The following is a 72089-nucleotide window of genomic DNA, read 5'->3' as shown; positions in this document are numbered from 1 at the left end:
CTCTTGTAAGCATCACAGAAGATGGCAAATCCTTTGGTCCTAGTTAGTGGTACCAATTCAGAAACTTATTGCACCACAAGGGTAAAAACCCATCAAGACCAAATTGATCAGGACCACATCACACTAGAGGAAAGAAAAAAGGAAGAGCATTTCTGGATCATAGCTTGAGCTCAAGGTCCACATCTTGTGGATCATCCGAGTTCATAATTGTTGAATCCGCCGACCGGCTTCTATCATGGTGTCCCTTCAAGCGAGCGGATTCCTACCAAAATGTTAAAAGCACACATGTTAATCAGTAAACTGCAGAGATCCTAAAGGTAGCATAACATACATCTAGGTGATAATGATTTGTGCTTTCTGATCATAACTAGCTAGTGTATATGCAGTCGCTTCAGGAAGCCATTATTGAACTCTACATCACTCTTAAGGTTTACGTACCTCTGGTGCAAAGAGCGGCAATGTGACGCTAGGATGCGCATAATGTGGGGTGCCATAGATAGCACTGCTGCTCGGTGATCTGTGGTTGGCACGTAAATACAAATGTTGCAATGTTAGTTGGAGTTTGATGACTTGATCACAAGTGACTGAATTTTGTATATTGCTGAAATTCAGCATATATACGTGCAATACCTAATAATGGGTGTTTGGAAGTCACTGTATCGTGCGTCTCCTCTCTCTCCATATGTCATCTACATGATAAAGTCGGAAATACAACATAAGAAAGATGTCTTGGTGTGCACAATAATTCGTATGCTATCTACGGTCTGATACTGCAGCAAGCTCACAAGAAGATATAGCACATACGAATTTTGATCGGGTACATATCTTTTATAATCAAATAGTATTTGGTGAAGAATTATGAGAGAGAGAGAACACAGGCAAAAGAGACACATGATGATCCAAGATGTCAGAGATGAACAAGAAAGAAGTACAAAGAAATAACAATCAAGAAGAAAGAAAACATTTAGAGACAGCTAGCTAACTAGAAACATATCATGCAAGTCACGGGAAAGACAACTCCACAAGAGGATACAAAGTTATCTCGTCTATCCATTCTTTCCGTCTGATATCTATCCACCCATTAATTCTCTTACATATTCTATGATTTTTTTCACCTATCTCAACATAAATGAACAGTCATAATAAAATATGCGTCTGTATACCCTAGTGAAAATTTCTCTTCCTGCAAGTCAGCTCATGCTCATAGAAGATCAATGACTACAGATCAACAAATGAAAGACTTATCTGTTCACTGCTGGTCACAGATAATTAGGCTTTAAATCCCTTCTTTTGTGTCCAAAAAAGGGCTAATTGCTACTGTCTTCACAGCATATGCATGTGTCACCAAATTAATAAGTATATATACACGCACACAGCCATCCAATCATCCAAAGAAATTTTCATTGCGATTTTCTTTCTCGTATCTTAGCTATATCTCAAGTTTTCATAGTTTCTTCCTAAATAAACTTGTAATCGCTCCAGGGGAAAAGAAACTGTCCATGTACCACAAAATTTGGATGGATCGGGAATGGCGATGAGACGGCGGTAGCATGGAGGGAGGACGATGGGGACGACGACAGTGAGGACGTCGGCGCCCGTGCATCCTCCTGCTCAATCGATCCATTCCGAAAGCACAAGAAATTAGGAACGTCTAATCTTTGTATAATGGCATGGAGACTGCACAGAAAGGATGCATATGTATGTGTAGTGTGTAGAGACGCTAGCTTATCACTTACCAAGTTGAGACTGCCCGTTCTTTGGATCAAGATGGGCGGCTGGCCGAGAGGATGGAAGTATTCGGCCATTTCGCTTTGTAACCTAATCTTCTCCAGCTGCGCCACGCCGAGCCCCCGCTGCGGCTGCTTGGGCTTGTCGGCACCGCCGCTGCCGCAGCCTCTTTTGCCCTTTCTGGAGCCAGAGGATCTCCCATTATTGCTCCACCCCATGCTGTATCCAAAGTTGCTCATATCCAAGCGGAAGAACGAAGACCTAGCTAGAAGGAAGACTTGAAACAAAAAGATGAACAAAGCTAGGTGGAGGAGGAGAGGCAGAGAGAGAGTTGATTCGATGATGCACAAAACCCTTTTTAAATGAAAGGGAGAGATCCTCATGCCTCGACTTTTAAGTTGCATCTAGTGGCATGGCCATCTTTAGATTATAGTTAATACCATGTGCCCCAAAACCCTATCGTTTTCCAGAAAAATCTCCTAGGATCATTGCCATCGAAACGCCCCTTGGTTAGTTAGCCTAGGAGTACTAGTTACACTACCAAAAAGGATTTTCACTATCGATTATAAAACCCTATAACTACCAATTTTAAAACCGGTAGTGATCATTTGGCAGTGAAAATCGGCACTATCACTGCTGGATCTAGAACTGACAATGATAGTGTTCTGAGGAACAAAAAAATTAATCAAGCCAGCTCGATGTCGAGTCGGTCAAGCCAGATCCGACGATTGGATCCCGTCGTCGTAGCGTGCGCTCCGCCACCATGCTTGCTTAGCTGCCGCAGCCATGCCCCTTGCCTGGATCCCGCCACCGCTATCGCACGCGCTCTGCCACCACGCCCACTCAGCCACCGTCGACATGCCCCTAGCCTGGATCCACCCGCCACCATGCCCCTCGCCTGGATCCCACCTTACACAAGAAAATGCAGCGGCCCTTGTGCCGCCACCACAACACACACGAGGGTTGACGACAAGCTCTCCGATGCAACAGCAGCACCCTTGGCCCCTCCAGCTCACGCCCTCCGCCTCCTTCTCACGCTCGTCGCCTTAGCGAGATCCATGGCCGGATCCCTACGTGGATCTCGCTGTGGATCTCACAAGGGGAGTTGGCCGGTGGGGAGGGGCGAGGGGAGTTGGCCGATGGTGGGGGTGAGGGAGAAGGGGATGGGCTATGACAGGGGGAGGAGAAGGGCGTGGCAGTGGAGGAGCAGCGCGGTAGAGAGAGAGAGGGGGGTCACGAACTTCGGCGGTAGGGATGGCAGAGAGTGAGAGAGAGCGAGAGAGGGCGGGGGAGGGGGAATGAAGAGAGAGGGAGAGAGCCGGATGCGGATGAACGTGAACCACAACAAGATTCAAGTGGAATTTCGGGTTTGTCTGGTTTTGCTACGAACCAATAATGATACCCTATTATTGTCGGTTTTAGCCGATCTAACATTGATGAGCTGACACGTATGACTAGTTTTGTAATAGTGTTATTTATGTGTAGATACTCTCAATTACTCAGTGGACATTACTAGCATATATATAGAACAAGAAATTTTAAGTAATTAATTAGGTTCTTGATAAGTTTGCTAGCGAACCTCTTATGATCCCGGCTGATTACCAAAAAGACGCGAAAGTCTACGAGGAACTAGACATCATTTTTTCGAAAGAAAAGAAAGGCACCCAAATTCAAGACAGAGAAGACTCGAACTTAGGTCTCGTATCAACTAAGTTTGGCTCAATGTCTTTTATGGCCCCTATTACTTAATCCGGAAGATTTATTGACCAGTAATATGTCAATTTTAAGGTACAACTTAAAAGAAAAATACAGCACCATTTGGGGTCGACGGTTTGAATTATGAGTAAATGACATCATTTTCGTTTAGAGAATTACTTCCCCACTGTGCTTACATTTCAGAGGACAAAAACAAATTAAAGAAAAGGGGGAGAGGTCATGGGGCCTTTTTTGTTCGTGCAGGTGGGGAGCAAACTCTGGTGGGATCTAAGAAATGAAAAGGACGGCTTATGCGAATTTGACAGTGAACCGTGCCTTTGTCACTTAGTGATCAGGTCACTCTGCCCACGTTAGCTCTATTGTCATTAAGCAAATAATATCTTGTTAATAAGGCGTTACAATTAGAATAATCGTTTTACATGTAGTACACCCAGCTAGCTAGAAGCGGTGGACTTGCGCGGGTAAATGCAATCAATGAGGTGGCGGTTGTCACGAAATTATTAAGATCATCTTCAATAGATACTTAAAAATTTATCTCATATAATATTATTACAGCATCTTCTAATACTATTACAGTATTTTTTATTTTTTTATCTCCAACAGTTATCCTATTTTATACCTTCCATTACTCTCCTTCTCCCTTAGGACCCACAGACATACTCAGAGAACAGTGATACGGATCCTCAAAACCTTCGGCAAATTTACCGACCGCTAGCCCCAAAATGCAGATGCCTGCAACAATGTAGGGCTGGATACCGGCTTCGTTGGAGCCTAGGCGATCGGCAAATCCTCAGCATAGTAGCCAGCAACAATGATGTGGATGGAGATGCCGATGCTCTTGGAGATGGCCTAAGAAGACTGATTTTCTTCATCTTCTTTCTCCTCTACTTTATTATCCTCTTCTTCTCCTTCTCTTGCAAAAAATGAAAAGTGCTTCCGGAGCTATATGGGAGTGGCAGTCGGTAGGGAGGCTTGAGCCCCTCCCTTCCAAGATCCACCGTTGGTCGAAGGGCTAGGTAGCTAGGAAGAAGTGGGAGATGTGTGCCACACCATGCATGCTAGCTTTCAAGAGAATCGATTCTACTACACGACCCGCCAAGTGGCTGATCTATATATCATGGGCGTAAGAAGAAAGTGTACTTTTCAATAAATATATGTAGTATTTTCTTTGAAAACTATTTTTTAAATAAACTGTAGAACACAATAGCTTCATTCCCTAGGACTACCATCACATGATCTAACAGATCATAATCTTCGCTGGACAATATGATACTTTGTACCTGAGATTCTTGGCTTGCCATTCTCACACTGACCACGATGATCTTGTGTGCTCTTTGCCTGCAAACGGTGGATCAAAACTTGGAGATCCTATCTGCCGTTCGTGGTGCGGTTCGGGTTGGCCTTCGTGTTGGAGCCTAAAGCTGAACCTCGGGTCCCTGGTGGATTCGCTCGCCAGGGTGCACGGGCTATGTAGCTGGTGGTAGGGTTCCTGCCAGCAAGGCGTGTGCCAACGGCGGCTGGGTGCCTTCTAGACACAATCAGAATTCGTCCTTTCCTGCCCGGCTTGTGCGTGCCGTTGTGGCTACCGGTCCCCTCGCAGAGCGGTCATCACCAGCTGTCTGGCGTGAGGTCTCCTCCCCATGTCAAATCCGTCTATCTCCCTTTAGATCTGGCTTGTGGAGAGACCTTTAGTCCCTGTTGTTGAATTTGTTAGTAAGTTGTTTCATAGGTGATGTATAGAGGAAACATATGTATCAAGATGAATGAGCTTTTAGTGATGCTCATAAGAAAAAAAGAAAAGCTCGTATAAGATTGGCGATAAGCATGAATGCTAAGTTACTTGTGGAGATAGTGTAACTAAAGATATGCCATTGTCAATAGAGTTTTATGAACTAACATGTGTGCTTTATGCTTAAGAGTGAATTGCGGTTAGAATACATAAGAAGGCATACATTGAATTGAAATCCAATATGCCAAGAGTGAATAACAAGATTAGACTCCATATATGATAAAGTGAATTTATTGAAAATATCGGATACAAAATGATTTTCTATGGCAAAATGGTGAAGGGCAAGCAAGACTTGGTTGCGATGGACCATCTGGTGGTGAAGGGCAAGCAAATGACTTGACACTGAAGGACAAAGGCAGTGGTGAAGACGAGTGAAGGGTTTGCACCAGTACCATGAGAGGCCATAGGAAGCAATGGGTGATTCTCATCAATCACATGAAGAATCAATAAGAGATAGAGTGACGATATAGAAGTTGGCAATCCTCAAGGTTTGAAAGAAAGAAGCAGTACTTGAAGGTATTCAAAGGCTCAAATTGGTTCAAACGAGTTTTACTTTTGAATTTGAGTATATGTATGCTGCACTATAAGAGGGATGCAACATGAGCTAATTGTCGTGTCTCAGTGCTCAAGAGTTTCTAATCAACCCAAAGTGAGAGTTCGCTTTAGGAATCCATGTGCGGAAAGTATGGAAGTGTCCAATTGGGTTTTAAAGTGTTACTAGTTTGATCAAATGTGTTTTGGATCATGAATTCAGTCGGGTTGTGTAGCCCTCTGAATAAGCTTTTCGTAGAGTCCAAAATCGTCAAAATCGGACTTTGAGATCAAAAGTTATCGCCGTTTTCAAATGACCAGTTGGCTGAACTCGAATGTTTTGGGCTGACATGGATACTCCAGGTTGGCCAGAGTCTCTAGGTTTAACTCTGAGCCGGATGATCTGTTAGGGCCTAAGTATTTTATCCGGATGCTCTGGGTTGATCTGGATACTCCTGGTTGCTGGAGTCTCCAGACTTTGCTCCGAGCAGCGATGCTTGGTTAAGTTCTAAATATTTGACGAGGGGTTCCGAATTGAACCCGGAGTATCCGGGTTAGACCAGAAAAGCCTGTAATGTCTAGTTTTTGAGGGAATGGTATAAATACCTTCTCACCCCTACCCTTGTTTGTTGTTTCTTGGGTACGAAAAAAAAACATTCTAGAGCAAAAAGAACTTCTCCCCACTCTATTTTAGTGTGACATTTGAGAAGTAAAGTGAGTTGGGTTCGGAGATTAAAAGATTGAGTGCTAGTGAACTAAATCCTATCTTGAACACTCAAGTTTATCGGCAAGAAGTCCGTGAAATATTTGTTACTCTTGGGGATTCAATCCCCTAGGCAGCTAGGCGTCGCCAGCGAGCACCAAGATTGTGGTGTGCTGCGAGAAGTTTGTGAAGGCTTCGATTTTGCTTCTAGGAGGAAAGAAACCAAGAGTAGAAACTCAAGCTCAAGTGTGACCGATCTTAGAGAGGAAAAGGGTTGAGAGATACCCCTCTCAAGTGTGACTGAGCCCCTCAATGGAGACGTATGAACTTCTAGAGGAAGTGTCCGAACTTTAGGAAATAAATCTTGTGTCTCCTCTCTTGTATCCTTGTTCCTGAGTTCTTGCTTGATATTTATGCATATTGCTCGATCTACTTACTCGTGTGAAATTGATTATAGGCTCACCGTGGATCTACTTGGAAGCATCATTTAGAACATACGACTTTATACGGTTTAAGCTAGAACTTCTTAGGTGCCCTTTAATTCCAATTTCGAGTTCATTCTCTGTTGAACCCGGAAGTTCAGGATTTAACCTGAAAGGTCCGGATTCTGTATAATCACATCTGAACCCGGAGGTTCCGCATTCAACTCATAACCTCTGGTGAACAGTGTTTTCAGGATTTTCAACTAGAGTTTTTTACATATGTTTTGCTAGTTTTGAATAATCTTTGTAACCCTAGTATTATAACTTTTACACTTAATTAGTGTAATTATACACTAGTTGAGCCTAGCATATTTAGGATTTTCACTTGTGAAAAATCCATTAGTTTATAGGTTTATAGTTTGCTTCAAGTTTAGACCAACGGTAAAAGAGGATAATTTTTTGTAAAAACACCTATTCACCCCTCCCCCCTCTAGACGACATCATTATCCTTTCATGCGCCCGTGAGGACGATGGTCGTTGCAGAGGCGGAATGGTCAAGGTCAGGTTGCCTTCATAGTAGGTGGATCGGTAGAAGTCGGGTGAAAGCCTTGCCTAGCTTTTGCTGGTGCTGATGACGACGACGCCCTTGGGTGCTATTCCCCTCCATGGAGGCGTTTGTCGAAGTGCCTCCCCTTTCCACCCAGTTGGATTTTCTCGGTGGAAACCCAGTCTGGTTCCTAGACCAGCGATGATGGCGCCATTAGCGTCGTGTCCTTCCTAGAGCCGTCACCGTGAAAATCCTTCATTGTGGTCCAGTAGCTACAAGCTGGGGTGTTGTGTGGTTCCGATCAGCAGCGACCATGTGCACACATGCCGCCAGTCGGGTAGGGGCGTGTTGCGGTGAGGCTTCTACCCCTTTGGAGATGTGCATATTGCTCATGGCAAACAACGGGGATGCGCTTGGTTGAATAGGCTGCAAAGGAGTCAGACACTACGTGAAAAAAAGTTATTACGGGTCATGTACCTGTCACTCTTATCGTGTCACTAATGATAGGTCATTAGTGACAGATGATGACCCATCACTAATGAGGTCACTAGTGACGGATCATAACCATGATCAGTCACTAATGTTCAGTCAAGTGACGGGTCGTAACCACGACCCGTCACTAATGACTAAACATTAGTGACAGGTTGTAATCTTGACCCGTCACTAATGACCGATGAATATTTTTCGTATTTTTTGGACACAAAAAAATCAAAAAAAAATATTTTTCATCCGAGCCATCCCAACGCAGGCTCATCTCATATGTCTCACAAGCCACGCTTTTTTCATATTATTTTCAAGTTTGTATTCCATGGGAATCGAATCCATGACCTCTTACTCGCGCGTGTAGCCACCTTACCACCTCTGCTATCACGTAGTTGTGATAGAAACCGGATATTTTATCCTTTTAACCTTCTTTGCCGAAAGTCATTAGTGACGTGTCATAACCATGATCCATCACTAATGACTAATTTTACCAAATTTCGTCGAGGGTTATAATTTGATAGGTGACCCGGAGTGCATTCGGTAAAACGGGTATAACTTTTGCATACAGACTTCGATTTTGACATTTTTTTGACTCTATGGACATCTAAAAAAAGTTATATCCGTTTCTCTCCGACTTTGTCAGGTTTGGAGAATTTTTCAAGGCCAAAAATGGCTTGAAAGATTGAGTTCTCGCTCCCGAAAGTTTCTATACTATTTTTGGAACGCGCTCTTGTGTCCATAGCCGCCACACCTTATATCAAACTTGAGCAGAAATATACAATGATTACTATTCTAGTTCTGCTAAGGTGAGAAAAAAATAAGAGAAAATTAAAATTAAAATAAAAAATATTTGTGAATACCGTCATTAGTGACTAGAGTTGGTCAATAGTGACGGGTTACAAGTTGACCCGTCACTAATGTCGGGCATAGGACGACCCGTCACTAATGATTGGCCTAGGATGATCCGTCACTGATGATCTTATCATTAGTGATGGGTTACAAATTGAACTATCACTATTGACTGACCTAGGACGACCCATCACTAATGATCTAGTCATCAGTGACAGGTCACAACTTGACCCGTCACTATTACCATCAGTGACAGGTCATATCACAACCTGTCACTAATGACCAATCATTAGGGACGGGTCTATATCTGATCCCGATCAGAAGGGACATTAGTGACGCATCTTTATTGGACCTGTCACTAATAGGATATTAGTGACGCGTGTTGAACAGCCGTCACTAATGTAGTGTCTTCTTTGCTGGTTTCTTACGTAGTGAGAGCTGTTGTGTCGAGTTTCAACAAGCTCGACAAGTATGATAGAAGCTGTGTTTTCTCTCGTATCCCGATGTTGGTCTTGGGTGGAGTTGTACAACATTGAGGTAGAGGTTGACATCTACCGTGAGAAATCGGAGCTGTTACGCTAGTAGTACGGCAAGTTCAGCAACGATGACTCACGTCGGACTCGCGTTAGTTGGTGTTTGCTTATGGTATGTAGTAGCGGGCATTTGTAGTTTTTTCAGTTATCGACATGTTCCCCTAGTTATGGGTTTTTGTTGGTTTCCTACAAATTAATCCATCGTGTTGTATTGTTTTTATCGTGCTGTATGATCTCCTTTATAAATTGAGTCAATTCTCTTTTTCTAATATAAAATCAGCAGTATTTTTGAAAAATAAAACTTACAGTCCTATAGTCCTCGAAGGACGCGTGCCGTTATTGCGGCTCTGTGACTTTCACTGCTAGTACTAGCTAGCTAGCCGCCAGTCGTGTCACGCTCACCAACTCCTTGGGTCTACAGTAAACCAGGACACGACATCGGTTCCCTCCGACACGATAGAGGGGCTATGCATGAGTCGCTCTGACATGACGGGGTAAAGAAACCACGCAACGTGAGCCATAAAGCCGAGCACTTTTATACACTAAATAAAGCGCAAGGAATAGAATAAACTCTAGTCTTATGAGAAGAGGTGAGAACAGGGCTTGAACTCCGGTTGGCCAGCACTTTTATACACTAAAAGCTGTCGGAGTGGATCGGCTTCTGTCGGTGTATCAGGAACCGGGGGTCCCTTAATCCCGAGGCCAGGCCAGCAATCCGCCACATGGCGCCATCCCGCGGAGTCTCTCCCGCAAGGTGAAAAAGATCAAGTCCCGGGAGAGGGCGCTCGGGGCCACAGTCGGTGGCCCCCGAAGTGCCCCAGTTCCCGATGATCCACGAAATCTAAGTACCGGGAAGAAAGTGCTCGGGAAGGTGTATGGTGACCTCCGAGCACCCAAGTCCCCCGACGATCAGGAAAGCTAAGTACCGGGAGAAACGTGCCCGGGGTCGCTAGCGGTGGCCCCCTGGGCATCAAGTATCCCGAGGACCCACAGAAGGAAGTTCCGGGAGAGAGTGCTCGGGGCTGCTTGTAGCAGCCCCCGAGCACTCGGTTCCCCGAGGATCCGTACAAGTGTGCCTGAGAGAGAGTGCTCGGGGAGGTGAACAGTACCCCCGAGCACTCGGTACCCCGACGACAAGAAAGGGCATTCTCGGAAGAGAGTGTTCGGGGAGGTGAACGGCGACCCCCGAGCACTCGGTACCCCGACGACCCAGGGAGCCCCCTAGCAGTGGCCCCCGAGGAGCCCACCGATGAGGTGTCAGCCAGTCAAAGGCCCAAGGCCGCATTTAAAGAGCATGCGTAGCCTGTCACCTCCAATTGCTCCCGCCGCGCTCAGCGTCAGTTCCTGCCACGTTCTGGCAGAGGGGCGTGGGGTTATTAATTGCACGGGTCCCATCCCGTGCCATCCGGCCCGTCTCAGGATAACGTCGTAAGGGCTGAGACGTTCCATCTGCCGCGCTGCTGTGGTAGGGGAACAAGACAGGACAGGCACGCCGGGCCGCTCTGCGGCTGCCCGGTGGGCCCTCTCCACGACACCCGTTGCCAGTGCATTTATGGTGACGGATGATCGGGCGTGCGAAGCATTTTCCGCCCCCGGTCACTTCGTCCAGAGCAAATGATGATGCCCTTTCTATTTATGGTGTCTCGGAACTCGTACTCTCCCTCCCGTTCGGGGCACGCTGCTACCGACGAGTATTTAAAGCAACCGGCGGCACAGATGGAAAGGGGGTCAGAAGAGCTCAGTAGTGTGGGAAAATACAGCACAAGAGAAACAACGGTTGAGAAGTGAACAACACGAGACAGGTCGAAGAACAAAGAGCCCCAGGCTCTAAGATAGACCAACATTCTTGTAACCAGCAACATCCTTGAGGGACTTCCTCAGGGCATTTATAGTATCCATACAGGAGTAGGGTGTTACGCCCCGTGCGGCCCGAACCTGTCTAAACACCAGTGCATTTACTCCTTTCCGTATTAGATCATTCTGCACCGCCGGCCATCGCATTCATACCCATTTATTTCTCAAGCGAACATATTCAGGATCATCCCCCGACCGAATCTCTAAAAAGGGGTTCCCCAGGATCCCTGCGACAAGAGTTCACCCTCCAACAACTTCGGCACGTACAACTCAGAGGCGATCTACCTGGAGATCTGGGCGCGACTTATTAGCCAGCGTCGGAAAGCTAGCGCCGATCCCCCCGCGATTCAGTCCATGATCACAGGCTTCGCTGGTGGTGTGCGCAGTGGGTGGAATTAGGGGTGGAAATGGATGGCTGTGTATCCGAATTATCCGATATCCGTATCCGTTAAAACACGAATATGGATATTCGTATCCGTATTCGTTTCTGAAATGGATACTAAAATGGATACATCCGAATTCGTTTTCGAGATTTAGATTCAAATATGGATATCCGAATTCGAAATATATCCAATTCGTATCCGTATCCGCCAACCAGAGAACCAAATTTTGCTGAAGTTTTAGGAATTTTAGAGGTAAGTAAAATTCCGGCCCAATCAAATTGGAACAAATTTCGGTCATATTTGATCAAATTCCAGTCAAATTTGGCCAAAAGTTTAAATTTTCGACATGAATTCCGAACCAAATTTCTAAAATTCTATCCCAATCAAATTAGAATGAATTTTAGTTAAGTTTTACCAAATTTCATTCAAATTTTATCAAAAATTTAAATTCCAGATATGAATTTTGAAGATTGAGTAGATATCCGAATGCGAATTCAAATTCGGACTATCTATTTTGTATTCGCATCCGAAGTATCCGGATCCATATTCATATTTAGATTAAAATATAATAAATTGTTCTATCCAAATTCAATTATATACGTGTTGGATCTATTTCCACCCCTAGTGGAATGGTCGATCGATCGGGCACTGCGGATGATGCCGATCGAGGACATGCGGCGTGGGCGGAAAGATCGCGCGCAACCGAGCGATCTCGCCTACTCGCTCTGCGATGTCACGGGGATCCAGCTTGGCTGGCTAGCTAGCCGGGGGTTGTCTCGGCTTTTTTGCGGGTATTGGCTTCACGTGCGACCTGGACCACGGCTAGATATGCCAGCACGGGCAGAGCGAGACTTCGGCGGCATGCGATGTGCCGGAGCGTGGTTGGTTTGGTTGGCTCCGTACCTGTGGACTTTCGTGGCCTTGTGGCCTGTGGCTGGCTGCCAGTTGGTGATCATGACACACGTCGCCGATCGAGGACGTGTGTTTCGGCTCTAAGAGCATCCCTATGTTCGATTTTCCACCACATCGGAGCGGCTATAAATTTTAGGTGAATTGACGAGGAGGTGACTGGGCTCAAACCGGGTGACCACGGTGAGAGCAGGTGAGAATATTGCAGTTCAGACAGCTAACTAGCACCTGGGATATGCTGGTACAGTTTACTTGTCACTGTTTTTTTATTGTAGTAATCTGACTATACGTTTTTTAAAATTATAGATATTTAAAACTTTTATATTATTAGGTAAGTAAATGGAAATGGAGAGAGTACCGTAAGTTTGGTTTTCTGTGAAATATGTCTTCTCGTTCCACGATCGTAGGTGATCCATCTTGAACCTTGATTTTCACGAACAAACTAGCCTTTGAAATGGACGACTGACTTTTAATCTTAAGGGATAAGCTCGAAATTTCGAAAAATCTCATTTGGAAAATAGAAATTTAATTAAAAATGATATCCAAACTGAGTGAGGCCTCACAAAGCAGAGCACAGAAAGATTGAATCGGGTTAAACCATTTAGACAATAATGAGAAAACGCATGAGTTAGTGTAGGTTCGTGAGTCAGTCATTGAGACATTTGCTTGGTATATGTCAACTTTGAAATTCTTCTTCGCGTCTAGATATGAGAAAGACGATACTGAAAACTCTTCTATTCAACACAACGATTGCGATGTACACATTGAGTATATATAGCGTTTACACATGAATCGGTCAGCTATCTATCCAACTAACTAGCCTAAGCCTTGCCCAAGCTTGAGGATTAGCCAGGAAACTCGGCGTCAGCACGTGGATCCGACAGAAGCAAAGGGAGGTTGAGCACGTTCTGAGCGATGCATAGACTAGATCGGAGTTCCTGAAATTGATTGGTGTCAAGCCCCTTTGTCATCACGTCGATGAATTGTTGATCAGTGGGCACATGAAGAACACGTACAGTGTCCAGAGCCACCTTCTCTCGAACAAAATGGATGTCAAGTTTGATGGGCTTCATTCGATGATGATGCACAGTGTTGGAAACCATGTAGACTGATGAAATGTTGTTGCAGTACATGATCGCAGCCTTCTCAATTGGATAGTGCAGCTCTTGGAGAAGTTGCCACAGCCAGACGCATTCGGCGATGGTGTTGGCCACGCCGTGATATTCTGCTTCGGCACTTGAACACGACACTGTCGTCTATTGTTTCGATGACCAGGAGATGAGGGAGCTAGCGAGGAAGACATAGTATCCTGACATAGATCGCCTAGTGTCCGAACAGCCTGCCCAATCAGCGTCCGAATAGGTGGTAATGTTGAGCTCCGAGGAGCCGCTGATGTGGATGCTAAGGGAAGTTGTGCCTTTGACGTAGCGCAGAATCCATTTAATGAAGGCCATGTGACAATCCCGTGGCTCGTGCATATGTAGACAAGCTTGTTGCACGGTGTACGTGATGTCCAGACGCGTCATCGTGAGATACTACAATGCACCGGTGAAACTCCTGCAATGCAACGCATCGTGGTAGAGAACACCTTCCTCACTGGAGCTCTTCAATTTGGTGTCGATCGGCGTGGTGATTGGATTCCAGGTTGACATCCCGGTGCATTGCAGCAAATCGTCTGCATATTGTGCCTAAGATAGGAAGAATCCACGACGGGAACGAGTGACCTGGATGCTGAGGAAGAAGTGCATAGGACCCATGTCTTTGATCATGAACGCCTTGCGAAGTTGCTATTAGGATCATGTCATCGATATACAACAAGATGGTGGACCGCGTTGTTGCCACTCCAACGAACAAAAAGCGATGATCGGACCGCGTCAGAGAGAAACTGGTGGTGGCAATGAACTTGACGAAGCGTGTGTATCAGGCACGCGACACTTGATGAAGGCTGTATAGGGATTTGAAGAGGAGGCAGACGTCTTTAGGGCACAAGGGATCAATAAACCCTGTGGGATGTTGACAATAGACACAGTCAAGGAGCGAGCCATGTAGGAACACGTTGGAGATGTTGAGCAGGTTTGCCAACCAGTCACGTGACGCAATGATTGTGAGCATTGTTTGTATGGTCGTTGGCTTGACTATCGGACTAAAGGTGTCCGTGAAATCGATCCTCCATCGTTATGAAAACTCACGAACCACCAATCTAGCTTTGCAATGGTTGAGAATTCCATTGGGTTTCAGTTATGTCGGAAGACCCACTTTCCAAAGATGATATAGGCATTGGGTGTCAAGGAACCAGCTCCCAGGTATTGTTGGATTGCAAAGCATCGTATTCTTGGTGCATAGCATGAAGCCAATTGGGATTGCACAATGCAGACCACACATACTTGGGAATTGGGGATAATGAGGGCACAGTGGACATGGAGCGTGCACATTTGGGATTTGGTTTGATAATGTTGGCTCTTGCATGAGTGATCATAGGGTGGGTAGGGCGCGAGGAGCTATGAAGGTGATTGTCAAAGACGGTATGTGAGCCTAGAGTGGATTGTGGCAGCGAAGGAGTAGCAGAAGGGGATATTGTGTTGTCGGACATGACAAAAGGAGTTTTTGACGGTGGGTGCTATACCTGAACTGACACATGAGAGTGATGGTGCGGCGATGGAGTGTTGGTCCGTGGTGCAAAAACGGGCACAAGACTGACAAGTGGAAGAGAATCAATTGGATCAGGCGCTGCTAGTGGTGAATAAGGTGTGGTATTGGGCGTGGATGGTTGCTGAAACAGGAAGATAGACTCCTCGAAATGTACATGACATGAGACAAGGACACGTTGAGTGGAGAAATCAAAGCAGCGATAGACTCGGTGATCAATAGGGTACCTGAGAAATACACACGGGAGTGTGCCTGGTACTAGCTTGTGATCGGACTATGATGACAGATATGGAAAGCAAAGGTAACCGAAAACCCTCAAGTGATCATACGACAGTTTGGATTCAAGAAGGAGTTCATGAGGTGTGAGTGGTCTTGTGGCAGAACACGGCCTGAGATTCAGAAGGTAGGTGGCGTGCATCAACGCTTCCACCTAGAATGAGAGTGGTATCGACGACTGATATAAGAATGTTCACATGTAGTTGTTTATTGTGCGAATGATGCGCCTGTCTATCCCATTTTTCTTGGAAGTGTAAGGATAGGAGAGCCAAAGAGAAATGCCATGCGTGGAGAAGAATGACCATAGAGCGTTGTTGTCAATTAAATTCATGCCCGTTGTTGGTCTATGGAGCTAGAATAGGCATCGGAAGTTGAGTTCGGATGTGGGCATGAAAATCAAGAAATGTGGGTAGAACTTTAGATTTAAGGCACAATGGAAACATCCAAGTAAAGTGAGAGAATTGTCCAAGATTTCAAGTCATACTGGAAACCACTATTGCTAAGAATCGGTGAAGTCCGTACATCAACATGTAAAAGTTAGAAGGAAAATGACTGACAGTAATAGAAGGACTGAATGGTAGGTTTATTTACTTGCCCAATTGGCAAGCGTGACAAAGATGAGTGCTAGACTTATTACAAGAGAATTCAAAAGATTGCAAAATGGCACTAATAGAAGAGCGGTCAGGATGTCCCAACTGCTGATGCTAAAGATCAGGCAAAGACCAAGCAACGTGCAGACATGATAGCGATGTTGGGCGCACTAGGTAGAGGTCACCAGTGCTGTCATATCAGAGAATCACTGCCCAGATGTGAAGATCCTTGATAGAAAACCAAATTTGTCAAATTCAATAGTAATTGGGTTGTCTCGAGTTAAGGCATGAATAGATAACGGATTCTTGATGAAATATGGGGAATAATGAACATTACGTGGATAGAAGGGAGAAGAGAGAGTGGGACCTCATTTTCTTCTACTTGGAATGCTAGCCGCTAAGAGCATTTGCTGGATCAGCTACAATAGAAATAGATCGACCCGCAAGGAGCGCCTGTTGAGTGATCTGTTCTCCGACTGATTGCTTTAAAGTTTTTCAAGGAGAAGCATGGAGCAAACTGATAGCAAGGAAGGAATGCGATCTTTGCCTGTTATTACCGGGTTGACATGGCAAAATTTTGGATTCATGCCCCGAAGCAGGTTCAGAACCTGATTCTCCTCCCAGACGGGCTGACTGACATTGCGAAGTGCATCCACCAAGGTCTTGATCTTGGAGCAAGGTCTTGGAGCAATATTGCATCACAGATAGATTACCTAGATAAATGCTCTAGAACTCAGCTTCCATGTAGACGACACACGTGAGGCGATTATCATAGAACGGACCATCAATTGTGTGCCATACAACATGAGCTCAGGCGTTTGGCTTCATGACGAGATCCAAGACTTCTTTGGGTACTGTAGTATACATCCAATTAATGATTGTGAAGTCTATAATAAGTCAGTTCGCGTCGTGATGCGCGTTTACCCGATCTTCCAAAAAGTAATATGATAAGTCGATTAGTGGAGTTTCGACATTGATGATCGAAAGGCTTTGAACAGAATAGATCGAGAACCCTCGCAACCATTACACCACTACTCCATGGTTATCAACCGTGCCAAGACGTGGTTGACCTCTCCAAGAAGGTTTTTCCTGCAAGTGAATTGAGAACACAAGCAAGAACACGTAGATGCAATCTGAATATTGCTAATTACCAATAAAGTACTCAAGTTGAGATACTACAAACCGAACAAGCGGCGAAACTGTATAAAACAGAATAATCTAAGCAAAACCCCCAACCTAAACTACGATGGCTAGTGTGTATATATAGGAGGGACGTGAGGAGGTCGACCTAGGGTTATGCAACCGTAGAAAGAGGCGTGCACAACCTGGACTTCGACCCCGACACGATTACAAGACCTAACAAGGTCCAAAACGGTGATGTAGCAGATTATTTAATGACTTTGATTAATCTATAAGGGATCTAAGGGTGAGATCAGATCCATTGAAAATGTCTCATCAATAGCTTTCCAAAGAGTCCAAGAACGCCTCAATTGGACTCCGTATGCAAGAGTTATGTCTGTTTTATTGACGTACTATCCTGAAACTCGACCACGACCACGACCATGACTTCGACCACGACTAGAGCTCAGCCTCGAGTCCGAGTAGACTTGGCCTTCGAGGGGTAACGTCCGGGTAAGATTGTGGTGCTTCTCCCACATTTCTAAGCAATAAAACATCACAAGAATTTAGTAGTAACTCATCTAAGAAAGCATGAACAGTGAGAAACGAGTTCACTTGGTAGTCTCATTGTCGTGCACATGCTCTTGTAATTGGACCTTGTATAATTTGAGGAATATTAGTAGTATTCATCATATCTGAAGGAGCTATGGGCTCATCAGGTCATTAGGAGATTGCTCAAGCGGGGTGTTGATGTGGGCAGCCAGAGAAAATTTGCCAAAAATAGTGTCAAAGAGAAGGCACCATTGATTGTAGTTGGAGTCTACAAGATCAAGAGTGACAAGAATGTGGGACTTGATGTTCACCATCTGGATCGCGGAGGCTTGCGCGAGCAAAGGAGGAAGGGATTGTTGGGCACTCACACTATGGCAGACAAGGGAGGAGGGTGGGGAAGAAGTAGCACTGGAGGAGTTTGATGCTTTGGACATCATGGCAGCGGAAGGTTGTGGAGCAAGCAGGCTATCGATGGCAGACTGAACCCGCTCGCACACCATGAAAACACTTGTATTGAACACAACGATTGTGATGTACATGTTGAGTGTATGTAGCGTTTACACATGAATCGGTCAGCTATCTATCCAATGAACTAGCCTAAGACTAGCCGAAGCTTGAGGATCAGCCAGGAAACTCGGCGTCAGCATATGGATCTGGCAAAAGCGGAGGGAGATTGAGCATGTTCTGGATGAGTGCTGTCGATGATTGATGAGCCGCCGATCTAACAAACTTGTTGAAGAATTAGATGATGCTTTAAATAGACAAATCACAATGGAAGCACACAGTGATTTTTAGATAGGTTCAGACCTCCTTGGGGATAATAACCCTACATCATGTTTGTATTGTATTGATATGAGCTTGTTACAAATAGGGTGTGGCTAGCCTAGGTAAATCTAAACCTAGTTGGTGACTTCCTTCCTGACTTCTGTTGCTTGAGGTGCTCTCTAATGACTTGTTTCGGCTCCCCTCGTAGGACTCCTCAGCTCCATATATATATAGGGGTGTCGTACGTCCTTTGAACTCCTTTTGATTCTTAAAGATATACCTTCCTGGTTACAGAATGCTTGGGTATCTACAGGTGGTTTTCTTTCTTCCGGGTATCTCTTTATTAGAGATAAAGATATGCTCCGAGAATTATGAAAAACCCTAGGGTACCCACATACAGTAACTATCCATTATTCATGGTCAATTGCATAATTGTCACTAACTAATACCTCACCAAAAAGAAAAGGAGGAACTATACAACATGTGACTGAATTTTGACAACAATACAATCGATGACCGGCAGCCCTTGGATGTTCATCCAACCATCCATAGTAGACTTGGCACGGCTCATTTTCTTCTTCAGGTCGCTGCTCGTCACCCAAGCATCCAGCACACCGCGCCTTGCTCTGGCCTCGCTCTCCTCCTCTATCTCCGATGGCTCCCGTCACCGGATCCACGGCTGCCGCTCTTGCCTCGCTAACCCCGCGGTGCCAGGCAGTCCCTTTACCTCCCCAACGCCGACACCATCCACCACTCTCTTGCTGCCGCGACATGTTGTCCCCCCGGCCTCTCTCTAAGCCTAACGGCCTTCAAAACCCCCTCCACTAATCTTGCCAGCATTTTTGACGTTTTCAGTCACCTGAATCTCGTGGGAAACCCAAAAAAGAAAAGTCTAAACATAGAATATAACTGTGAATAGTAGCAGGTTGCTTCAGTCAACAATTGTACGCGACAACCAAATAAATCTACAAATTATCAATCAGAATCCTGAAAGAATAAGAGGGTAAAAATTAGACGATAGGTCAACCCTAAACAAGTGATAACCTCGGTTACTGCTATTTAATCAACATCGAGATATGAGTTTAGTTCAATACTTCGATCACTATGCATGTTTGCCAAATATGCAGAAACTTCGCAAAGTTCTTGGATGTTGGGGCTAATAATTTAGTACAGTCCTGAGTATTATTTCAGGTGTTAATGCAAAATAATCTTCAGCCAGTTTGTACTGAAGAACAACAAAGCATGGATTTTTTGGTAAGTGTAACAGTACTGACAATGCAAGACTTGCATATACTACTAGTGCATAACAGACTGAGCAATATTCCTCCAAATCAGCATGAATAGATTTGATTTGATCATGACTCATGCGATCAAAGGGACGAATAATAAATTAACAAGACAAGAGCGTTGCTTCGACTCCAGCCTGGTCATCCAAGACTTGTCAGGTCAAATCAGGGGCGGATCCATCGCTAGGGCGAGCCCGGGCGGCCGCCCGAGCTCCCCGGCGGCGGATTCCCCCTCCCCCTCATGGATTTTCAGAGGATTTATCGATTTCCGGCGGTGCGACTGCGTGAGGCTATGTCGCTGTGAGGAATCGAGGAAGAAGAAGACCTATTTGGGGCTTTGGGCAGTTGGAGTGTGAGGCCGACACCCGCACCTTTCTATCCGCACGGCCCAGTGACCCAGTTGGATTCCAATCGGCCCAGTTGGATTGCCTCCTCTTCGCCCTTTCCCGTTTCCCCCAAATCAGACTCCTAATCTTCACCACAACTCCAATCAGCCCCTGCCAACCGTAACTCCCAGGCTCCCAGCGGCGGTGGCCTGCGGGCAAGGAGCAAGGAGTCAACTGTCAAGGACACCATCGGCTTCGGCCGGCCCACACAGCCACACAGCGGCACAGCCCCCGGGGAGCTACAAGGAGCCTGGCGTCGAGACGTCGGGTGGATGACTGGATTCCTCCTCGCCATTAGCTTCGTGGGGCTTCTCAACTTGCTCCCGCTCAGAAAGGTGCCTCTTTTGTCTATTTTCACAAATTGTCTCGAATTAATGGAGCATTAGGATAGCATGCAGTATTTTTCCCCGAAACCAACAACATGCAATTTTGAAGTAGTATATTGGCAATCTTTTTCTAGCTAGCTCAACTGCTTAAGCCTTTTGATATCAGTTCTCCAAAACTGCTAAATGGGACACCCTTGCGTGTTTCAGTACCTTTTAAGCTATTACAGGTTTGAAGATATATGCATCAACACCTATTTTCTTTCATTTATATGTCGCACCTGATGATTTACATAACATTTTCAGGCTTTGGTCATAGACTATAAATTGACTTGGATTGTGAAGTGGCACTGCTGCACAGGGCACTCCGCCACTCCGGCACTGGCTGCCGCCGTGAGCCACAAATTCATTCGAGGTAAGGTACTAAACTGGTTAGCTATCAAACTGATTTTGCTTGTTCAGTTGAGTTGTCTGTGTTAGAGTGTGTGTGTGTGTGTGAGAGACTGTGTGAGACAATTATTGATTGATTGATTGATTTAGGACATCAATTGTTGATTGATTCCAATTGTGAGTGTGACTGTGTGAGACATTCAGATTCAGGATTTGAGTACCGGTGATGAGCAATTGAGAACTCTTTGCTTTGTGCAAGTGCAAAATATGCAATTTGCATTGTGCAATGAATGAATCATGAATGAAGAGATTTCTTACCGTGTGTTGTGTGCTTTGTAGGATATCAATTATTAGATCATCAAGATATCAATAATAAAGAGATTTTTCAAACCAACATCTTTGGATACCCGAAGTACGAGGGAGAGTGGAGTTGGTGATAGACGTGATGCAGAAAAAAACAGTAATCCCCACTCGACCACTCCTGCTCCTGCAACTACTCGTATAGAATACAAAGATATTAAGGATTTTGTTAGCTTCGCTTAATTATTGGAGACTTATTCGCTTCGCTTAATTATTGTCTTAATTAAGATATTTTTCTTTAATCTTATTTTAAAGTTCGTCCTAACTGTTTTGCCCGGCTGGATCCGCCACTGGGTCAAATAATGTGCAAACAGACGAACTAAAGAATATATTTCGCAGATGCATTGATGATCTCAGAGAAAAGGTTGTGCTGAGAGATTATGAGCTGATAGATGAACCAGAACTGGAACAACATGGGAGAGGAGTGGAGTGGAGTACACCTTGTCGATCAGAACCAATTGATGGCTGCTACGTAGCTATATAAATTTGGGGCTAAATAAATACGAGAATCTTTGAGCCTCCGTCCCCATCGAACTCCTTAAAGCAGACAACATCTACCCCGCATGGCCCTTTTTATAATCTGAATTAATCAAGAAGGGGTTAGTGAGCAATCAGATTAAAATAATGCATCACGCCTCGCATGTCTCCAGTATTTAATTTTATCCCTGTTTATCTTTTCAAGATCAATTGCGGCTAGCTAGTGGTTTGCATTCCTTAGTCACATTTGTGAACATTATTTAGTGCCACAGATGCCTGGACTTTTCCATGGATTTAGTTAATAGTTTCAGAAAAAAATATTGATCCAATGCTTATTGCTGATTCCACTTAACTTGGAGGCCTGAAAAATGGAACTAAAGAGAGAAATTCAGTATATTTTTCAGTAAAAATAGTGCAACATGGATACATCGAGCCATCCTGCAGCTTGCAACTGCTTAGTGCAGGAAACACTTGCTATCAGTAAGACTGAAAGCCTGAAACCCTGTTCGTTCTTCTTCTTGGCGATATGCATACGCCGCGAGGCGCCAGCACGCACGTGTGTGTGTCGTGTGACACGACAGGAGAGCGTGCACTTGAGCAAAGGAGAGATCAAGTCAGTGAAAAGCAAGGCATCTTCGGAAAAAAAAATCGAGGCAAAATCGGATCTAATCTAGCTGGGAAGGCACCACTCGTGAAACTCGCTAGATTTCAGCGTCACACTAGACACAGCTAGCGTGGCCAGCCAAGCCTAGCCCGTGCGTATAGCAGCTGAAAATTAGTACTGGTGATTATCAGCACGTCAAGATCCAATTCGTACTTGACTAATTTACCAAATTATTGCCTTTTTTTTCCTTTACCTTTGTTCCTGACCAACAACTCCTCCTTTCCCTGTCTTCTTTTCTTTTTTCACCAACCTCCGATATACTTTTTCCTCAAAAGAAACTTCAATCCGCCCTATGGGCAGAAGTATTATAATTCGAAGGGGTCACTGAAGCTCGTGGCCATGGATTAGCCAAGTAGCCTCTACCTGCTCCTTTGCCTCCAGATATCATCACAGCCACTAGTTACTGGCTTCCTGACCGCATGGACACCATACATGTAAAAGCTTTCCAACCTTTCTGCACTAATTATATGTAGTGATGTATCATCTAGAACCACCACGACGTAAGGGGCTCATTCTTTTCTTCTAACTCATTTCTTTCCTTTTTTATCTTTTTCCTCTTCCTTATCTTTTCTTCGTCTTTCTTTGTTATGCTAAAAAATTCTAGGGGAGAGAGGCTGGGGGCTCTTAACTACGTCTGAAGGATTATTCCTCGTGGATCTACCGCTCTGTCACATCACACGACCATTTGGCTACACGCTTGGCATGAGACCGACTTTTCTTTAGAAACGAAATTTGGGGATAAAGAAATGAGGGAACTCGAGAGAAGCCAATTCCCTGAAACAAAAAAGAAATTTGGAGAATAGGAGTCGCGGCCAGAGGGGGTATTTCACAAACACTAAACTTCCATTTCCATGGGTCTACATATAAAAATATTGTATGATTGGATAGAGCCATCTGTTTATGATATGCAGGAAAAAAACAAGCTAACGACACTTTCGTGAATGTTGAAGAACAACCCGGCCGTTTCATCTATCACTACGTGCAATTTCAATCTGTTGGACATCGATCTGTGGGCTTTCGAAGAGCAGAGAACAAATCTTGCGAGAAATTACTGTGGATTCGTACAGTCGCAAACAGAGATGCAGTTTGATATGCACGGCACACGTTTCAACGAATTACGTACGCGGATTAGAAGTTACTGTGATGCGCGGGACACATGGCGAGGGTGAAATTTCCTTAACGCGCATGCATAGAAAACTACTCGAGCTTTCTTTTTCTTTTCTTTCTTTCCTTTCTTTGAAAGGTTCCTTCTTTCAATTTTATTCAACTGTGTTACATTAAATTTTTAAACTTTGCTAAAATCATCCGATCTCATGGGCCTCGAACCTGGAACCAAAAATTAGATGGAACTTGCTGAAACTTGAAAGTTGCTACTCGCTTTTTCTAAAATAGAGGCCCTGGTTTTCTGCATTTGTTCTCCAAGGCCCACACTTGTTTGTCATTGAAACATGTTAAAACGCTGGCCAGAGTCCGTCCGTAGAGTTGAAACAAACCCCCACTCGCCCACCAAGCCCAACTGACCAAGACTGCAAGATAAAAGCCCGTGACCGATGTGGTCTACTCGGCTCGGACCGGGAGGGCCGTATTTTGCTTTGCGCGCGGAGAGCGAAAGGAAGGGGATTCGGGGCACTCCCTTCGAATTACTGCTGAAATCGACCGAGTCCAGGTTTTTGTCTTCTGTTAGCATCAGTAGCAGCCCCGCAGAATAATGGCGCATTGCTTTGTCCAGCAGGGTGAAAAGCAATACGATAACACTCTTGAGAAAATGCCATGGCGAAGCTGACGGTTTGAACTGCGCTTCTGTTTGATGAGAAGCATCAGTTCCAACTTCTTCGTCTGCACTGCACTGACGCCGGCGAGCTACGTTGGAGGCAGCACGTCCTGCACATGTCTGCGTCTACCACGGCATCATCACCTTCTCAGTTAGCGGGACATTCAGAATTCAGCACGCAGCAAGATCGATTTCCTGTGACTGAATAAGCCAATAATTACTACTAACGCTATTCTCGCTTGCTTCTTGCTGTAAGAATCTTGCACCGTCTAGGTACAAATGCGTATAGACTCTCTCTTGCGTCCTGCCATCAGAGCAGAGTACGCGCGTCACAGCGAGAGGGCGGCGAGGATGGCCAGGCGGCACCGCGCGCGCGCCGTCTCCACGCGCTCCTTGACGGTCTCCTCCTTGACGGCGGCCTTGACCATCTCCACGTCCATCTCCACCAGCCGGAGCACGCGGAAGAGCTCTGTGACGACGCGCTCCTCCACGCCGCCCTCGGCCACCAGGACCTCCGCCTCCTCCCGCGCGCGCTCCGTCACCACGCCCGCCACGGTGCCCAGCAGCTAGCTGCCCGGACCCGTACAGCCCGCGCGCCATGAGCTCCTCCAGCTTCTCCAAAAAGTTGGCGATGGCCCACCCCTTGGGCCTCCAGGGGCAGCTTCTTGGTGCGCTTCCACCCGATCTCGTAGTTGGGCGGCTCCTCCTGCGTCAGCGCCGTCCGCCGGCGGCGGTCGGGGGTGATGGCGGAAGGCAACCTCCGGGCCGATGGTGGGGTCTCGTCGTCGGAGATGACGTGGGGGTTAGCGTTGGCCCCGTCCGTAGTGGCGGTGCTGGGTTCTTGTTGTTCTCGGTTATTGGTCTCTTCTTGGCCGGGTCTTGGCGTAGAGGTGGTCGGTTTGGGCGTGGCGGTGCAGCGCATTGTGGTGGTGGTGGCCGGAATAGCAGGGAAATGAGGTTTGCAGGCCGAGAGGAAAGGTTTGGGAGGGAGGAGGCCGCCATGGCGGATGAGTGGTGGAAATAGGCCTAGAAATGGACTCTGTCGCCGCGCGGGAAGGGACGTCCACCGCAACGTTGGTCTAGGCACAACCAAACTGAACCTGAATGATGCTAGAGGTGGAAAAATTGTCAGTTAGTTAATTAAACTACACATTGGTGCTCTATCCTCATCCCTAATTAGATGTTTGTTGGTTCAGTATGTTGTCCTCTGCTTCATGATCCGGTCGGCACAAACGCCCCATGTGACCATGTTGATGGACTGTTCGATTAAACTTAAAGGTCATCGAGATTCGAGAGCGTAAACGCTAGTGTTACTATGTTAGTAGGAGCAGTAATTTAGAGGAATACGTTTCATGGATCGAATTTCATATTTTATTTAATAAATAAACTAAAAATAAATTTTGAAATCGATTTACATATACATCATATTGGAGCTTCAGATTGGAGACTCTGTGTATGATCTTTTCTCTCTTTTAGTGTACGAATTTGTAATACAATTCTAGCTTGTATGATTAAATGCAAGCTTATAACTAATATACGATCCTAAAGTCTATAATTAAAAAAATAGTTGTATGCTACACAATTGTAACAACTCTAATTAATATGCATGGCTATAATATAGCAGTATATCTTTTTTTTTACTTAGAGAGCATCAAGGTCGCTCTATTTTAGTATTTTCATTTAAGGATTTTCTAGGTGCTCACTGGCTCTTGCAATTATATGTCTAATTTTTATATGATTTTCTATATTATTGAAAATCCTAAGGTTTTCTTTTTTCTCCTATTTTATCTATTTTAAAAGGAGGGCTGAGGTGTTTCAACCTTTATATATGAGGATTTTTCTAGTTGTCTAGCCTGCACAATCATACAACACAAACAACTATCACCCGCCAATGAGGGTCTAGATCTAGCCGGCAACACAAACAACTCATCACCCGCCAATGAGGATCTGATCTAGCCAGCATAAGGTCACACAAGGTCCAAGTTGCACCCTAGTCGTTGATCTAGAAGGTCATGGATGAGACCATCAATTCAGAGGAGGGGGACTTCATGTATATTTGGGTTTCCATGCCCCATCTGCCACCAAATATAGCAAGGGCAAGCCCAAAGCTGACAGAAGAGAGTGAAAGGGAGGATATTGAGTAGGAGTGAAGTGGAGAGAGAAAGGAAGGATGTGAGGTGGAGAGGGCCCGACCGCCACCACCATAGAGGTGATGACTGCAGCCAGGAGATAAATCGGGCAACTTAGGGTTTTTACTACTGACACTTTAGCTTATGAGTTCATTTCCTAATTTTGAATTTGAAACCATCCACTCATTTCATGTAAATTTCAATATCTCGTTACGACCACTATTTTTCAACTAAATTATTGAAAACAATCAAATTCGAAATCAAAATATTGGCAAACTATGTTTGATTATTTTCATGCCACTTTTGAACTCGAATTCACGCACTAACTTCAATTTGTCATTTCCAAGATAACATTGAATTCAAATTTGAGGTTAATGTGCAATAAACCCAGCTGGGACCACGAATAATTATCCACGTCTACACCACAACATGGCGGCGGCAATGCACGATCCGGTGGTGGCTTCGGCTTTCTCACCAGCGGTCGTCGTGTGGTGCTGACAAAGGGAGAGAGGGGTGATCAAGAATGGGGAAGAAAACGTGACGCGGAGCCGGGTCAAAGCACACGACTCACGCAGCAGAGCTGGACTTGACTACCTCCCGAGTTGTGCTTGTTAGATAGAATAGAATCTCCTAATTATGTAACCATGGGATATGTAAAGATAGATTTCCTTAGAGATAGATTTGTAAATCAGTCTTGTAACCTGCTGTATAGCTTTGATGCTTGGCCATATATTAACACGAAGGACGGCACAGACGAGGTGCACATTTCCAATCTATTCTCATATGGTAATCAGAGCCATCTCCTCCAAACGCATCTAAGGTTTTTTGACAATGTCATCTTCCTCGACCTCTTCCCTAGGTGCATCGGCCTTCAGCCATCCTGTCTCGGAGAAACTCGGCCGAGACAACTTCTTGGTTTGGAAAGCTCAGGTTATGCCGACAATGCGAAGAGTGTAGCTGACCAGCTATCTAAACAGCTCCAAGGTGATGCCGTCGAAGAAGCTTACTGTCTCAAAGACAGACAAAGGAACTAAGGAGGAAGTCGACAATCGCGCCTACGCGCTGTGGATCACCCAAGACCAGCAGGTGCTTGGGTACCTTCTCTCGACCTTGTCGCGAGAAGTGCTTGTGCAGGTGGCGCAACTGGAAACCGCCGCTAACGTGTGGAAAGCAATCGGCGAGATGTATTCATCGCAGTCCAAGTCGTGGATCATCCAAATCTGCACGCAACTCTCAAGGGAGTAGAAGGGCGACATGACGGCAGCCGCCTACTTCACTAAGATGAAGAGTCTTGCCGATGAGATGGTAGCAGCTGGGAAGAAGCTCGACGACAATGATGTTGTGTCTTACATCCTTGCCAGACTGGATGCAGACTACAACCCATTTGTCTCCTCAATCACTAGAAAGGATGAGATTTCCTTGAGTGATTTGTATGCGCAATTTCTTCTGTATGAAGCTTGACTCAATCTATAGGCCGATGGTCATCAGTACCATTCATCGACCAATGTTGTAGTGCATGGTGGGCGGGGCCATGGCCGTGGTGGTCATGGTGACACAGGAGGACAAGGTGGACGTGGACGCAGTGACTGAAAGATTGTGTGCCAGCTATGCGGCAAGACTAGACACACAGTACACAAGTGCTGGAAGCACTTTGATCGGAATTTCTCTGGTGAAGACATTGTTTTTCATAAATTAGCACAATCAGTCGTGATGTCCTACGGACTCGACACAAAATGGTACACAGACACTGGGGCCACGAATCATATCACGGGTGAGCTTGATAAGCTCATCACTCGTGAGAAGTACAATGGGGCTGAGCAGGTTCACACCGCCAATGGCGCAGGTATGTGCATTAGTCCCGTTGGTCAAACTACTTTTCATACCCCTGTTAGAAATCTTCATCTTAACAACGTTCTTCATGTTCCTAAATCCATGAAAAATTTGGTTTATGTCCATCGTTTTACCTCTGACAATGATGCTTTCCTTGAGTTTCACCCTAACTCTTTTTATGTAAAGGACCGAGCAACGAAGAGAATTCTTCTTCAAGGTAGATGTCGAGGTGGTCTTTATCCTATTCCTTTGAAGAACTCTACACATCAAGTCCTTATTATTATCAAGCCCTTGTCATTCAGATGGCATAGTCGCTTAGGTCATCCTTCATCTATCATTGTTCACAAGGTCCTTACAAATAATAGTCTTCCTTTTGTTCTAGAGTCCAATAAAGAGTCTATCTGTGATGCTTGTCAGAAGGCAAAAGGTCATCAGTTGTTGTATCCTAAGTCTACTAGTGTGTCCACTGCCCCACTTGAGTTGGTTTTCTCTAATGTCGGGGGGCCAACACCTCCATCAATAGGAAGGTATCAATATTATGTAAGCTTCATCGATGATTTTAGTAAATTTGTTTGGGTCTATCTTCTGAAGAATCGATCTGAAGTATTTCAAGTTTTCCTCAATTTTCAGCAACATGTTGAAAGCTTTTTCAATAAAAAGATAGTGACTATGCAAACTGATTGGGGTGGTGAGTATCAAAAGCTTAATTCCTTTTTTCATAAGATTGGAATTGCACACCATGTTTGTTGTCCTCATGCACATCAGCAAAATGGGCCTGCTAAAAGAAAACATCGTCACATTGTTGAAGTTGGGTTGTCTCTTCTTGCACATGCATCTATGCCCTTAAAGTTTTGGGATGAGGCTTTTCTTACAGCTGCTTATCTTATTAATCGCTTGCCCAACAAAGTGATTAATTTTACTACACCTCTAGAACGTCTCTTTCATGAACAACCTAACTACTCCTTTCTTCGTGTGTTTGGATGTGCATGTTGGTCCAATCTCCGCCCCTATAATGCTCATAAACTTCAATTCTACTCGAAATAATGTGCCTTTCTTGAATATAGTGTCATGCACAAAGGATACAAGTGCCTCGATATTTCTACTGGACGTGTGTATATTTCTCGGGATGTCATATTTGATGAATCGGTTTTTCCCTTTACTCATTTGCACGCCAATGCTGGTGCTTAATTGCGCTCAGACATTCTTCTTCTACCACCAGATCTTCTAAATCCTTCTTCTTTTTCCAGGGATATGAATAGTAGTTTTCCATCTGACACTAATGCTACTAATGATTTATTGGTTGAGTTATATGATGACCAGCAGCAGGGAAACTCTAATCAGCCAGAGTCCTACATGCATGATACTGTGGATGTGCATGACGACACAAGTTTTGACATTGAATCCTCTCCCACTAGCGATTCTGGTCTGGACACAGACGCTTCCACCCAGTCTGTGCTACTAGCCGATGGCTCACGCGTCTCTTCCCAGGCAGATTCTCCCAGGCAGTCTGGGCGTACTGCTCCTACACCTCTGGCTGTTAGGAATGGACCTTTTGTGTTGCATTAGAGTCAGCTGCTAACAGTGGCGCTGGTTCTTCTACGAAAGTTGTACCAGCTTCTTGCCCGCGAACTCGGTTGCAGAACAACATTCGCAAGCCCAAAATTTATACAGATGGTACAATTCCATATGGATTGAGTTTAACACGGGAACCTGGTACGTTAGAAGAGGCACTTAGTGATGACAGATGGAGAGCAACCATGGATGAAGAATTTGCAGCACTAATGAGGAATAATACATGGTATCTTGTACCACATCACAATGGTACCAATATCATTGATTGCAAATGGGTGTATAAAATTAAGAAGTGGTCAGATGGGACAATAAACAGGTTCAAAGCAAGATTGGTGGCAAAAGGTTTTCGACAACAGTATGGTATTGACTATGATGACACTTTTATTCCTGTTGTTAAAGTTGCTACTATCCATCTTGTGCTAACCTTTGCAATATCAAACAATAGAGTATACGTCAACTAGATGTGCAGAACGTGTTTCTTCATGGTGTTCTGGAGGAGGATGTTTATATGAGGCGATCACCGGGATACAAGGATAAGAGGTTCCCAACTCATGTGTATAAGCTTGATAAGGCTTTGTATGGCTTGAAACAGGCACCAAGAGTATGGTATTCTCGTCTCAATAGTAAGTTGCAATAGCTAGGATTTATGCCATCTAAAGCCGATACTTCTCTATTCTTCTTCAAGAGGAGCAATAATACTATATTTTTTTAGTATATATTGATGATATTATTGTGGTGAGTTCTCATGATCAAGCAATTTCTGCACTCCTTCAAGATCTCAGCTGTGACTTTGCTCTAAAGTATTTAGGGGAGTTACATTATTTTTTAGGCATTGAAGCTACTCGTCGACAAGCTGACTTGGTTCTGTCGCAAGGGAAGTATGTAGCTGAGTTGATTACATGAGCTGGTATGAAGAATTGCAAACTGGTCAGTACCCCTCTGTCAACTTTCGAGAAGCTCTCAGCCATGGTGGGTGATCCTTTGGGCAGTGAAGAAGCTACTCGGTATCGAAGTATCATAGGTGGGTTACAATACTTGACTTTAACCCATCCTGATATTGCGTACTCGATGAACAAAATGTATCAGTACCTTCATGCACCCACTACAGATCATTTAACTGCAATTAAAAGGATTCTGAGATATATTAGTGGTACCCTGGGGTATGGACTTCGAATTGTGAAGTCCTCATCTAATGTGATTAGTGCATTTTCAGATGCAGACTGGACTGGATGTTTAGATGATAGAAGATCCACAGGAAGCTTTGCGGTGTTTTTAGGTTCTACTCTTATATCATGGAGTGCACGCAAACATGCAACGGTATCAAGGTCCAGTACTGAGGCAGAGTATTAGTCGTTGGCCAATGCAACAGCTGAAGTTATATGGGTACAGACATTGCTTCGTGAGCTTGGTATTCCTCAACCAAAAGCAGACATTCTTTGGTGTGATAACATTGGTGCTATTTACCTTTCAGCTAATCGTGTGTTTCATGCGAGGACAAAACATATTAAAGTTGATTCACTTTGTTAGAGAAAGGGTAGCACAAAAATTTCTGGATATTCGGTTTATATCATCCGGTAATTAAGTGGCTGACAGTTTTACCAAGGCATTGCCAATGTGGAAGTTTAAAGATTTTCAGAACAATCTTAACTTATGTAAGTTGTGATTGAGAGGGAATATTAGATAGAATAGAATCTCCTGATTATGTAACCATGGGATATATAAAGATAGATTTTCTTAGGGATAGATCTGTAAATCAATCTTGTAACCTGTCGTATAGCTTTGATGCTTGTCCATATATTAACATGAAGGACGGCACGGACGAGGTGCTTCCATATATTAACCTGCCGATCTATTCTCATCGTGCTACCCTTTTTATGTGCCTGATCGAATTAGGACTCCCGTCGGATTCCCTGTTTCCAAAAGGGGAGAGGGGAAAAATAGTCGAGTCGGATTCGGATTCTGAGAAGAAGAAAAAAGTTTTAAGCCGGACTCGGAACCGCCTGGCAGTAGGGCTCGTTATCGCGATAATATACATCAGACGCGGCTCATTATCTCCTGGAAGCATCACAATTTTCACTCAAAGTCATGGTTGCGACGCGCTCCAAAACGGCGCCGCAGCCGGGCCATGACTTCCTCTCCCACCCTTCCGAGGACGAGCTCATCACATCGTTTCTCCGCCCCCGGGTCGCCTCCGCCGACTGGTCGTGTAAGCTCATCCACGACGCCGACGTCTACTCCGCCGGCCCCGCCAGCCTCACGAACGAGTTCGCCCCGGCGATCGCGAGCAACGGCGACAAGGCGTGGTACTTCTTCTCCGCCGTCAGGGCCAAGAGCCGCTGCGGCCAGCGCAAGGCGCGCACGGTGGACACGGGGGAAGGGTGCTGGCACTCGGAGGCCGGCGCGAAGCCCGTGGTCGAGCAGCCCTGCCGACGCCTAGGGCATCGGCAGAGCTTTTCGTTCGTGACGATGGTGGACGGCCGGCGTGTCCGGTCGGGGTGGCTGATGGTGGAGGTCGGCATCGACGACGCCGAAGACATGGTCCTATGCAAGATATACTTCAGCCCGCGCGCGCACCCCGCCGGGAGAACCGCCGTGGCGTTGTCGGCCGGGCGCAAGAGGAAGGCCGCCGTCGCCGACAAGAACCCAGCCCCGGTGCCCCAACGACGCCGTGTCCGTCCGACCGAGGAAGCCGTTGCCGAAGAGAAAGACAACACCCAAGGTGGCGGGCTCGTTGGCGACAACTCGGTGGCCGACGATCCGGAAGCGCTCTGGACAGACGACTCGAGCTTCTCTCGGTACATGAGGAACAAGGATCGGGTTCTCGCGGAGGCCGACCACGTCGACCGGCCTGACGCAGAACTCCAAGCAGACCTCGGGCTCGGGGATTTCATGCGATTGTTGAATAGTCCTGGGAAGGACCGCTATGAGCTGCCGCCGCCGAGCCCTTCCTCGACCGTCGGCGACAGGGGCTACCCAGCGTGCTTGTCGCTGGAAGAGCTGATCGCGCCCAGCTCGCGCTGGTGTTGGTTCGGTGGTTGAAGCGCGCGATCTGAACCCTCCACGACTTCGCGGTTCCGCGCGCACAGACAAGTTCCTTGATTCTGGCCGTCAATTCCTGGAGTCCTTCTTGATCATTGCAGTGGAGCGCGACTCCTTGTGTAGCTCAGTCCAAGTTCAGCCATCTCAGGTATTAGGCAGTGCAAATGTGCAATCCAGGGTGTTTTTTTACCAGTAAATACCAGACGATTTCAGTCACGTTAGCTTCGTTCATATATGCAGATTTTTTTTTTTTTTTCATGGTGCAATCCCTAGTATGTAAGCGGACGTTTCATTGCAACGTGACTGAAATCAATAAGAATACAAACATGTTTTTGAAAGAATGCGAGGATGTAAACATTGAACGCTATATTGGATTTGGACGCTGGACATGAATGTGAAATACAGTACTTGTTTTGGAAGGAAAAGTGCTGGAAACCAATCGAAAAATTAAGCCTAGGAATTTGCTTAAAAATCAGTAAGCCTAGCATGCAAGGGGAAGATGAGTAGGAACACGTGCCAAAGGACAACGAACTACCAAATCACAAAAAAGAGAAGGCCAAAGTTGCCTGAGGGCTTCATTGTGAAACAAAGCTAACAAACTATATAAATTATGAGTTGAATTTTACGTCATCTTTTATACTATTTTTCTATTATCTAATAAAAACTCTTAAAATTTAAATAATTTATCTACTTTTATTATCCACGTTAGCTCTGCTTCTGCAACACATTCACATCCTTATACATACTTGATATTACTATATCTAATATTTATATTTATATTACAACACACAGATATAGCTAGTATTATTTGTTTAGAAGATCTAACGAGAAATAGAAAACGACGCTCTATCAGAACAGGCCTGCTTTATACCCAAGGGCAAATCCGGGTTTTCCTGCTCTTCCGACCTGGAGTCGGACTCGAATCGGAGCACGGCTCTTCTCAACCGCCCCCTGGCCTACATGTCTCGCACGCTTCGCTGCTCCACTCCAATTCGGACTCCGACCCACGCGGAAAAGATCAAAGGATTCCGTGTTTCCGACTTGTGATCAGATTATAAAGCCGCCGCCGCGTCAGGTTCCCAACCATTCTATATCTTCGCCGACTCCGCCGCCGCGGCCGCGCCGCCCTCCTCCATGGCCCGCTCACCGTCGCCGCCCAACAAGCCGCCGTGCGCAGCCTTCGACTCCCACCCCTCCGATGCGGTGCTCGTCAGATCGCACCTCCGCCCCTGGATCGCCTCCGAGCTCAAGGCCGGCACGTTCATCCACGAGGCCGACGTCTACTCCGTGGACCCCGCCGACCTGACCCGGGAGTTCCCGCCAGCGGTCGCCCAGGACGGCGAGCGGGCGTGGTACTTCTTCACCCCGCTGCACCGCAAGAGCGGCCGTGGGGAGCGGAAGGCGCGCACCGTCGCCACTGGGGACGGGTGGTGGCACAACGAGGCGAAATCGAAGCCCGTCGTCGACGGCCTCGAGGGGGGGCAACAGATTGGGCACCGCCAGAGCTTCTCCTTCATGAAGAAGGAGGGCGGTGTGCGGGTCAGGACGGGGTGGCTCATGATGGAGATCCGCCTCGAACGCGACCACGGGCACGAAGCTCAGGAAGAGGACTCGTTGGGAAATCGCGTCCTGTGCAAGGTGTACCGCAGCCCGCGTAACCCCGAGCCCAGCGACAGCAAACCCACGGCGGCGGCGGCGGCGCCTGGACTCAAGGCGGAGGCCGACGACGACGAATCTAGTGCGGCAACGGCGTCTGGACCCAAGGGGAAGGCGGACAACGACGACAGCTCCGATGCATCGCTAGCGGCGGCGGCATCTGGGCGCAAGAGGAAATCCGGCAACGAGGAATCCAGTGCGGCCACGGCCACGGCGGCGACGCCTGGCCGCAAGGAGAAGGCGGCGGACGACGAGCACTCCGTCGAGACATCGGCGGCGGCGCCTGCACGCAACAGGAAGGAGGCGGACGACGACGAGAGCTCGGGCGCGGCATCGGCGGCGGCGTCTCCGCGCAAGAGGCAGGCCGACGGCAACAGCTCTGGCGCTCCCGTGACCGAGTTGCAGGTGCGGTGCCCTAACTGCGGGTGCGGGTTCCATCTCGATGTAGCTGAGGCAGTCGTGGCCGCAGCAAAATCCAAAGTGGGGACCAAAATGGAGGCGGGGATTGCTCAGGTCGACCGCCCGTTCATCAAGTTCCTGTGAGATTCAGTGTGAGATCCCAAACAACTGTTGAGCCGTGATCGCGAGCAACCCGGACACCTCCTCTGTGAGCTGAGCCATCATCGGCACTGAATGTCGCTTCCCATGTAGTAAAAGAGTCGTCATCTAAAAAAATGAAGCAAAAAAGAGTACATCTACGAGGTTCAGGATGGATAATTAGGATAGCTTCTTGATATGCTTCCCTCGAACTATTTCAGCCTCCAACATCACCTCATGCCTAGCTTGGATGTGTCTTCCGTAAGTGCAGACGAAGGTCAATCTTGTTTGTTCTGACCTTTCTGCTTTGCTCATCTTGGAGCTGCAGGCAGATGAATATCCAAATTCAGATGAAAGCATACTTGCTAGCCAAAGATGCGGCAGAATGATATAACGCACTCAATGTTAGAATACGAAGTTCTCAGAAATGTTCAGAATAAGGCATCTGAAACCAGAAGTGCTAGTTTCAGATATAAAAAAAAAAAGCACAGCACATTTCAAGCTGAAGTTTCAGATCCAAAACAGCAAGATACTGTCTGTTCCAATCAGCAATTTATCATGAAAGCATTACACGAGCTATAGATTTTTGGTGGCAACCAGGATACGATTACAGCTAACACTTAATACGACTTTGGTCTGATTAATTTAAAAAGTTCTTCACAAAAAATAATTGATGACAATTGCTACATATCTGACGAAGGGGAGAAATGGTACGCCTGCAACTTTCCGACTCCAACTCGGCCCTGCCAAAGAGAAAGGGGTTCCGACGCGTAACCGCCACCCCGATTGGCCATACAAACCGCCGCCGTGCCTCGTGATCACCTAGCCTCCGGACTCGACGTCAGCCACCGCGCCATGCCTCCCTCCCCGTCCGAGCGGCCGCGCGCGGCCTTCTTCCGCCACCCCACCGATCTGGGTCTGCTCACTGAGTACCTCCGCCCTTGGCTCGCTTCCTGTCTCAAGGTGGGCAAGGGCAACTTCATCCACGAGGTCGATGTCTACGCCCCCGACCCCGCTGACCTCACCAGGGAGTTCCCGCCGGCCATTGCGAAGGATGGGGAGAGCGCGTGGTACTTCTTCACGCCGTTGTAGTCCGAGAACAGCTGTCGGGAGCCAAACGCGCGCACCGAGGAGGGGCGCTGGCGCAGCCAAGCCAAACCAAGGTCCGTGTTCTCCAGCATTAGCGATCGCCCCCAGATAGGGCACCATCACCGCTTCGCCTTCATGAAGGAGGGCGGCACATGGTCACGAGGGAATTAATTTTTCCGCAGGGTGGCTCATGGCAAAGCACCACCTCAGCCCCAACAACGGACCTGAGACAACGGCGGACGACGAGAGATTGGATGCCGACACGACGGCGCCTCCTGGACGCGAGAAGGCGGACGGCAAGAGTTCTGACGCGGCCGCGGCGCCTAGACACGGGAAGGCGGACAACAAGATCCCTGATGCGTCTGCTGCAGAGGCACCTGGGTGCGGGAGGAAGGCGAACGACAAGATCTCTGCTGCGGAGACAGCCCCGTCGCCTAGATGCAAGGGAAAGGTTGACGGCGAGAGCGCTGGTGCTCCAAGGACCGAGGAGAAACTCTTGATGCTTCGGATGAAGTCGAGGAGCCCAGCAATGCGAGGCATTGTGCATAGGGCCACAAACAGCCACCGCCGGTTGTATCACTCCGTGTGAGCTTCGGAGATCCCTTAAAAATGGTGAGCCGTGACAAACCCAAAACTCAAACTCTAGTTCTGTAAAATGCGCCGTCAGTACTGGGTACCAATGTGGTAGCAAGCAGAGTGCTACCAATTTCCCTTGTAAAAGAACACAATTGCGAGGTTCCAACTGAACAATTAGGGCAGCTTTCTCGATATTACGCACCATCAGCTCTTGTGACATGATGGATGATTTCAGAATGTAACATATTTCTGGTACAACTCTTTAACAAGAATGTAGGAAATCAAGCGCACAGGAAGGCAGAGTGATGCCTGAACTTCAAAGTTCAGAAGAGGGCACCCCATATTGCGCGATCTAAAGGATCATATCACAGACATACAAATGCATACGTCTAAGAAATACAAGAAACTACAGTACTAACATCTGAGAAATGAGATACTTCCCTCCTTCCTTCAGCATCATCTCACAGCTACCTCAGTGTCCGCTTCAAAGCGCAGTCGGAGGTCAAGCTTATTTGTTCTGACTTGTCAGCTCTAGTGATCTTGGAGCTGCAGATATGTGGACATAGTTCAGATCAAAGCATACTTGATAGCCAAAATTACTGACAGCTGAACAACACAATGCACCCAATGTTCAGAATAGGACATCAGATTCAGTGGTCAATTGTGCCAGTTGCAGGTCACAAAAGCACATTCAAGCTACTGTTTGTTCTAATCATCATTTAATCACAATTCACAATATTGCCGAGCGAAATGATTTCTACATAAAAGCGCTATACAAGTTATAATTTGGTAGCAGCCACAATTTAGTTTCAGGTAACACTTTAACACTGTCCTAATTTATTTACAGAGACCAGCATTCCTGCGAAACATTTGGAAATAAAGCGATTGCATAATTTTACTGACAGTGTAAATCTTAGTGCTTGAGAATAAAATTAGCCCGGCGAAGCATATAAATCAAATACTGGCACATTATACAGTTCTATTGTTATGCGCTACTAGTACCTATTCCAGCAGCATCAGATCCTCTCATTATTTTCAATTTTCGGCAGATAGTGGTAAATAAACTGCAAAGGAATAAATCAGGTCAGCACTCTGAAAAAATTAGTCTTGAGTGACAGCTACAGCATAATCAATTTAGTAAACTAATATAGGAGATATTAAGGAACTTCAATAATCAATTGAATACCAAGGAGCATATACATTTGTTTCTGAGAAGTCCAAAGGGAAGGGGAGCGTACATCGAAGTAAATACATCATCATACTGTATCTTCAAATAATGTTGTTCTGTCATTCCGTGGAAAATCCAGTTTCTAGCTAAAAACTCAAAGGATGTGAAACAAAAGTTTATAGTATGGACACAGCACATTCATATTTCCTGTCACTCTTTTGTTGTTTGTATAAACTATTACAGGTTAAGGAACAATCAACACTGGTATTGAGATGGAATTAAGAATAAGAACTCTCAGTATCCTAACTGAACTACTGATGATATTGGGTAATGCATTCAGAAAAGGGAAAAGGTGGTGGGTCAATAGTAAATCAGATGTTTTGATATCACAGTATTTTCTTTATGAGGTCCAGAACAACATAGCACTAACTAGACCAAGCTGTAGTCTATACTGCAAACATTAAAGATCTATGAGACTTGCATTTAGATCACCCAAATAACCTCATGGAACTTGGTAAAATGGGTGCGAAGGAACAACAGCAACATTATATAAACAAAACATGGCACATGTGATGATTGTGAAATTAATTTTTCTGAATAGGGCAGCATATGGATATCACAATGTACTAAGAAACTTACTCCCAAGGAAGATCACCAACAAGCATCCAGTCAGCGTCCTTATCTTCATATGTAAGGACGTACTCTTGGTCTTGGAGGGCATCCGCCTTTGAACCATCAGTAAGCCTGTCTTTGCTTGATGATTTGCGTAGACCGCTTTGACCTTTAAAATCGCAAGATAATTAAATATCCTCATGAAAAAAAAACTCTATGGAAGAATTGTTTGACAACCTGTATGGTATTGTTTGCATGTTTACATATTAATCGTTGTTGGGAGATAGCCCAAACAACCCAGGAATAGGCTCATGTAAAGAATCAGCCCAATCCATGTAATGGCATCGGTTGTAAATCATGTACCTCACCGAGGGTAGAAGGAGAATTTATCCCCTCCCCATTCATATATATAAGACCCCAGGGGGTCATGAGCTCTTAGGCTCATTTCAGAACCACTCCATTCACTCTCCTGTTTGGAAGTTTTCCCCAACATTGGCGCCGTTCGTGGGGATCAAACCCACGACCACATGGTAAGCTTCATTGAGTGAAAGCTTCACCGAAGGGCAGCTTCGAGCAAAGCGTATCTATCATATCCGAGCGAGCACACTCCTAACCGAAGAAAACGAAGCAAACACATAGAGCTTCTCTTCCTTGCGAAGGGACCGTTCGTCGCAGGCACTGTGTAGCGGAACCGTGTAGCAGAAGCTAGGCCGACCTAGATAGACCCAAGGAAGCATCTAGCGGAGCGCGTGACCGCGGACCTTTGCATCACGCCAGCATTTATTATATAACTAACTATGACGAAGGGTCCTCCTGCTTGGATCTCTTGCTTCGAGCAAAATAATCAAGCGAGACGAAATATGTAGCAAGTTGCCAAAACTTTATTGAACAAAGTATAGAAAACACAAATTATAAGAAAAGCAGATGTTGTCTGTTTAACCCAAAGGGTCTCTCGCAAACATCTTCCTATAACAACAGTTTCGCACCAATTAAAATATAAAGACATATCTAGCATCAAAAGGTGCTTCAGGATCTACTTCCTCATCAGACCGATCTTCGGGGTGCAACGGTCCTAAGGATGAGGCTTCCACAAATACATCAAGCATAGTATATTCGAGTTCTTCAGTAGGCTCCTCCTTTGGAATAGGAGTTCCGCCTCAGTTAAAGGTCGTGCGCCCCTTCGCTCCATCAAAGACTCTAGCATAGAGCTATCGAAGTTCTCCCAGAACTAGCAAACCTCAATATTATAAGCACCTTGAATAGCCCTATGCTTATAGGCATGGTCTTCGAAATCCCCATTGGGATGTCGGCACAAAAACCTTCGTTAGGCCACGCCAAGCATATAAAGACCATTGTAGTTCATCCCTAGCAGGAATCCATCCAGTGATGACCTCTTTGGTCCAGGATCCAAAGAAAAAGCCTTTCCTTGCACTTCGCCGCCGAAGACAGGCCAAAGCCTTAGAGCTCCCCACAAAGAAGACTCCGAGCGCGCCTCCATCGACTTTAGAGCACCGGAGGGAGTGCTTCGTCGACTTTGGCTCCGAGCGCGCCTTTGTCAATTTCGAGGCATCAAAGGAGTGCCCCGTCAACTTTGATTCCGCACAGGCCTCCATTAACGGCATTGAAGTTAATTAATTGTAGTTGTAAGTCCTATTCCTAAGAGGCTAAGACCATCCTTAATTGTAGTTGTAGGTCCCCTCATGCCTATGAGCCTACACCTGGGGGTACTGTTGGGGGATAGCCTAAACAACCCAGGAATCGGCCCAATACATGTAATGCCATGTGTTGTAAATCATGTACCTCACCGAAGGCAGAAGGGGAATTTATCCCGTTCTCGTTCATATATATAAGACCCCAAGGGGGTCATGAGCTCTGAGGCTCATTTTAGAACCACTCCATTCTAAAAATGTACACAATAGTAATTATTTCCCTATACCTAACGACTATTGTGTACATTTTTTGTTACATATGCATAAAAAGCATTCAGGTGGCTGTTAGTGTTGGCAAATAATTACTCGAGCTCCTTTCCTCTAATTTTTCCAAGTAAATCTACCACATTAAGCACGCATGTCAATGGATCCCATCAATAAGCTCCTTAAAATGGCAGAGGCATACTTACCAACACTTGTAACAGCTAACCTTACGTAGTCACATGAGCAAACCGCATCAGAAAGAAGCTTAGACAACCTGGAACTCACCAGTAATGAAGCAGCTGAACATCTTCTGGAGCGCCATGGAGAGGTCCTCGTAGCTGGAGTACATCTTGAGGTCGACCTTCCTGAGGTACGGGGCGCCATCCATGCTCACCTTCACATACATCGGCCCACCTCCGGACGCGCCCTCCTCCACCGCCCCTTTGCTCTTGGAGACGGTCGCGGCGAGGGTGTTCTTCCGATAGTTCCGCACTGGCGGCCATCCCACCACCTGCGCCCTGCACGGTCCCACAGCACCGCATCGATCAGCCCACCGGCGTCCAATTTCAGGCCAAAGCAATCACCTTAGCGCGAATCGAAGCGGTCGTACTTGGCGGCCGGCGGCGCTGCGGGGGGCGCCTTGTCCTCGCCGGTCCTGGCGGCGGCGCCCGCAACTGATGAGCCGGCGTGGTGGGCGGAGGAGTCAGGGTAGGAGCGCTTGGAGGTGGCGGCGGTCTTGGGGGGAGCCGGTAGGGGGCCGAGGGTGAGAGTGGCGGCGACGTCCTCGGAGCAGTCGCGGCCGCGGTCAGGGGACTCGAAGCCCGGGAGGCCGAGGCGGAGGGTGAGGCGGGGCGCGGGGGAGGACGAGGAGGAGGAGGAGGAGGAGGTCGGGGTCGGCGGCGCGGCGGCGGAGAGGCCGATGTAGTCGTGGGGCTCGAGGGGCGGCGACATTGGGGCGGGTGGGGAAGAGACAGAGCTGGGGCAGGGGAGGTGCGGTGGGTTTTCTCACCCCCTTTGTTTGGAGGTGAGTGGAGTGGGGAGGGAGAGCGACGACTAGCTCTTGTTAATAAAAGTGGCCGACCGGGAGGATTTTTAACGAATTTTTCTCGCTTTTTTCCCCCTGGGGTTTCTTTTTTCGGGGGCTTGTCCTCTTGTCGTGCGGTGTTTGTGTTTTTTTATACATACACACTCTACCTACCTACCGGGAAAATCCCCTCACGCACACCCGCGTCCGTTCGAAAACTTCGAACGCGGGCGGGCTGGGAGCCGTGGCAGCTCCCGGCCAACGTGTTTCGGTTGCTTGTCTCCGAGTCTGCTCTGGTGCTGCGTCCACTCCAGGTGGACGACTCCGAGTCAGCTGTAATCGACCATGCTCCGCAGGGCACGTCAAAACGAAAGGTAGTTTGGGTGCTATTTTGTTGGGATAACGTGGCAAACAACAAGATGATATAGTGCTTGGGAAATTACGCATCAACTGTAAAAGAAACTTTTACAATCAACCTCGGCTAATCACATGCACTGAACGAGTCAGTTTGCACCACGCCTCACAAGAATTGTTACTGCTTGTCCAGCTAGGAGATGCCAGCCACCATGGCCGAAAATATTGCTACAAGGGAACAACTAGGCCGATGGAAATGGAAAGCTCAGTCTGAGCATTGGTACGAGAGTTAGGACGTCACGACACACGGCTTAGGGTAATGGACGTGAGGATTTGGCAGCCAGGTACCCATGGGATCACCGTCTACCAAGTTTGCTTCAACCAGTTGCTTGCCCTGTTTATGGTCTCCTACACTGCTTGTCGTGGCCTGGTGCATGGGTACGAGTCTACGAGCGGCGTGGATAGTAGGTGGAGCTCGAGGTGGCCCGGTGTGGCTCCGAGAACTTGACGAGCGTGGACTAGGAATTAAGGCGCAGAGAGGAAAACCTCCCCCGACAGCGCCCGCGGACACGTCGCTCTCCCCCCGCACGGCACACGGCACACGGCCACCCGCTCCACCCAACCCGTTCCGGTGCTCCCTGCCGTGGCCGGGCCTGCCGCGCTGCTCCCCGTGCAGGGGCCACGGCTACGCTCGCACAGCCAGCACGAGCCATGAACCCCATCGCATTAACAAGCCTACATCGCTAGCTGTACGGAGTACTGCGTACTGGCTAGTTTAGGGTTTAGAGTTTAAGATCGTATATATCTACTGGATTAGATTAGGACAAATTTGGGCAACCAACCACACAAACCAATCTGATCTGCCTTGCATAGCTTGCAGCTGCCGTACGACCTTCCGTTCATAAATCGATCGGACTTCCGTCAACGATCAACTGTGTTTTAGTTTAGTCTTTGCGGTTGCAGGAAAAATCGCCAAATGAGAGAAGTAACGCATGAGCGGACAGATTGATCATAGAATCTGTTATGACATAAATCTTAATAATTAATTAGACATATATGGGAGAGTGATGTATCATAAAAACACTTATTAGAAAGAGATGTCTTATCGAAGGGATATGAATGTCCTTTAATTCTATATAAATCAACATGAGTGCAATGAATGAAAGAAACAAAATTCATTCTCTATTCTATTATCCACTATCAATTACATTCTATTCTCGATATGTTATTAGTCACTATTACTCTACGTGTTAATTAGCCAATCGATCACGAGAGCAGGATGGGCACCATGTCCTCTTCGGCCATGCGAGATCATCGAGCACCATGACTCGTACATCATCTTCTTGCTGGAGACCAATCCATCGCCGGTGACTATCAACATGAATTCACGATTGAGACGGATCTTCTCATGATTGCAGCCGATGACCAACTGCATGGCCATCTCCAGCGACGACATCAACCTGGTGCAAATCCTCCGTTTTTTCCTCAATCACGGCATGACCGACCTCTGCTCCGCCGTCATCATCGAGGTCATCATCGTCAACACATGCATCGTCGTTGTGGCACCAAATCTTAAGGATTCCACGGTGTCTCGCTTCCCCTATCCGGTGCCACGGCCAGCACGCATCCGGCAGCCACACGCAGATGACATGGCGGCGCTCGTCCATCAGGCGACCAGCCAGCGATCTCCCATCTCCGGCGACGCAGGTACGGACCGCGCGATGACGGCGTCCTTGGTTATGTTCGTGTCGGCCAACCCGTGCCACCGGCTGACCAAACGGCGGCGACGGCAGCCAAATCGAACAGCGGCCGCTCAGCCCAACGGGCAACAGCGCTAGCCCATCTGGTGGCGCCCGGCAGCACTCCTCCAGGTGATGCTCGTCCTCGATCGGTGGATCCAGGTCAAAAATTGTATAAGATCTTCAATTGTATCCAGCCTAAAGATCATGGTCATGGCAAGATGCCACAAGCACTTTGATTAGACAAAAAGAAGGAAATATTTGAGGCAAAATTACGCTTGCGCAATAAAAAAAATAGGTGTTTATCATAATAATACATACTTCTCAAAATATCCTCCATATGATATTGAAATAGGTTTTTATCTGCAAACAGATTGAAAACAATGAGATAAAGAGATGCAAAGCGAGGTTTGTAGCAACGGTTCACATAGAGATCTAAAATCAATTTTTGATGAAATATACTCTCCAGTTATAAATGAAATAATATTCTGATATTTAATATTATTAGTAGAATCTGGCAGTTTGATTCGGAAATCTATGCGAAAGTCTTTGGAGGGCTTAAAATTCTGAATAAAAAAAATCGTAACATATATTGTATAAAGTCACTACATAGCTTAAAACAGTCAGAAAATTATGGTACAAACCGACTGAATGAATTCCTTCTTTAGAAGAATTACTCAAATAATGATGATTGATCACATATACTTATAAAGAAATCCTCAAAAGGATTTTGTATCATCTCAGTGTATATAGATGATCTCAATATCATCGGAAATACATAAAAAAACACGTAATCATCTTAAGATAGAATTTGAGATGAATAATTTGGATAAAACTAAATTTTACTTCAGTTTACAACTTGAATATATTCACAAGAATACTTATATACTAGTATACATGCATTCAAAAGATACTAAAGAAATTCAATATGGATGTATCATTCAAATACTTACCGTTGTTCAATCCTTTAAAATAGATAAGGATCCATTCAAATCTCGCGATGATAAAGAGATATTAGTGCATCTAGTTACATATCTCAGTACCTTTGTAGCACTAATAGAACTTGCAAATTGCAAAAGACCTGGTATTGTATTTGCAAATAATTTAAAAGCTAAACTAGAGCAACTCCAATAAGCACCATTGTGTAGGAGTAAAGAATATCCTCAAATATTTTCAAGATACAAAGGATCTTGATTTATTCTATTAGAAACCCAAGACATGACTATGATTAGATATACAGATACTGGCTATTTATCTAATCCCTATAATGTCATATCACAGACAAACTTTGTATTCTTGTATACTTTGCATTCCTGTATGGTGGAAAAGTCTTCTAATAGAAATCATCAAAATCAGACTATCGTGACTACTTCTACTGATTATTCTGAAATAATTACAATTATATAAAACATCATATGAATATATATGGCTTCACATAATGATTAATCACATAGAAGAGTTACTCAGAAACATCTACCATTATCTATGAAGATAATGATGCTTGTATTACTCAAATACATACTAGTGATATAAAGTACAATATCACATAGCATATTGCCTAAAATATTTTTATCCTCGTAAATTAAAAAAAAATTAGGGAGACAAATACATTGCAAATAATATCATGTGATAAATCTTATAGATTTATTCATAAACTCTTTACTAATATATTTATTACATTAATAGAATTGGTAAGAGACGATTTCTAAGATATGCAAAGTTCAGAGAAAGTAAATCTCTACTATTTAACATGTTATGATCCTCAAATCATAAATATTACGCTCTTTTTTTTTCTTTATGAGTTTTTTTAATATAGTTTCTTATATAAGTTTTTTAATAAAGCAGCATGAATACAAGCAGACATGTAATATTATTTTCTCCTAATTTTTTCATTGGGTTTTTTAAGAGTTTTCGATGGTATATTAGGATTATTTCTTCTTATATTTTTTTTCCACAGAGTTTTAGAAGGAGATTTCATTGTGTTATATACAGATAACCAAACTAATTAAGAGGTAGTGTTATGGTACAAATCTTAATGATCAATTAAACATCTATTGGTGAAGGATGTCACCCAAAGGAACATTCATTGGAGAGAGATATCTCTTCGAAGAAATATGAACTTATCCCTACATTCTATTATCATGAGTGCAATAAAAGAAACAACAAGAATTCATTCTCTATTCTATTATCCATTCATCGATTACATTCGGTTCTCAATAGAATCCATTTCCATGGTGCTCAAACTGGTTACAAAAGAAAAGGGTGGGTTGATGACAAGTGGGCCCACTGTAGCAGTCAGTCCAGCTGCCCAATAGAGGAGCGCCAGACTGGTAGCCTGCCACAAGCCACAGCAACTCAAGTGAAGTTGCATGGGATACCTGAAACGCAGTGGGTGGTCTCGCTGTTCTTGGCTTCTTGCGCTGCCGAACCGCTTCCGTTTGTGTGCATCCCACGCATATGAGAAAGTCAACACAGTACGTCCTTGGATGCCTACCCTCTGCTGCCAGTCGGATGCTCTGGGCTGCACTGCACGTCCCCTGGCGCTGCCGCTGCCGCTGCCATTTCCCACAACAATGCCTGTGCACCGCGCGCGCGGGCAGAGCCCGGCCGGCCACATGCGCGCAGGCAGGACAGGAGTAGTAGGTGGCTGCCGCTGCGTGCCGCGCCTTAATGAGGCCGGCTAGCTACCAGTAGGCTGCTCCCCAGTCCATGCGCGCATCATCGCCTCGCCGGCCATCATGCCTACTCACTCCCGCGGGTGCTCGACAGCTCGAGAGCGCTCGCGTCCGTGACTCCGTCTCCAGTCTCCACCGTGCCTGCCGCCTCGGCTCGTTGCGTTCATTGCGAACGAGAATTTTTCTCCTGCCAAGCACAAATCAAGAGCCGCCAGCTGCCGATACTTGGGCAGTTGGGTTACAGCACTGGAAGAACCTCGTGGCCAAGCCATTGGCTAAGAGCAGCTCCAGCAGGATTGGTATCCCGCCCGCCATGTCAAATTTACCGAGCGGGCGAAAAAACACCGCTCCAACGGACTAGCAATAGCTCTCGTTACTCCGTGACACTAGCTATCCATCCGCCTCTCCAGCCACTGTAGACAGAACTTTATGTGATCTTTTATTACTTCAAAAATCTTAAAAAATTCGTACATGTTCTATAATCCATATGCAATTTTTTTAATTTGATTCCTCTATAAAGCATGTGTAGAATTCAAACTAAAATTCTCCAAAAAAATACTATTTTTATAACTTGTAACAATTGTTAGTGCCTTAAATAAATTTTCAAAAATCTAGAAAAATTGATTAATATTTTTCTTATGTGATAGATTAATTTTTAAAATTATTTTTAGCCCTATGTTATATGGTGAAAAAGTGAGTTTCTTTCTGTTGCTTTATTTATACATATTTTTATCATTTCACATGATATTCTTCTTTTAATTTAAACATATATAAAATTTATCCAAATATCCATGAATGCTTATGAAATGCATGTGAGTATGAAGGTGTGCAATTTTAAAGCTACATATATTACCATACAATATTAAAATTGCATACATTACCACACAATATTAGAGCATTTCAATTCCAAAAATTACAAAAAAATCATGAATATTCATCTAAACTAATGCTAATTTATAGCCATTGAAAAGAAAAAAATAGCAGTTTAAAAAAATAACGGTTATGAATAATATATATATAAACGAGATATATAGAATGAGATTTTACTAGTTTACTAGAGTGTATGGTAAAAGAATATTTTTGAAGTGGATAGCTAAATAGAGATATAGAGAGTGAAATTTATCTAGTGTGTTGAAAATGCTCTAATGACGCGAGTTGCATAATGCATGTTCGTTTTGTTCGCCACTAGCTACCCCGCCACACCCATCAACGAAATTAAACTTTCGCGTAGACTAATGATTTTTATCTCTTATGAATCGGTAGTGGTAGAGACGCATGAGCATGATGCATGGAGAGAGTACTTGCTTTATGTTGAGTGGCTAATGGCTAGTGTTGCAAGTTTAACGACTCACACGTAACACATCTAGTAGGATCACCATTGCACGAGAAAAGCGTGACACAGTAGCTACCTTTCCTATGGATGTAAAACTCGCTACTACTTCTAATTAATCTCAATGTCTTTTGCACCATAGACTAATTGTAGGTCCAAAATTATAGTTTACAGGAGGTGAATAGACGTCTTAATAAATTTTTTTTAAAATTGATGTTATTTTCATATTTGATCACCCAATATATTTAAAACCACAGCGAAAATAAAAACACTAGAAAGTTTATTTAAAAAGTGGCCTCAATTACTCTGAATCTAGTCTCCGAACTTCATTTTCTTCTTGTACTTAGTTCGTCGATCTGTTATCGATCACGTTCGTCTTCGAGCAATACCTGCATATAAATCAAACAAAAATCGAGTACGAGCACAAGTCTTTCCTAACTTGACTCAAGATCAGTTCACGCAACACCACGCAAACTCCAAACAAAAACAGCACGCTAATATAAACATATCCAACTAATGATATCGCATCAAACTAACTATACTATCCAAACATATCTTAGCAACTCATAAATATCAACTAAATATCATTATTTTAAATCACTTTGCTCTGCCAATTTCATCAATCAAACTAATTTTTCATCACATGATCTTGCAATACCCCTCGCTTACAATGGTCTTCTACCTACTATTGAGGTTTTTTTGGTCCATTTTCCGCTCCGTCAATCGAACGGTCATGACAACTTCACGACGTAGCTTCTTCTTGATGCTTTCTTCGCTATGATGCAACGTGCACTTCATCCCTCTATAGTTTTGAGGCCAAACCGCAAAACAATCTCGCACGCTTCTTAAAGCATGACTCATTGATGCTTGCTTTAACCCTAAGCAAGCATCCCGATATCGACACGTGTATTCCATCTTACGATATTAACCACCGAAAAGTCTCTCTCTCTCCTTATTACTCAGGCCATCTTGTCACTTGCACCGATATCCTCTTTGCTTGACTTTATCACCACATCGTCTTCATCATTCCTTCTATACTTTGCTTGACTTGCTTGTACACAACTAGTATCACCCTTGACTCTGCACCACCTCCTTGATCATCCAACACCAAACTCCCGACTTGGCCTTAATCATCTTGCTGTCGACTGCCAAGTTGCATCCATTATATGCATAATATTAGACAAACAAACATATTTATCTAAACCTCCAAAAACATATCCAATTAGCCACACATCAAAATCTCTATCGAAGGACCAAAATCATGAGAAATTATAAACAACAATCTATCGTCATGATCATGTTCAACGGGTTCTCTGAGCTTGCGATGACCATCATAGAAGTTTCGATATGTGTAGCCTCTGAACACCAGACTATTCCGTGGGTATAACGATTTCTTCTCTAGAAATCTCTTGTAAAACCCCTGGTGAGTACAAGATTCATCACCGAATCATCAGGTGAGTATAACTGTATTAGATCTTATTTTATAATATCTCTGTTAAATGATCCGATGAAGCATCCGGTGCTTACACATCTCATCATCGGACTATCCGGTGTGCATCTTCTCTCTGGCACTAAAATAGATTTCTCGAAAAAATTGTCCGGTGTTCACATCCCTGAACACCGGGTCATCTGGTACAATATTCAAATTTTACCGCTAAAGAAAGAATACTTCGACGTGCACTGCCTCTGATCATCAGACTATCCAGTGCATACAGTTTCCTACACACCGGACCATCCGATGAATATAATTTCGTTGACTCAGAGATAAAAATATAAACTTTATTTTCTTTTCGCTTTAGGTCAGACATGATTATATTTATAATATATAGACATACTTAAATAATTCTAAATCATCAAATCAAAATCACAAACTTTTCGATCACTCCTTATATATAAATCAAATCATATTTCAATTTATCTCTCACTAATATAACAACTTAAGGACTACCCGAGCGAGCGAGCGAGCGTACGAGCTTAACATTGGGACCCAAGCACCTGCGTTTCACGCAAAGGTAAAGCTCGCCGCATGTGGATTTTACTTGCTCCGATCAGACAGGCAGGCCTATGCCGACGAGAGAGAGAGAGAGAGAGAGAGAGGAGCGCCCGGACAAGAGGCCGTGCATGAGCCAGCGCTGGCATGGCATGGCAGCGGGGTCATGATGAGCTGCTTTTCTCCTTGTCCCTTTTGCCCAGCGCCCGCGCGTGTCCCCTGTCTTGCCCGCTGGCCGTGGCCGATGCACACCAAACACAAGGAAAAGGCAGCAAAGCGTCACGGTTTTGTTTGTTTGTTTGTTTGTTTCTCCGGGTGGGGGCAGCAGCTGCTGCCTGCGAGCCGTGCGCAGCCAGTCGTACGTGCGTGAGAATATGGCGAAAAGGCGCGCCGACGCCTGGCCGCTGGAGTACGTACGAGCTGGTGGTTCTTGGACGCACCCTGCACGAATCCGTTTTTTTCAAGCGTGCTGCGGGGACGCCCGGGCAGTTTCGGTAGGCTGGTAAACTCAAAGTCAACTCGTGTCTATCTGCTGCTATGGGTCGGTGATTTGGCCACAAATAGTAGCGAGCTGCTCAGCTCCAAGCTTTAATCATGTCTGTTCCTCTGCGTTCAGCCTGTCCTCTTTGCCGGAGCAGTGAGCACTGTTAAGATAGAAACTAATCTCGTATATGTCTATAGATAGAAATAGATAGAATTGGATCCGTGTAGCCGAATCTTTCTACTTTGCCTTGGGTCTTAAGTTTCTTGTCTTCCAAGGATGTAAATCACGTAATTACGTATATATCTATCAGAACAATATATACAAATGTGCCTTCACTCGGAGTAATATATGCTTCCATTCACTTTCACATGGTAATCAGAGCCATCTCCTCCACCAAACGCATTTAGGGTTCCATGGCGACGACATTCGCTCCGAGCAACTCCTCCATGGGCGCTTCCACCCTCGGCCATCTGATTTCAAAGAAGCTTACCGGAGACAATTTTTTGGTATGGAGAGCGCAAGTCTTGCTGACCATCTGAGGGGCGCAATTGACCGGCTATCTTGATGGCTCCAAGGCGATGCCGCTTGAGAAGATCACCGTCACGAAGGCGGACAAAACTACGAAGGAGGTCGAGAACCCTTCATACGTACAGTGGATTGCCCAGAATCAACAAGTTCTTGGGTATCTTCTCTTGACTTTGTCGAAGGAGGTGCTAGTCCACGTGGTGCATCTTGAAAGTGCCGTGGCGGGGTGGAAGGCGATCAGCGAGATGTACTCGTCGCAATCAAAGTCGCGGATAGTTCAAATCCACACTCAGCTCTCAAGGGAGCAGAAGGGAAATATGACGGTGGCTGCTTACTTCACCAAGATGAGGAGTCTTGCAGATGAGATGGCAGCCGCTGGGAAGAAGCTTGAGGACGACGATGTTGTGTCATATATCCTGACTAGACTGGGTGCCGACTACGATCCTTTTGTCTCCTCGATCACTGCCAAGGATGATAGTTCCTTGAGTGATTTATATGTGCAGCTCCTTGCAAATGAATCTCGAATGAATTTGCAGGCTAACGAACATCAGTATCAATTGTCGATCAATGTGGCATCATGAGGTGGTCGTGGCCGTGGAGACGCAGGCGGCCAAGGTGGGTGCGGACATGCAGATGCCAAGGTGTTGTGCCAGCTATGTGGCAAGGCTGGACACACGGTCCATAGGTGCTGAAAGCGCTTTGATCGGAAATTTTTCGGTGATGACATCACATTCCAGAATGCGGCCCAATTTGCTATCACATCCTATGCGGTGGACGCAAGCTGGTACACGGATACCGGGGCAACAGATCACATCACCAGCGAGCTTGAGAAGCACACGTTTTGTGAGAAATACATGGGGCCAGATCAAGTGCATACCGCCAATGGCGCAGGTATGGACATTAGTCATGTTGGAAAAGCTATTTTTCGTACCCCTACTCGAGATCTTTATCTTAAACATGTTCTTCATGTTCCCAAAGCCATGAAAAATTTGGTTTCCGTTCATCGTTTTGCCTTTAACAATAATGCATTCTTTGAGTTTCATCCTGATTTTTTGTGTGTAAAGGACCAAGCAACGAAGAAAACTCTTCTTTGCGGTAGATGTCAAGGCAGCCTCTATCCTATTCCCTTGAAGAACACTTCATCTCACGTCCTCAGTGCCATCAAGCCTTCGTCGTCTCGGTGGCATAGTCATCTAGGTTATCCTTCATCTCCCGTTGTCCACAAGGTCCTAAAGATCATAATCTACCTTTTGAGTCCAATAATGAGTCAGTTTGTGATGCTTATCAGAAGGCAAAAGAGTCATTAGTTGCCCTACCCCAAGTCTACTAGTGTGTCTAGTGCTCCTCTGGAATTAGTTTTTTTTTATGTTTCGGGACCTGCACCAAAATCTGTTGGGAGGTATCAATATTATGTAAGCTTTATTGATAATTTTAGTAAATTCACATGGGTTTATCTCTAAAAAACAAATCTAACATGTTTCAAGTTTTCCTCAATTTCCAGCAGTATGTTGAGCACCTTTTTAATAGAAAAATTCTCACCATGCAAATAGATTAGGGTGGTGAGTATCAAAAGCTTAATTCCTTCTTTCAGAAAATTGGAATTACTCATCATGTTTCTTGTCCCCATTCTCATCAACAGAATGGCTTCGCAAACACAGACATTATTGAGGTTGGCTTAGCACTGCTTGCACATGCATCTATGCCCTTAAAGTTTGGGATGAGGCTTTTCTAACGGCCGCATATCTCATTAATTGAATTTCTAGCTGAGTGATAAACTTTTTCACTCATTCGGAACCATTGTTTCATGAAAAACCCAACTACAATTTTCTTCATATTTTTGGGTGCGCATGCTGGCCCAACCTTCGTCCATATAATGACCGAAAATTTTAGTTTCGGTCAAAATAATGTGCCTTTCTTGGTTATAGTATCATGCACAAGGGATACAAGTGTCTAGATATTTCAACCGGGCGTGTCTATATTTCTAGGGATGTTATATTTGATGAGTCTGTGTTTCCGTTTACTCATCTACATCCTAATGCTGGAGCATAGTTACCTTCTAAAATCTTTCTTCTACCATCATCCTTGTTAAATCCTTTGTCTTTTCCTTCTGAGGTACGGATAATAATTCCTGCATACTAATGATCCGACTAATATTTTGATTGAGTCACATGATGTACAAAACCAGGAAAATTCTATCGAAGAACTAATGCATGGGGTGCCTTCCGTTAATGTGCATGGCAGCACAGATTTTGGGGGTGATTTGCACCCCACGCACAGCATTGGATCCCAGGCGGACCTCATGCGGTCTCCCCTGGTCGGGTTGAAGATGCGCATACTGTGCGTGGGGACGACGCATCGGCCTCAAGAGCAAGTGGAGCAAGCAATGCGCGCGCTGCTGAAGCTGGAACTTCTACGACCACTACATTGGTTGTGCCACATGTTCCTGCTGTTGCTGTTCCAGAACATCGATTGCCTATTGTTGCTGCTGAACCTTCCAGACCTCGAACCAGGTTGCAAAATAATATTTGCAAACCCAGTTTGAGCTTAACCAGGGAACCTGGGAATCTAGAGGAGGCACTGGATGATGAACGGTGGAAAGCAGTCATGGATGAAGAGTTTGTAGCATTGATGATGAATAAAACATGGCACCTTGTGCCAAACAATGCTAGGAACAACATCATTGATTGCAAGCGGGTATATAAAATAAAGAAAAAGTCAGATGACACGATAGACATGTACAAGATCAGGTTAGTTGTCAAAGGTTTTCAGCAACAATATGAGCTTGATTATGAGGATACTTTTAGTCCTGTTGTCAAACCTGCTACTATCAGACTTGTACTATCTCTTATAGTCACAAATAACTAGAGTATGCATCAACTAGATGTGCAGAACGTGTTCCTTCATGGTGTTCTGGAGGAGGATGTGTATATGAGACAATCACCATATTATGAAGATAAGCAATTTCCACATCATGTATGCAAGCTTGATAAGGTGTTGTCTCGTCTCAGCAGTAAGTTACAACAGCTTGGTTTCATACCCCTCTCAGGCTGATACTTCCTTGTTCTTCTTTAAGAAGAAAGATATTATTATATATTTCTTGATCTATGTTGATGATATTATTGTGGTAAGCTTGTGTGATTAAGCAATTTCAGCACTTCTTCTAGATCTTTGATGTGAGTTTGCTCTTAAGGATTCGGGCAACTTGCATTATTTTTTAGGCATTGAAGTTGTTCATCGAGAAGATGGTCTAGTACTATCACAAACAAAGTAAGCTACGGAATTGCTCACTCGAGCTGGCTTGAAGCATTGTAAGGCTATGGGTACTCCTTTGTCGGTTTTAGAAAAACTTTCAGCCACAATTGGTGATCCTTTAGACAGTGAGGCTACTACACAGTATAGGAGCATTATAGGAGGTCTACAATATTTGACATTGATACGTCCTGGTATTGCGTACTCTGTGAACAAGGTTTGTCAATATTTGTATACACCTACTACACTCCATTGTACTGCAGTAAAAAGAGTCTTGAGGTATATTTGTGGTACCTTGGAGTATGGATTAAGAATAATGAAGTCATCATCAACTGTGGTAAATGACTTTTCAGATGCTGATCGGGTAGGATGCTCAGATGACAGAAGACCTATAGGAGGTTTTACTGTGTTTTTGGCTCTAATCTTATATCATGGAGTGTACGTAAACAAGCACCAGTCTTAAGATCAAGTACTGAGGCAGAATACAAGGCATTGGCTAATGCAACAGCTGAAGTAATATAGATACAGACATTGCTTAGTGAACTTGGTGTATCTCAGCCAAAAGTCACGATTCTTTGGTGTAATAATATTGGTGCTACTTATCTTTCAACTAATCCAATACACATTGAAGTTGACTGTCACTTTGTAAGAGAAAAGGTAGCACAAAAAATTCTAGAGATCCGTTTCATATCTTCTGGAGATTAAGTGACGGATGGTTTCACCAAGACATTGTCAACACAAAGCTGAAGGATTTCAAAAACAATCTCAACATGTGTAAGTTGTGATTGAGGGGATGTTAAGATAGAAACTAATCTCGTGTATGTCTATAGATAGAAATAGATAGAATTGGATCAGTGTAGCCAAATCTTTTTGCTTTGCCTTGGGTCTTAAGTTGCTTGGCTCCTAAGTATGTAAATCACGTAACTCTGTATATGTCTAACAGATCAATATATATAGACGCAGCCCCCACCCGAGGGTAATATATGCTTCCATCCACTTTCACAAGCACCAACACCATCGTCTTCAGCAATTATCGCTGTCGCGGCCGAGTATACTCACTTCACACCCCGTAAAAAAGGTCAGAACGTTGTGTCTGCTCATGTTGAACTTTGCGCTTGGATGGTTAGTGCCTTCGCATTTCGGCCTTATTACGGTGCTGCAAGTGTAATCGAATCAACTGGTGGTCCAAGCAAGACTTGTTTGGCGTGGACGTTCCGGATTAAACCTCTTTCTAATTTGTATTTAGAGTCTGCAAGTGGACGGAGTGCTCCGTAACTGCAATATGTACTGTAGAGAGACAATGTAGTGTGAAACTGAGAGATATTGCAGTCGTTGGTGTTCATTCTTTATCCCGTGTGCAGCGAAGTACTGCAACTTGATCCAGATTTGAATAATTTCATTAGCAGTTAGCATAAGAACTTCTAATTTACATAGTTTTTATTGAGGACGGTCATAGGAGGATCAGTAATTTCCCATGCATCATGCCTTGCAAAAATTTGAGTTTACCAATTTTATTTGAGATACTGAATAAATAAATTGCATTTTGACAGAAGTATTTTTTGTTTATCTTCCTTAGCAGACTAAAGAAGCCTAGGAAGGAGGGGAGAGTACATCAAGCCAGCAAATATTTTGGTTTCATTGTCAATGGCTCCTTGTGCTGATGGTCACGGCCGCTGCAGGATCAAAAATTGATGCAGCTTTGCATGGAGGAAAACTGCTGCTTGAGGATGAATTCAGAGAATTCAAAAGCTTGATCACTGGATACTCTGTACTACCTTTTGTACTCCATATGTAGTAACCTTTTCTTTACTTTGTCGCAAGTGTTGAATGTACTAATAATGTCCAGACAAAAGATATTGGTCGTACTATGTTCTGTACTTTTTTTTAATGGATGCTTATTTTGTATGGGTAAACAGACATATATGATCTGAATTAACATTTCGAAAGCGAGACCTTGAATGATCCATATGTAGCCTTTGTAGAATGTGTACTCATCTCTATGCCATATTGATACAGTAAGTCTACATTCATGAAAGCAAACACTTTTTTGGCCGAGAAAAAAATATCTAAGTATATTAGGCCGTGACGGGTTTATTGGAAATATGGCCCGATGCGTTGTATCGTGTGAGGGTACTATGCGGCTAGCACGGGAATCACCAATTAATTAGCACAGTTTACTGGGTCGAGAGATTTTGTTTGGGCTTACAGATGGGCTTCAAAGTAAGAGAAATGAGCCCAATGTTAAATTTGGGTTTATTTTGAGATTGGACAGAGTTTTGAATCACAAGTTTTAAATTTTGATTGAAATTTATACAAAATTAACATACTTCTCAATGTTCATTTTTTTAAAACAAACAAAAAACAGTGTGCGCATATCCAACAACTGAGAACTTGTTATGGATTTGGGCTACATATCCAACAATTGAGAGTTCCTCTAGGATTAAAGATATGTAAATCAATATGTTTATATCTTGAAAAATACTAGTATTATGTCTAACATTATAAAATAAGACTAGTCTATAATATCATGCACATAGTGTCACAATAGCTGAGTACTTAGGAGTCGATCTATGATGGGCTTACTATTAGAAACTGATAAAAGGCAAATAAAGTTACCAAAACATAAAATTTTACTTTAGTGCTTGATCCTTAATCTTTAGCTCTTCAAATCTATCTTTAAGCAATGTACTCCCTCCGTTTTTTAAATAATCTTCTATTTTTTATTTTCCTGTTTAAACTTTGTTTGACATTTACATATAGCATTCTTAAAGTACCATTGATGAAAAAACAGACATTATTGTTATCAGTTTGGTTGAAAAATATTTTAAAAAATATTAGTGGTCAAAGCTTTAATATGAAAGTGAATATTTGACAAAGATTTAAAAATGAGAATCTATAAATTGAAAAAACATGTTATCCTTAACATATTAATACTACTGCTCTAGTGGAAAAGCTCCAAGGTTACAAAGATGAGACAATGTCTTCGAAACTTTCCTTCGTGCTGCATTTCTTTTATTTATTTATTTTTACCTTCATGGTGCATTTTGTTTTTCGCCACTAGTAGCATTGGGCATGACGTGTTACGAAGCTTTACAAGTTCCTTTTAGTATGTACGGTCACTACTATAGAAACCCCTTTTATTGTCGGCTGTAAAACCCACTTTACTGTTGGTTTCGAGGCCGGTTATGATAGTTAGGGACTATCACCATTGATGACCCACTGCCGGCTGGAGGTTATCACTGCCGGCTTGAGATTTTAATTGACAATGAGGAATCACTGATGGCTGGTAGTTTCAGTCGACAGTGATATTGGTGGAATCACTGCCGGCTGAACCCTTGAGTTGGCAGTGTTTTGTCCCCCCCCCCCTCTCTCTTTCCAAGATGAGCTACAGAAGAGGAACCTTAGGGAGGAGATTGAGGAATGTGAACACAAGCATTGCTCTTCCCTCTTTTTTTCCCCCCTTTAGATGGTCATGCAATCGGTATGTACAATCTCTAACAATGCATGTTCTTGCTTGCAGAAGAGAGAGACTTACCGGCGGAAAAGTTCAAGTCAGCTGCTCTTAGAAGGTTAGTGGTGCTAATGCTGCATGGATATCTGTTTATGTTGTGGCTTAGTGATGATTTATTCTTTCTTGTTATAAACTGTAGGTTCAAAGAAAGAGGTTGAGGATAAGATAGTTCCACGAGAAATTGATGCAGATCACTCTGACGTGGAGCCTAGAAGTGATGATGAAAGGTCGGATCTGTCTCCTTCTCGGTGATTTATAAACCTTGCTCTTGCGAAATGCCGCTGACATTCTTATTTTTTTTCTACATCAGTATGATGAACTGAACCTACAACTATGTTACCTGCTTTGTAGGATAGAATTTAATTAATTTTTCTGTGTCATCTACAACAAAATTTAGTATCAGCCAGAAGGCTATTCACTAGTGGTCTATACTCATTCTTGTACATTGTTTGGCATGTCTAGTTGGTTGCGGTTAGGCTGTCTACATACCAAATGGCATCTCAGCAACTTTCTTTTAGGACTAATTGTTCATGGTGGTTCATGTTCTTGTAACATAGTTTACCTTCACAATGTATTATTGCTCTTACACATTCAATCACAAATTCTATTCAGCGATGAAGATGATGACGACGATGACGGCACCGAGGCTCTAATGGCTGAGCTTGAGAGGATTAAGAAAGAAAGAGCCGAGGACAAGCTTAGAAAGGTTTGTTATTTTTGTATCTCTATCATGATTTGAAGGTGATGTTTATTAAGGTTTTGGAAACATAATGGAAGTTGTTTCGTTGCAGGACCGTCAACAAGTAGAAGAGGAGGCCAAGATGAAGGAGACTGAACTGATGAGAGGAAACCCATTGATCAATATTAACAATCCTGGCTCCTTCAGTATTAATAGAAGGTGAGATGCTGATGTTTGCTTACATCTTACTGTCTAATAGAACCAAATGGCTAATGGTGACTCTAATCTTTTTTTTACGTGTTCTGCAGGTGGGATGATGATGTTGTATTCAAGAACCAGGTACGTAGAGAGACCAAGACACCCAAACGGTTCATCAATGACACCATCAGAAGTGATTTCCACCGCAAGTTTTTGCAGAGGTACATGAAGTGATGCTGTTGCTGTGTACAAGCTTTATGTGGTCTGGCTGCGTATGTCATGCCTCCTGGCCTGAGTTTGTGATGTTTCTATATGAGTGGAAGACCAACCTGTATGACATAATTGTAACTTCTGACTTATTTCGACGATACTTTGCCCTGTTTACGAAAGAAAGTTGAATGTCCTTTGTATAACTGAAAATATTTTTAAGTATATATTGTTTGAATGCATTCTCAAAGTTGAATGTGGAATTATAAGAATGATGAATTTACCCGAGATTCTCATTATCAAAAATAGAAACAGAAGCAAGATTGACGAAACAAAAAAGACAAAACGTCCATGCCCATCCAGATCAACGAGAGCGAGTTGACGGCGCCGGGATACATCCACGACTACAAGACGACGGTGTCCAAGGCGACCACCTCCAGCAACTCAAGGTCCATGCACTCAGGATCGAAGGATTCCAACACGTTCAGCACGGTTGTTCCACCAATGTTGTCTGAGATGAGCCCCAGGTGAAGCAACACCAGGCAGATCAGCAGATGTAATACTTGCGTTGTGAACTGCCAACTATGTAGAGTGAAGGACCTGACGGTACATAGAGCGCTTGTGTGTAGTGGTGTTTTCTTCTTCAAGTGCGGCAACTAGATCTTGTAAATACAGATTAGTGATTCGTGCCATAGCAATGCAATGCAAGATTGCTACTTGTTGCACAGTTTGAGGTAATTCAACAGCTTCTGCAGATATCGCACAACTGCGGTAGTATGTCATCCATCATTCAGTCTAGAAGTTAATATCTCGGTTTTATGATACTAACAAGTGAACCCAACTGTATAAACGAACATAGAAACTGCATCTGCTCATCCAGGACGATGAGTAAGTTTAAATTGAGCTTCACTCAGCCAGACTGAGACCATACATTCGTAATTTTACATGAGTAGATATATACAAGAATAGTAGATACATGCAACTAAATACTTTTTTTTAATTATACGTATCCGCTTATGTAAACCGAGGCTCATTTAGGGAACCAAAGTGACCCTAAGATCTGCCACATCCAAGAGAGGTCAGTGGGCTTGCCAGGCTTAGGGCCTTGAATAACTGTGATGGATGGCTCTTCTTGTCCGAGTTTTTTTATTTTATATTTTCTAACTTAAATTTAATTAAATATATCCCGGATGAAAAAATTTAAAAAATAGACGCCTACCGTCCTTTCATGAGACGGTAAGTAGCTCAAAGACTCTTACTGCCATCTCATGGGGCGGGTAGGCAGAAGTGGGCGGAGGTAAGCCCTGAATAGTAACCTGTGGTGAACAGTAATTTGAAGTTGAATTTCCTCTACTATCTTCTGTATTCAAAATAGTGATGTTCTGTTGCTTAAAAAATTCTAAAACTTTTTGTACGTGTTCTATAATACATGTGCAACCCATTTTAATTGAATTCACACAAAAATAATGTGTATAATTTAAACTAAAATTCTCCAAAAAAGGCTACTTTTATAACTTTTAGCAATTGTTAGGGCCTCAAATAAATTTCTAAAAATCTGGTAAAATTCACTAATATTCTTTTTATGTGATGTGATAATTTCTAAAATTATTTTCAGAAATATATTATGTGGTAAAAAAGTGAGTTCCTTTGTAATGCAACATTTATATGTATTTTTATAATTTCATGTGATATTCTTCTTTTAACTTAATTTGAATTCAAAAATATATAAACCTAGTGCTAAAAATAATTTTAGAAATTATCAAATCATATAAAAAGAATATTAGTGAATTTTACCAGATTTTTAGAAATTTATTTGAGGCACTAACAATTGCTAGAAGTTATAAAAGTAGCATTATTTGGAGAATTTTAGTTTAAGTTCTACACAAGATTTTTGGGTGAATTCAATTAAAATGGGTTGTACATTGATTATGAAACACATACAAAAATTTTAGGATTTTTGGAGCAACAAAACATAAATATTTTGAACAGATAAGGTAGTAGGAAAATTGAACTTCGGAGTACTGTTCACCGTGTGTTACTGTTCATGCCGCCACTCATGCACTGGCTTACCGCCACTCAGAGGCTGTTCACCGCGGTAAGAGTCTGTAGTTCTGGTGGACTGTTTACCATCTGGGATGATAAAAGGTTTAACTGTCTCATGATAGAGTGGTAAGCGTTTATTTTTGTAAATTTTTTAATCTGTATATATTTAAATAATTTTTTATGGTAAAAAAATATAAAAATAAAAAAACTCCTTCTTATCCTTATCTTTCTTTCCCCGCTTCTCAATAGTGGCTATTTCATGTGGGATGAGCTCCAAAATCGATTTCCAGTACTGCTTGTCTGCGTTAACATGAAATTTCTCCTGGCCGGCTATGAAAATCTGCAGCATACCACAAAAGCCTTTAGTAATCAATATAGATTAGCTTACAAACACAGGCAAATACACTAGTAACTCAAAACTGCTTAGATACCTTCTCCCTCTGTGTGTTGTGGACCTTATTTGTCTCAGTTCTGTATTTTCTTCTAAAGCTATCTTAAATTCTTCAGCTTCAATAATTATTTGGACCCATAGGTATTAAATGTTGTCAATATCCTATCTTATTCAGTATTTATCCGCGGGTAACCGAGTAATCGGATAAATTGTCATTCTTATCTTCTACCGATACCATATTTAAATACGAGAGAAGGAATTTCAGTGGAACGGAACTTTCAATTTGAAACTCCTACACAAAAACAACAACAACAATTTGAAACTCCTACACAGTTTAACAAAAAGATTGTGATCCAAATGGTTCATAAAAGACAGGAACTCAGAATTTACTAGTATAAGGAATACAGTACGAGTACGGGAGCGCATTTCGATGCAGTTTCTCAGGAACCCAAGTTGTTGGTTGTTTAAATCACCAAAGAAAGCAAAGCCGTGTCTGAACAGAAACCAAATCTGCATCAAGAAATATCATTCAGCAGAGCTCACTGTAGCCGAGCAGGACACTGGACACGGTTGAGGGGGATCCGGATCCTCTGCCTTAATTGTGATTAATGCAGAGAATCACTGTATAAACAGTGTAATTAGTCAACAGCTACAGTACCCTGCATTAGTTAATTAATATTACTGTAGAGGATCTCAGTCCGGTTGAGGGAGGGAGGCGAAGACTGAGCAGGAAAAGGCGTATCTCCTGCTGCTGCCGGCGCCGTGAACACGGACACCACCGCCGTCTTCCGGCTCTTACGGAAGCACGTCGTCCATGCGCGCGTACCTGGTCTTCCTCCCCAAGAAACTCGGCAGGCTGCCGCCCCCTCGGCGGCCTGAACCCCCATGATACCTGTCTGGTTCTCTACCTTACTCGGCCTCTCCTCTTCCTCTGCCTCGGCTTGTGAATGGGCAAAGTAGTAATGGATCTGAGGAAGGAAGGAAAAGAGATGGAGGAGGAAAAAGGCGGGATTTCAGCTCAGGCGATGTGGTTTCTGCTCATTTGCTTAACTCAAAAGAAGCCAGGAATCTGCAGTTCTGCACTCGTTTTCAGATGAAAGTTTTCCCTACTGTCCGGGAGTTTTGGTGGCTGGTGTGTTGCCGTGAAATCACATGAACTCAGTCATGTACGAACAATGAAATTAGATCTAATAAATGGGTTTGGGAATTGGGAGAAGAAGGAGAACCTGGATGAGTGGATGGCAGCCGCGGCATATTTTTTATGGATTCATACTAATTGGTTTATTATATGCTAGGGTTTTTCCTCAGATCGGCAGCATACGAAACTACGTGAAACTACGTGAAACTACATAAAACCCTCGGCAGCATACGAAGAACTAGCATGAGAAAGAAACCTAACATATAATAAACCAATTAATATGAATCCAAAACGATTCAAAATTATAATTACTACTTTATCCTATTTAAATCCAATTATTTACAAATTTACTACTCATTCTATTTTCAATAATATCTTTATAATACTCCTAGATAATATCATGATACAAGAGACGATGGTAAGTATCATTAGACCGTTCTAAACTGTCTAATCTAACTAGAAATTAAATAATTTATATTAATTATTGTCCGACGTAAAAGTTCTAAATTATTTTTCTGGCAAGTGCTTTCTTTTGCACGTTTATTGTTGCGCTCTTATACATGTACCATTTTATGTACGACACCTACACAAGTCTGTCAGTCAGAATCAGATAGCTCAAATCACTTGGTGGCTCACACTTGAATCAGATACGATTAATTTCCACGACGCAGCGTAGCAGCAACAAACGTGCATAAAACGCACCACATGGAGTCCTGCACAGTCTGAATGGCTGAATTTGTTGAGCCGTAGCGTTGCTATGCAGTGCGGCCAGGTTAGGTCAGGTGACAAAACCAGGAAAAAAGTACACCATCTTGTCGATAAAAAGCACGGGGGTGGGTTTGGTACTCGATCGATACTGAGATCCGAAAAGGGACGCAACGCCACCATCTTCACGCGAGTTGCGAAATGCCAAACTTTAAAAGAGACACAGTACCAAATCGGCTTAGATTTGTCAAATTATTTCGGTCTCAGTCCTGGACTTTCTATGCTGTTTCCAGGGTTAGCCCCGTTCCACGCATCCAACGTAGCGGTTGGGAGGGAGACACTCGCGCTATGCATGCAGACAGATACATCTATGCCTAGATGTCAAGGAAAATGATCGAGCAAATGCAAAGCAGTAGTTGTTCGAGAAACAAAAATGCAAAGCAGCGTTAGGAACAAGGCAAAAATACCTGACAGTAAGGCGCTTTTTGATGTAATTTTATTGGTGAATGCTGGTCACGTCGATCGGCGGAAATTAGCTACCAGCAATTTGGGCATTCAGATACAGATAGTCTATATTTTATCTGTAGTCGTGGTTCGAAATGTAGTCGTGGTTCGAAAAATGTGAAACGTAGCTATAACATGTACTATACTATCAATACGAAACTCGTGCATTTGCGCAGGTAGCTGTGTTACAGTGTATATTTTTTATACTCCCATCAAATACAAATTGACATTTATATGATCAATCAATAATCTATTATCAAATTTTCGAATTTCTCTACTGTTTTGATCAAACATAGTTATATAGACATATCTTAATCATACAAAGACACAAACTATAGTTTTCATCCGCTTACCGCCACAACTGCAAGCTACCTGGCCTAAGCCCAGCTCTTGTTGGTTGCATCAAGCATTGTAAATCATCAGCTTCGTCAGTGTCCCTTTCCACTGTCATATAAGTCACGACTCCACCATATACAACTTGTGGTTGTGCCTTGCCCTACCGTTTACTTGACACCACTATCTTGTGCTGCGTAACAACAAATTTATTGTCAGATTTTTTTTTACTTCCTCAATGAATTAAGTCAAATATACCTCATCACCACCTTGTGGCCCCAACCGCGAGATACGCGGCCCAAGTCTAACTCTAGTGTCCTCGGTGTCTCTTATCGCACTACGTGAAAAACAGATAAAGAAGGCATAATTTAGTGACGGATCCTTCTACGACCTGTCACTTATATAGCCTTGGATCAAGACTGGACCATGAACTGTCACTGATGGCAGGTCATTAGTGACATATCATAAAGTTAACCATCACTGATGATATTAGTGATGGGTCATAAGTATACCTATCACTAATATATAATACATTAGTGACATGTCTCCCTGCACCACCCGTCACTTATCACCTAACATTAGTGATAGGTTTTCCTGGGCCAGTCATCAGTGATGGGTTGTAATATCACCCGTCACTTATAACCTGGCATTAGTAATGGGTGATGTTACGATCCGTCATTGATGACTCAGCTCTGTTATTACAGCTGGCCAACTACTGCACCCCCAATAGTTATAAAGCTAGGACTTGATGCCAACTTCTGTCGATTTTCTTTGGTTCCGTTAGAGACTCTCTAATATCTTGTTGATTTAAAGTTTGAATTGTTACTAGGTCTTTGAAGGTTTGCATCTTCCACTTTCTTTCTCCTATAACCCCTATGTGGTAGATTTTTATGCTTTGAGTTATAATAAAATATTTTGTATTTTTATCCAAAATCTTAGTACAAGTGAGTGGTATTTATGTTAGATTTGATACTAGGTTTGCTCGATCTACCGCGAGATGTCACATATCTAGTGTAATTGTATGTAATTTTTAATTGCATATTTAATCATGCAATTAAGGTAATTGTTAATGAAGAATGAATGTTTTTACACAATAGATGGTGGACAGAAGTTGGATGTACCTTGAGACCCAGACTTATCCGGAGTATCTAAGCAGGGTGAAGTATTTCATAAGTGCTGCATTGATGGATATGAAATATCAGGCTAAAATGGTAATGTATTATCCAACCTCCTAGACTTCTGTCCGGCGTGATCTTTGGTGCTCACTTGTGTTTTCAGTGGATCATCTGACGTTCAGTCATAGGTGACGGGTGATAGTTTTCACCCATCACCTTTTACTATCTTCACCCGTCTTTTATTACAAGTCATAGGTGACAGGTAAGGTGACACTCTTCACCCATCACCTATAACTTATAATAAGTGACGGGTGGTGATCATAGGTGACGGGTGAAAAGACTGTCACCCGTCACCTATGATCATATAACTGTATATATAGGTTGAGTCCCTGTCCTCCTTCGTGTCATTTTGCCTAGCCCTAATTGGCACCGCTGTCTTCAGCCTCCTTGTCCCTAAGCCGCCTCCGAGCACCAGGCCGTCGGCCTTCACCCTCCCCCCTCACGCCACCACCCTCCACCACACTCCTCCATCGCGTCGAGTCGTGCCTCCTCCCATGCTGCTACCACACCGAGGAGGAAGACGACTGCCGCCAACCTCCTCATCCCCGAGATGCTTCCGAGCATCGAGCCACCGGCCTCCGCCCCCCCACGCCGCCGTAGATTGGAGCCGAGGACGTCACCACCAGAAGCTCTGCCGACCACCATCACGTCATCCACCGAGATGAAGACCGTCATCATCGACCACCTCAGTGGTAGAACCTTCATCATCGAGGACCACGTCCACAACGCCAACATCGTCACCAATGACCACTCTGCCTCCGCGCATTTGTTCATCCCCACCTTCAATCTAAAGGTCAGTGAGTCCTTGAACCAAAGCTGTCTTCAATTCGTCGCCATTGACCACCTACCCACCGAGTCTTACATCGATTTCAGCTGCTAATATATAGTTTCAAAGTTCTTGAGATTACTTTCCTGAACTCAAAAGGCATCTTATAGTTAGAGTCGGTAAGAATGTATGTGATATGCAATAGTAGATTTCTTCTCGAGGCATCTCATTATCCTTGTACATAATAAACATCAATGGAAGAAATTATTTAGTTACTACGCTTTGCTAAAATAGCGAGAAGTTGCCATGTGAAATAGAATAGGAACACACACAAAGCATATGCCTGGAATGTACATATAAGGAGCTTTGTGGATAGTTAATGAAAGTAGTATGGTAGTATGTACTGTTGGAGCTGGAGAGATATAATTGTTACTTACATAGGCCGGTTTGACTTTTAACAATCTCTAAGGAAAAAAAAGTTTTGGTACTTAAGGCCATGATTCTTTTTTTTAAGATAAGAATATCTAAGTACAAGATTTGAAAGATTGGTGCAGACGAAAAGATAGATTGTGTGAAATTACTAGAACATATTCCAAATGAAACAGCACAAGGTTATACATGATGAGGATGCTCTATATTTCAATCATGAGGATGCTCTATATTTCAAGGACTTAAAAATGATGGGCATGAATATGTGAGAATTTATTGATTGTAGTTAAAGCATGCAGATATGGGAATCCATTTAGCCAGATTGTTTATAAATTCTCGATTTTTTCTAAGCAAACAATAACCTTATGGTCGATTAAGTACCATAGGGAAGAAGAGGACATGTACCCTTAAGAAACCACAAGCACAAAGGATGTTCACACTAGAGAGCACCCTGCCACAAGATGAGGCGGATGCAAGCAGGAGGTCGGATTGGAGCCCAAGCCCGCACCTGTCATCCTCCTCCGATAGCAGTGAAAGCGAGCGGTTGTGGCATAGCCTAAGTCCTGTTCTGTGGGGGATAGCCAACGTCGGGCAAGTAGCCCTGACTACGATCCTGCTGAAGAGATATTGAGATGAGTCAATGCTTTCAAATTAAGATGTCTCATGTGGAAGATGCAACCATTGTTAGCATGCTTTCCTCATATGAGCAAGCAACATTCCATCCCATCTTCGTTGCGTGTCCCATATTTTATGTTTCTTTACATTTTGGTGCTATGACGTTGTTGCAATTTGAATAATTCCTATTCTATTGCACTCTTGGCATCATTTACTCCTTATCTACTAATTTGCATGGCATACTATTCTAGCTATATCCTTATCTCTTTTCTCTCTCTTTCTTTTTTTTATATGTCTACCAACACATCTTCGATAGCATCCTCTGACCCGTCACATGGCTGTGAGGAAGTGCACTCTCCAAGTTAGACAGCCGGTAGTGGTGCATGAGCCTAAAAGCTAAGGATACAAACACAGTGGCCAACGAACAAGGTTACCATCATGGGAATTGATGCAGAAGGGTTGTGTACGGATAAAAAGGCATTGAATAGATTTCGGAGGGTCGCATGGCTCATTACTCGGGAGAGGGTGCCAATAACGACTAAGCTCGATGACCTCAGTGATGAAGCGAAGAGGGACTTGTTTGATACTGTTGTCAAGGAGTATTTGGAGTACCCTGAAAACATGAATAAGCATCATATGAATGTCGCGTTGAAGGCAGTAATGAAAGTGATAGTGAAGCTTCACCGAAGCTTTAAGAGAAAGCTTGTTAATTTGTACTTGGCTAAATGGGTGGTACCCTTCGAGAGCTACAAGCACTTGAAAAAGGAATATTGGGAAGATTTTGTGCAGATGAAGAACTCAGAGCCGTTCAAAATAGAGAGTGAGGAGAAGAAGCAGATTTGGGTTAGGAACAAACACAACCAAATGACCGACACAACTAGGTACATGGGGAAAAAGAGCAAAATCATAGGCGGATGATGAAAAGTTAGCCAAAGAAGGCCGCATGAATCTTTCGTTGCAATTTCCGAGACGATCACAATCATATTTACATGCAAGGGGTGAGCTGTCTGAAAGCGAATAAATCACATTTAGAAACAACAAAAATCAATAAATTACAGAAAAATTAAAAGAAAAGGCAACTGAAGCTAGCCAAGGTTCTTTCACCGAGGTCAGGGAACATTATGTTCTCTCAGCGGCACTGGGAACCTCGAAGCACATTTGTCGAGTGTGATGTGTATCCAGTTTCCAGGGCTAGAAATATGGCTTACCCGAAGATCTCAAAATGTACAAGAAGAGGAAGAGCTCGGGTGTAGTGGACATGGATGCATTGTCACAGGACATCACCCAAAAAGTTCATGCAAACATCATGCAAACACTTGTAGCATGGGGAATAGAGATTTCCATCCGAGAGGCATCTAGCCCCAGAACTGCACAGAAGAGTAGCTGTGCCTCTAAGGAGGTCGATCAACTACTAGCCAACGTGACTAATCTAGATACGATTGACCTACTAGAAGGGCCCATGCCTTGTAGCCTTGTAATCAGGCATGGTGGGTATCAAATGGAGTTTGCAAGGGGTCAGGTGCTTCCAGATGTCCATATCTTACATACGGTCCCAATACATACTAGCTATACTGTGGTTATTGTGGACATGGTACATAGCAATACCACCAATCACGTGTTGGAGCTCCCCCAATGATGAAGTCACAACTCTAGGTGAAGCTCTCCATCAAAGGATCCAGTTGAAGAGGGGTGACATCATGGTCTCCTGTGCATCTCAATCTGGACGAGCTTCAAGTGTATCGTCGTCGTTCCCCTCACTTCTAGAGAAGATAGATTCAATGCCTTCTCCTCCTCCATAGAAGCTAGCTTCATTGCCTTCTCCTCTGTATTCGGTAGCCTCGCTTCTAGCTCAAATGTTGTCTCCCCCAAAGAGCCCAAAGAAGGAGGAAAAAGGAGCCAGAAAGAAATGCTCTAAGAAGCACCCACTGAAGAAGTCAAATAACATTATACCGGCAAAGAAGTCCACGGACATTGAAGAAACGTGAACTAGTGCCCACACAAAATTCCAATATGGGAAGCCCTTGATGATGGTAGATGACCTAACAAGGGCGGAATAAGCATGTGTCGATCTGCATAGTTACTACATGCAGACTTGTAGAGATATCAAGGCTTAATCCATAGTCGTACATTACAAATGATGTCACTTCTTAACTGAAGACAACTCCTTTCTTGTGAATTTTAATGACTTATATGATCTCTTCAACCTTGATGCCATAGACGTATTGCTATTACGGATCTTCATATTGTAAGTCCATTGAAACTAAACATTAATTAATTAACATCACTAAGTCTTAAATCTAACTATTTTCTTATATGTAGACACTTGATCAAAGAAACAAAGAAGAAGGAGCCCATCAGATTTATTGACCATGAGGCCATTTCAGTCCCAGTCATCAAAGCGCATGGTGACTACGCTTTGGATTATGTAGCTAGGACAATGCAACTCTATTCCAAAATGGAATACCTGTTGGGCGCCCAGAACATCGGTGGCTATTAGATCTTACTGGTCATTTACCTCAAGTAGAACTTGGTGTGATACCTCGACTCATCAAGACCAGTAGGATCAAAAGGCAAACCTTGAGAGTGTGATTCTAGTACGATAAAAGGACTTCTTGATGCGTAAGTTCTGCCTAGCTTATTTTACATATTTAACTTTTCTAACATTCAAATGTTCCCTAATCGATCCCCCTTTATGTAGGGCTTTTGACAAGTACCTTCGAGTTGATCCTGACTACAACGCAAAAGACGGCCACAGACTGACACACAAGACCAGGTTCGAGGTAAATGCTACCAAACATATTACTAAATGATCTCTATTGCTCTTTTTTCCTTTTAATTTAATAATAAATTTTCTTTTCCGAAGTGCTACCAACAACCACTGGGCGACGCCTGCGGATTCTATATTGTGTACAACATGCTCCTAATAATGATCCGATCAAAGGATATTAAATCCCCTGATGTAAGTTCAATATAGGATTATTCATAACTAATTTCAGTAATTAGTTTAATTCCATGATAACATGATATTGATTACACGTCAAATTATGCAGGATTATGAGGCTCGTGTTTTCAACGATGCTGCACTCCTGAGGATTCGATAACGGATCATCGAGTTCATAATGTATGAAGTCATCAACCCACACAGCGAGTACCATTGTAGAAATCCTAGGCCACGAGGTCTTATGTAATATGGAGTGATTATAACTTTATAACTTGTCATCCTGTTATGAATTGATTAGAACTTTATAACCTTTGTGATTCTATGATGAAGTGAATTCTTATATAAGTGTGTTTGTATGGATATGGATGCATTGTAATTGTTTACAGGAAGAAGATGGCTACCAAATACTGGCTATGCACCAGGATGCAACCAAAAAATAGTAGAAACCTGCAGGGGGTGAGGTCAGTAGTGACGGGTAAAGACCATTACTAATCATTTATGACCTACATATAAGTGAAAGGTAACCTCATCACCCGTCACTGATGTGTTTCTCCCCAGCACATAAGAGACACACATTGGTGATGGATGAAGACTATTAACCATCACTTATGACCTACACATAAGTGATGAGTAACCTCTTTACCCATGACTTATGTGTTCACATAAGTGACAGGTAACACGATAACCCGTCACCTTTGTGTTTACATCAGTGACAGGTAACGCCATAACCCACCACTGATGTGTTTCTGCCCAGCACATGATAGACGCACGTCAGTGACGGGTCACTATTATGACCCATCACTAATATGGTCATTAGTGATACGTTCAGAGTGACTGATGCATTATCCGTCACTAATAATAGCTACCACTCGTCTTTGATGTGCTTTTTTCACGTAGTGTCGCCATCATAGGTCGCTACCTGATCATCTGCAATTTGTAGGTTGTGGCTTGCCTCGCCTCTCACCAAGATCTTGTGCAACACGACAACAAATCTATTATGCGATGTTTAAATTCCCCAATGAATTCAGTCAAATTCAGTCAAATGCATCAGCTAACAGTTTATTGGTGGCTCCTGAAATCTAAAAGGACATTGTTAAATATTTTGCAAAGGAAGTGCTACATACTATTTTATAAGAAATTGGGCATGATGTTTTTTGCTTGCTAGTTGAAGAGTTTAGAGATGTTTCTTGCAAAGAACAAATGGTTGTGGTTTTGAGATATGTTGATAAATGTGTAATTGTGAAAGAGAGATTTATTGATCTTGTTCATGTGAGAGAAACAACTTCTGCCTACCTCAAGTCTTCTATTGACGCTCTATTTGCAAAGCTTAAGCTAAGCTTAAAGCAAGTTATGGGCCAAGACTATGATGGTTCTAGCAATATGAGAGGCGAGTTTAATGGATTGCAATCATTGATCATGAGAGAAAGTCCTACAACTTCTTATGTTCTTTGTTACGCTCACCAGCTCCAATTAGTCTTTGTGGCCATTGTGAGAAAGCATAAAGGCATTAGTGATTTCTTTACTAGGATTTCTAACTTGTTGACTGTTGTGGGTGGATCATCTAAGAGAAGGGACTTGATTAGAGATATCAATCATGAACATGTGAGTAAGACTTTAGGTTATAGGCAACATGAAACTAGGACATGATTAAATCAAGAGCAATGTCTTCAAAGACCCGAAGATACTCGTTGGAGTTCCTATTATAAATCTCTCAAAAGTTTAGTTGACATGTTTACTATAATAGATATCAAGCATCGAATCTTCTAGAGTACTTCCAACCTTTTAACTTTATCTTTTATTTGCATCTCATATTGACTATATTAACAATCACAAACACCTTGTAACTAGCATTGAAATGGAAGGACCAAAACATTGTGAATGCCATAAAATGTGTGAAATCAACTATATGCTATTTGGATGAACTTAGAAGATATATGTGGGAAAAAGCATTAGATGCTGCATTTGACTTCAGTGAAAAGCATGATATTATCAAGTTGGAAATGGAAGATGCATATATTGATCCCAAGAAGCGTAGGGAAAAAAAATCTGTCATTACAAATAAGTATCACTATAAAGTGGATTGCTTTAATGATGTTCTTGACTAGATACTTCAAGAGCTTGACAACCACTTCAATGAGACTAGCTCTCAATTGCTTGTTTGCTCAGCCGCTTTCAATCCAAGAGACTCATTTCATGATTTCAATATAGAGAATTTGACAAGCCTAGCAAAATTGTATCCTAATGATTTTAATTATGGGGATTTGAGGGATCTTAGCCACCGACTTTGCCTCGACATCTTTGATGTATGAGAAGATGACAGATTCTCCAACATACAAAGTACTGTTGAGCTTTCTCAAAAAATGGTAGAGACAAGGAAGCGTATTTGTTATCACTTGGTTTATCGACTTTTGAAGCTTGTACTAGTATTTCCTTTCGCTACTACTACTGTTGAGAGGTGTTTTTTAGCCATGAAGATTGTGAAAACTTATTTGTGCAATCACATCAGTGATAATTACTTGAGGGAATAATCCCTTATTTGCCATTGAAAACATCCGATATCCCAGATATGCTACTGAAAACACTCATTTCCCTCCAGTGCCACCAAGCTTAAATTATATGTGCCTAAATGCCACTGCCATCAAATTTGTTGGATTTGACCACGAGTCGAACTTTGAAGTGCACATCCTACCCCTCTCTTTTTTTTTCTCCTTCCATATTCTCCTTCTACTCCTTCCCTATGACTCCACAGGCACCACCGCCATTCGAAGCCACTAGACGGTGTGGCCGGTGAGCCACCATCATCCTCGTCAGTCAAGTGGAGGGAGCCGAGCGCCTTACCCCCTCACTCCCCTCCATTTTCCTCTCTCGGCCAAGACCAGAGCACAGCACAGCCGAGCTCCACCTCCTCTAC

At 43.9% G+C, this 72089-nt stretch overlaps 4 protein-coding genes, 1 non-coding gene and 3 pseudogenes across 5 annotated transcripts in view; 5 read left to right on the top strand and 3 right to left on the bottom strand.

The window, feature by feature from the left end:
• LOC133889234 (protein SPEAR3-like) overlaps positions 1-2111 on the bottom strand; it is a 2292-nt gene extending 181 nt beyond the window's left edge. The window contains exons 1-5 of the mRNA XM_062329732.1: positions 1737-2111; positions 1506-1607; positions 631-689; positions 439-517; positions 1-262 (exon numbers count right to left, since the gene is read on the bottom strand). The exon at positions 1-262 is cut by the window's left edge and continues 181 nt beyond it. Coding sequence (XP_062185716.1) covers positions 158-262; positions 439-517; positions 631-689; positions 1506-1607; positions 1737-2111 — 720 coding nt within the window. The 3' untranslated portion in view covers positions 1-157. The remainder of the gene's footprint in view (positions 263-438; positions 518-630; positions 690-1505; positions 1608-1736) is intronic.
• A 22270-nt stretch (positions 2112-24381) lies between these two features.
• Positions 24382-27437, bottom strand: LOC133884597 (protein CHLORORESPIRATORY REDUCTION 41, chloroplastic-like; annotated as a pseudogene).
• Positions 27438-27501: 64 nt separating this feature from the next.
• On the top strand, positions 27502-27638 carry LOC133891384 (small nucleolar RNA Z247). The gene has a single exon (XR_009904197.1). It is a non-coding gene; the product is annotated as a small nucleolar RNA Z247 (small nucleolar RNA).
• A 4030-nt stretch (positions 27639-31668) lies between these two features.
• On the top strand, positions 31669-32622 carry LOC133884589 (uncharacterized). The gene has a single exon (XM_062324054.1). It carries the CDS (start codon positions 31669-31671, stop codon positions 32620-32622), a length of 954 nt encoding a protein of 317 aa, XP_062180038.1.
• Positions 32623-33609: 987 nt separating this feature from the next.
• On the top strand, positions 33610-35232 carry LOC133917940 (protein ATAF2-like). The gene has a single exon (XM_062361753.1). The coding sequence runs from the start codon at positions 33757-33759 to the stop codon at positions 34819-34821; it is 1065 nt and encodes a 354-aa protein (XP_062217737.1). The 5' UTR covers positions 33610-33756; the 3' UTR covers positions 34822-35232.
• Positions 35233-36647: 1415 nt separating this feature from the next.
• Positions 36648-41292, bottom strand: LOC133917951 (auxin-responsive protein IAA5-like). The gene is made up of 5 exons (XM_062361759.1): positions 40784-41292; positions 40459-40691; positions 38288-38429; positions 37483-37544; positions 36648-37026 (listed from the first exon to the last, which is right to left on the bottom strand). The coding sequence occupies exons 1-5, from the start codon at positions 41122-41124 to the stop codon at positions 36989-36991; spliced, it is 816 nt and encodes a 271-aa protein (XP_062217743.1). The 5' UTR covers positions 41125-41292; the 3' UTR covers positions 36648-36988.
• A 9385-nt stretch (positions 41293-50677) lies between these two features.
• On the top strand, positions 50678-50809 carry LOC133891444 (small nucleolar RNA Z247; annotated as a pseudogene).
• A 6013-nt stretch (positions 50810-56822) lies between these two features.
• Positions 56823-58165, top strand: LOC133884580 (uncharacterized; annotated as a pseudogene).
• The last annotated feature ends 13924 nt before the right edge of the window (positions 58166-72089 follow it).

Source organism: Phragmites australis, chromosome 1 (genome assembly GCF_958298935.1).
Source record: "Phragmites australis chromosome 1, lpPhrAust1.1, whole genome shotgun sequence".
Classification (NCBI taxonomy): domain Eukaryota; kingdom Viridiplantae; phylum Streptophyta; class Magnoliopsida; order Poales; family Poaceae; genus Phragmites; species Phragmites australis.
This window is presented reverse-complemented; position numbering and strand designations above follow the sequence as displayed.

Excerpts from the sequence above, each read along its gene's own strand:
- LOC133917940 (XM_062361753.1), top strand. The coding sequence starts at position 33,757 with ATGGCCCGCTCACCGTCGCCGCCCAACAAGCCGCCGTGCGCAGCCTTC.
- LOC133884589 (XM_062324054.1), top strand. The coding sequence starts at position 31,669 with ATGGTTGCGACGCGCTCCAAAACGGCGCCGCAGCCGGGCCATGACTTC.
- LOC133917951 (XM_062361759.1), bottom strand. The coding sequence starts at position 41,124 with ATGTCGCCGCCCCTCGAGCCCCACGACTACATCGGCCTCTCCGCCGCC. Across the intron at positions 37,545-38,287 it reads GTTGGTGATCTTCCTTGGGA|TTTATTTACCACTATCTGCC; the intron begins GTAAGTTTCTTA and ends ATTCCTTTGCAG. Across the intron at positions 37,027-37,482 it reads ATCTGATGCTGCTGGAATAG|CTCCAAGATCACTAGAGCTG; the intron begins GTACTAGTAGCG and ends ACATATCTGCAG.